The sequence below is a fragment of the Homalodisca vitripennis genome, unplaced genomic scaffold, assembly GCF_021130785.1.
Source record: "Homalodisca vitripennis isolate AUS2020 unplaced genomic scaffold, UT_GWSS_2.1 ScUCBcl_529;HRSCAF=2762, whole genome shotgun sequence".
Taxonomy (NCBI): Eukaryota; Metazoa; Arthropoda; class Insecta; order Hemiptera; family Cicadellidae; genus Homalodisca; species Homalodisca vitripennis.
In genome coordinates this window covers 111,524-183,612 of record NW_025776651.1, presented here as the reverse complement: position 1 = coordinate 183,612, position 72,089 = coordinate 111,524, and the positions used below count along the sequence as shown (strand labels likewise).

At 30.0% G+C, this 72,089-nt stretch overlaps 1 protein-coding gene across 1 annotated transcript; it reads right to left on the bottom strand.

The window, feature by feature from the left end:
* Positions 1 to 26,710: 26,710 nt before the first annotated feature.
* LOC124370817 (THO complex subunit 4-like) lies at positions 26,711 to 56,738 on the bottom strand. Its single transcript, XM_046829115.1, has 6 exons — positions 56,649 to 56,738; positions 33,375 to 33,527; positions 29,824 to 29,979; positions 28,216 to 28,363; positions 27,678 to 27,785; positions 26,711 to 26,853 (listed from the first exon to the last, which is right to left on the bottom strand). The coding sequence occupies exons 1-6, from the start codon at positions 56,736 to 56,738 to the stop codon at positions 26,711 to 26,713; spliced, it is 798 nt and encodes a 265-aa protein (XP_046685071.1).
* Between the last annotated feature and the right edge of the window lie 15,351 nt (positions 56,739 to 72,089).

Here is a 72,089-nt window from a genome sequence, read left to right as displayed (position 1 = left end):
GTAATTGATATTTTCACATAATTACGGTTTCAGTGTGTTTTTATGTATTTCTAGGTAAGTCTAAATTTTGTATACATAATCTAAATGTTCATCTTATAAACTGACCAATAGTATGTTTAAATAATGATATTAAAAATCGGCAACTGTTTGTTTGGATTAAAATATGTTTGTTCCACATGTAGGGCTCTGAACGTCCCACGCTGTGTGGTTTGTGCCAATTGTGGCACACAGGAAATAATGGAACAAATCCTAAAATTATACATTAATTGCAGTAAAAGTTATTAATAACATTAATTTCGAAATTAATACTAAAAAATCCATTCCTCAGATGAAAAGCGTGAGATGAAAAATGTAGAGATCTCGTTGTTATGCCGACGACAGGACATCGAAGATAGCCTTGCAGACGGCACAGATTATGATCTAGACTAGATCTCATACATAGTTTGAAGACATCTATCTATAAGATTTTTAAGTAACAAGATGTATTTGTAGCTACTGAATGTTCTCAACATATGTGTGTGTTTGTGCAATGTATTGCAACGCCATTATTTTTAAAAACACTATATCCTATTTTCACCATTTTTTACAGTGTAACTAATGTAAGCAAAATAATGTAAAACAAACCTCTAAATACAACTTTTTTTTATTTACAGCAAAACCTTGTAAGGTTTTATGAAACTCGAGTTTCAATTAGTATTGTTGAATTCATCATAAAAGTTGTTTTAGATCCGTAGTACTATGCACTGGAATATCCTAAATTAGCTGGAACAATGGTAATTATCTTTTCTGTAACACGTATTTTAGTTTCCGAGGACTATCCCAACAAAGCTCTTAAAATTGTGTAATAAATATTCATTCTAATTCCGTGAAGAGCAGCGGAAAGCTGGACTGACTGGACTAGTTGAGAGTGGTGGTTTACGCAATTAAGGACCATGTCACACCACTTGACACTAGTTGGTAAGACCGGTAGAAACATTTTACCTTAACGTTTATTTCATTCATTACGTTATATATATATATATATATATATATATATATATATTACAGGGTGTTATATTATGTCTGGAAACACCCAAATATATCCTTTAATAATTTAAATATAAATTTGAAACCTCTTACAATCGTGATAGAGATTGGGCATCTACTTTTTGGAACAATGTTTTTGTTATGTCACACCAACGGGGGACGTCCTGCCGAGGGTATCGTGAATATTCTTAATGGAAGCCAATACCTTGTGATACATAATTTTAAAGGTAATAGCTTACTGAATTGAATGCCACAAACCGCATCTCAAAGGAATTATTCTATCAGAAAATAGAGCATTTTTAGTATTGAAAATTTACTGATGTTCAACAATGTAATTTTAACATGGTTCTTGCCACAAAATGTGTTACACTAATTTTTTAGCATTTTTTTAAATGTTCAATTAAATAAAACAAAAATTTCATTTTAAGCTGGTTCTATTAGCACAAATTTGCCAGTTTTTATTACAGTACAATTATGGAAATACTTATGTTATTGATTTCTTATTACAAATAAAAAAATAATGTATGCTGTTAGAAAAGTCTTTACAACAAACGTTTTACCTGCATTTGGTGTCAAAGCAATTGTTCGAACTGTGTTCCTTCTTACGGTTTGACAATGAGCCAATCTTGTGTAAAATGATTCGACAGAGTTGCCTAACATTTCTTCAGTTATCAAAGCAATCTCCTCTATAATCCTGTTTGTTAGGTCTTCCAAATTATGAGGCTTTCTTCTATAAACAGTGGATTTTAAATGACCCCATAGGAAATAATCGATTGGTGACAAATCCGGAGATCTTGGAGGCCATTCGATTTCTCCTCTTCGGCCAATCCATTTATGAGGAAACCTTAAATCCAAATACTCTCTTACCTGTCTCCCATAATGGGGTGGAGCACCATCCTGCTGAAACCATACATTATCAAAGTATTCTCCTGATGCAATTTGAATAGCTGGGATTATTTCATTTTGGAGCATATTGTAGTAAAGTTCGGCATTTAAATTTCCATTGATGAAAAAGGGTCCAACAATTTTGTTACATAAATTCCACACATACGTTCAGTTTTTGTGGTTGCTGTGAATGGGACTCAGTAATCCAATGTGGGTTTTTCACTAGCCCAGTAACGGCAAATTGTGCCTGTTAACATTGCAATTTAGGAAAAAAGTTGCCTCATTCAGAAAATAGTATGTTTGGTCAGAAAATCTCTATTGTCATCACATTTGCGCATCACAAGTTCACAAAACTCAACTCTTCTGTCGTAATCATCCTCACTTAACTGTTGGACTAAATGAACTTTAAATGGTTTGTATTTATTAATTTTCAAAATCTTACTCACAGACATAGGGTGCATATCATGTTGCTGTGCAGCTTTTCTGAGCGATGTATGTGGGTCTTCAATAAATGTTTGCAAAACATCTAGTGCATGTTCTTCATCTGTTGCAGATTGTATCCTACCCGACTTTGGCCGATTACGTACACTCCCTGTCATTTCAAAACGCTCAATAGTTTTTTGATATTGTTGAAACACTTATGGGATTCCTTTCTGGGAAAGTGTCATTAAACAAATTACAAAACTTCCCGATAAGATCTTTGACGATCGCCATATCCTCGCATCATCAACAGAGTAATTCGTTCTCTTTCAGACAATTCCATTAAAATGCCAAATAAAAACTGAACTACTGTAATTAGATAACTTGTTGACAGCAATGCTTCAGAGACACTGATTAACTCGACAGGAATGATATGACCTTTGTCCATTTGTAATTCCCAAGCTTAGACCTGTCTAGTGAAAGCTCCATGCTCAACAAACTGAAACCTGTAGACCAGATGATTAATAACACAATAAATGTTTCTCATAGGCTAGTGACCTTTGTCTCTTTAAACCTTCCTGCTGACTGGAAAACACCAAGTACAGATTCATAAGTAATCAGAGAAAGTGACTCATAAAGTTTTATTCATTGTAATTAAAAACTGGTAAATTTTGTACTAATGAAACCAGCTTAAAAATAAATTGTTTTATTTTATTTTAATTGAACATTTAAAAAATGCTAAAAAATTAGTGTAACACATTTTGTGGCAAGAACCATGTTAAAATTACATTGTTGAACATCAGTAAATTTTCAATACTAAAAATGCTCTATTTTCTGATAGAATAATTCCTTTGAGATGCGGTTTTGTGGCATTCAATTCAGTAAGCTATTACCTTTAAAATTATGTATCACAAGATGTATAGGCTTCCATTAAGAATATTCACGATACCCTCGGCAGGACGTCCCCCGTTGGTGTGACATAACAAAACATTGTTCCAAAAAGTAGATGCCCAATCTCTATCACGATTGTAAGAGGTTTCAAATTTATATTTAAATTATTAAAGGATTTGGGTGTTTCCAGACATAATATACACCCTGTATACATCAAATTGTACAAATGGCAATAGCCTTATTTAATTTCAATAAACATTGAATCGCAAAAAGTACTTGCTCCGCCGGGAGTCGAACCCGGATCTCTCACTTGCCGGGTGAATGTGCTACCATTACACCACAGAGCGCTTACTTTTTCCGATTCAATTATTTTGTATTTGGCCGTATCTGTCACATATGCGTTTAAATAAACAAACTAACATATGATCGGAAGACCACATACCTGTCAAACGACTCTTATTTACATCAAATTGTACAAATGGCAATAGCCTTATTTAATTTCAATAAACATTGAATCGCAAAAAGTACTTGCTCCGCCGGGAGTCTAACACAGTGACAGTTATTTGGTCTTCCGATCATATGTTAGTTTGTTTATTTAAACGCATATGTGATAGATACGGCCAAATACAAAATAATTGAAACGGAAAAAGTAAGCGCTCTGTGGCGTAATGGTAGCACATTCACCCGGCAAGTGAGAGATCCGGGTTCGACTCCCGGCGGAGCAAGTACTTTTTGTGATTCAATGTTTATTGAAATTTTATATATATATATTTTTTATATATATATATATATATATATTCTGGTATAGAAACAGGCTGAAAATGGGTTTGTAATTTTGTTTACTGCTACCTTTACAATATTATGATACTACGTTTTAGCATTCAAAAGTATATCAACTGACTAAGTGTTCAAATAGTCCATTTCTTTCCTTACATAACTACTTTCAGAATTTTAACTATGAAACAATAGCTTTTATTTCATAACTAATAAGGTTATGTGTAAAGTGAATTTTTCATCATTGCGTGCAATAAAAGTTAATTTAGTCTAAACAGGAACGCAATATAAATATTCATTTTTACCATATATTTTGTCTTAAGTTTTCCCTCTTTGTAAACATAGGAGAAAATTGTTTCATTTGATTCTTGTATTCCAGTAATTTTTAGCTGAGCCTTAGTAATGTTAAACACATTTTATCCTATATGGACATAAATATTACAAAAATATATTTTATATTTGTTAACATTTAGCTACTGAGCAGATTTTAGTAGCTAAGAAAATCTTTAGAAAATAAGAAACTTCTTCCGTATGGGATTTAAAAATATTACACCATAGAGTTAAATAATACTATTCCTCTTAAAAACCTTTGCTCTTTCCGCAAAATAAATAGATCTTACAAACCTTCCTACACCATATGCTTTTTAACTCGTATTCATCCTTTTATAGCTGAGGTTCAGTTGTAGAATAAACAACAGTATGCTCATTCTGGTACAGTAAACCATTTATTGAATAAATAAAGTACTACTACAGTACAGTACTTGTAGAGTACAATTTACAGTATTCTAAGACATGTATGATTAAAAAAAACATATTTGATTATTTGAGATAGCAAGGACATAGTAATATTTAGTACTTAGTATTTTGTCATTATATGTCATACCTTATCCGTTTAATGCATCTCTCTCTCTCTCTCTCTCTCTCTCTCTCTCTCTCTCTCTCTTTGAGATACCAAATATATAGTAATAGTTTGTACTTAGTATTTTGTCATTATATGTAATAAAATTTTAAGGAATTTAAAGGAGAATTCTGAGGCATTTTTAACTATACCCAATATAACTGTTGGAGAAAACTCTTTGAGATACCAAATATATAGTAACAGTTTGTACTTAGTATTTTATCATTATATGTAATACCTTAAATCCGTTTAATGCAACAGTTAAACTTGGATCGATACTTTTTTATTTTCAAATAAACTTTAGGTCCCTGAATTTCAAGATCTCTCCCTCTCTCTCTCTCCTCTCTCTCTCTCTCTCTCTCTCTCTCTCTCTCTCTCTCTCTCTCTCTCTTCTCTAGGGTATATTTAAGTGATAAAATTAAATATATATATATATATGATTTAAATAAGAATATAGTTGTAGAAAAAGAGTTTGATAACACATAATAAAATAGAATAAGATAATAGATATAAAAAAATGTAATTTGTAAAATCAGGCTACTGCTCAAACATTGTATTACATATGAATATGTGTTGCCTGTCATGGTGGTGGAGTGGACCATTGGTCTAAACCATGGCAGGATAAATAAAGAAAGTATCAAAGTATCTCTCTCTCTCTCTCTCTCTCTCTCTCTCTCTCTCTCTCTCTCTCTCTCTCTCTCTCTCTCCTCTCTCTCTCTCTCTCTCTCTCTCTCTCTCTCTCTCTCTCTCTCTCTCTCTCTCTCTCTCTCTCAGGAAAAATAGAATGTTGTTTAGTTTAAAGCTCCGTGAAAATTTTAAGGAATTTAAATGAGAATTCAGAGGCATTTTTAACTATACCCAATATAACTGTTGGAGAAAACTTTATGCATTTGTTACAACAATTAAATTAAAAATGGCTGGAGGGTTTCTAATAATAACTTTCTATTCGTAAAATTTAAACTACACATAGGAAATTACAATGATGTAGTAATAAGCTTTAGGATATTTGCGTTAGATAAAACAAAACCTGTTTGAAAAAGATTAAGTAAAATTAATAGTCACTAGATTTTTCCTACTAACTGAACTTTTTCAATGTATGACTTACTACTCTTTGCATACGTTTGTCTGAAAAATTTATTATAAATATTATACAATAATTTTTTCACTGGGAAAGATCAAATAATAGTGCTTTTGTTATCTAATGCACTAGACGCCTGTTCTACAAAATTAGTATTTTGAATTTTATAATTTAAGATAAATAAAAATGTAAAAGTTGTTCTTATAGTAATAGATAGGTGGAATATGTTTTTGTTTAGTTAATTAGGATTTGTATCGATTAATCTAAAAGAAAACAAAACATATAAAAAACGGTTGTATTATAAAAGGCTTGTTATGCTGGAGAATGTGTTCGTTATTGGTTATTGGCTCGTCCCACGTAAATAACTAACCAACCATTTTAAAATAAACTATGAACAAAATCTTGTCATCTGAGTTTTATCAGGTTATAATTATCTTTAACTTGTTAACATGTTTAGATTGTCTAAATACTACTTTTTTTCCAAGATCATTTTTGTAATTTTAAACTAAACAGATTTTCTGAGGCGCTACAAGTTTTATTCAGGTTTTATGTCACATATGCTCAGAATCTATTTAGTATTGATTTAAAATCTAAATATTGTAGTCTTGAATGTATTTGTAAGACAAAAGTCTATAGCTTCTTCTTGTTATTTCTAATTGCATGCAGTAACCATCTTGAGTTATTATTTATTTCTACTATGAACATAACGATTTTGGTTTCATCTATCGATTCCTAAGATGACCAGGATTTTCGTAAAGTGAACTTCTTATCACTTAGGCCCATCTCCTTGTCTCTAAAGGTGCTACATTATTTTTCAATCATATAACGTTGATATACCAAGTTAAAATGAATGCATTTATAAGTTGTGTAAGATAGTTTTTCGTAAATTGTTTGGTTCATTTAGCCTGTGCTCATTCACTGAAATATCCTCTCATGATTATTCTAGAAAATCTTATTTTCATCAAGCCTCCATGCTAATTTTTTCCCACCCAATCACAAGGCATTTATTTGTTTGAGTGTGTTATTTGAGAAACGCTTTAAGCACTCGAGCTCCATCCCCTTTGCTTCTCCTATTTGCACCTAAAAGAAAGTTTACCTTGCTATTCACTTAGTTACATCTTTCTTAATTTTCATAAACATTCGTGGAAACTAGGATAGCCAATATTTTTGTTTTGAAACGGAATTTTCTCTGCAGCTACGCCCTCTGGATTTCACAGTTGCTAACAATGTATCCTCATCGATTGTGCTTTCTTCATCTTATGTGTTAAGTTTATTTACACCTACAGAGTTGAGGAGATGCCAATCTTTAAAATGTTTAATTTATTGTTGTAATTAGTTTTTTTTAATATACAAAACCATGTATCAGTGATCAATGCAATAAAAATTAAACAGAGAATTGTTATAACTATAACATAACGTGCAAGATCATATGGATTAAACAAATGGAATTGGGGAGAATTAAGTTTGAAGGGATAACAGGATTTCGGACGTTTGCCGAAAATAATTAGGTTTATTTATATTTAAATAAAGTAATAAATAGCAACCTGAATACTTTACCATTGATTATTTATAACAGTAAACCTTAATTAAAAATTATTATATTTTATATAATTTATTTAGACACATTTAGCTGGGTTTTAAATGTTGCCAATTTAAAGTCTGCAGGAATAACAAAGTTTTTTCAAAAGTGGAGTTTATTACCTCAGCAACAAAAAGGAGCCATAATTCTTACATCGTATGTTTTATCTTACATTTTCTATATTATAATTGATTGTATACAGTATAAGGTTGATACGCATAAATAATATTAAATTAAATACATCATGCATTTTCTTTCATAAACAATTTTTAAAGATTTAAACATATTATGAGTAGGATTTTATTTTACTATCAACGACCAAGGATAGCACACCGATGCGGTTGGAGATCCCAGTACAGAAATCAGAATTTGCAATAGTGTTACAAGTATAATAAGTGGTGAAGGTACCATGCAACTTATCTTGTTAAAAGTTTATTTCATATGTTTTAATTTGGGTTGAATACAATGTGTGATTCCATATAGAAATATTGATAATATGTTAAACTTATAAAATAAAATTTTGTTATTCTATCTGCATTAAATTTTGGGTGAAACTGTTCAAAACAAACAAACCATTAAGTATAAACTTATAGCATATCCAAAGCTCTCAGCAAATAATATATTTATAAAAACACGATAATTTTACTAAAGAGAACATTCTTTAAGCACTTAAAGTAAATATTAGTAAAATATATGACTATATAGAAAGTAAGATCGATAATAGTTTTAAATTTATTTATTCAAATCTAGAGCTTCGCTGCATAGTTCTGTCTGTATCTGATTGTACCAAGAGATTGGTATTTGTAGGTGTGTAGAATTTCGTCTGAAAAGTCACTGGTTATTCCTGGAGAGTCCAACCAATTTCGACCGCACTTTGCAGTAAATTAACAATTATTTAACTTTTAAAAGCTTTCCAGTAAAATAGTTAAGAATTGGAAGTCAAATTTGGACTACGTAATAACACAACCTGATATTTCTTAAAATCGATATAATATTTGATCTTGGTTGACATGGTCATTAACGCTGGTTAAAATTTCAAAACGATTTTTGTTAACGAAGGGAAGGGCATCAAAACAATTTAAATATGAAAAAAACTTTTTTTTTCTCTCTTGGTTTATAATTTATTGGACTGTGTAGCTGTTAGTTTAAAATGTGTCAAGCTACTACAAATTTGATTTTAAAAATTACCAAATTGCATTCTGACCTTAAAAAATAAATTCGTGTTCGCCGATCGCAATAAATGGCGTGGATGGAAATAAATTTTTATCTTAAAGTAAATTTATTTATATACGTCAAGAAGAAAGAGGTTTCGCGCTTATACAGTGCAAATTAGATTTCGATTTCTAGACTATGATACGACATCTCATTTCACAGAAACATATTTTACGCAATTTATACGTAGGCTAAACAATTTAATTGCTGTAAATTTTAAAATAAAAATTTCTATATCTTTTGGTGTTTGAGTATAATTGCTGAAATGGACGGTCGGTGTCTCTAACTAACTTTAACTAATCAACGGTAGCCATGGATTCCCTGTTTCATTAGCAACTTCGCTTGTTATTGTGCTGCAACGTATAGGGGATGACTCAAACGTGACACAGTATCAATTTAGACCTTATCAGAAAACACCCACCTGAAATAAAGAGAAAAAGGAAGATTAACACGTTTTTTTCCGACTTCTTCGTTGTTTTTTTCTCAATCTCATCCTAAACACATTTTTCAACCAATGACGTAATTACAAAATGATAACGGAATAAGTACATACAATTGTATGGTGAACATATAAGCTAGTTATCTTAACAAATCTTCTCTAAAACAACTCTGTAGCCTTTTACCTACCCATTTAATAAATAATACCACTTTTTAACTTTTGAAAGCAGTCAATCAATTTAATCCGGTAATTCAAGTATTTCCCAATTATAATAATAAACCCAATCTGATGAGAAATTGAAGAAACCAAACATTGTAAAGTAAAAATTCAATTGATTCAGACCATTTTCAATTTTAAATCCAATCCTTAACTATTAAAAAAATCCAAATATAGTTGTTGTGTATAGAGGATGTAAACAGGTACATATTTGTCAATAAATGAGGTATGTAGATTGCAATCGTACTCTAATTGCTAATATTACAAGGTAGTAGTAAATCAGATTTTGATTTTACGTAACATGCTTCTCTCAAGTTGTACGCAAAATTTCAAGTGCATATCTTATTTTAATCTCCAGATGTTTTACAAAAAGGCAGATGGATAATCTGGCAGACAACCAAATAAAAGAGACACTTTTCCAGGTTGCTTAGTAGTAAGCTTCAATGAGCAGTAACCATAGCCAAGTACATGAATGGACATTCAGCATCATGGAGCTCCTAGTTATATAATTTTATAAATGAATATTCATGGAAAATTTAAAATTTCCAAATAAAATCATTGTTGAGATACGTTAAGGGCAGTTAGGTTATACAAACACGCAGCTGTCTTTTTTCTATAACCCTAACTCTTATAGCTTAGAGAGTTACTTCATTTATTGCAACGCAAATACTGACCGAACGAAATACTGAGTTGCTTCGATAGTAAAAACATCAAAAGCTAGAAAGAGGAAGAGATTTTTCGTAGATCTGAGAGTAAACCCTGCCTAAATGTGGTTTGTGCAAGTACAGACATTCTAGCACTAGTAAAATGTGTTAAAAATTTATTTCAATTATAATTTGTAACTCGTTATAGTTAACATATTACAATACAGCTTCGTAAGTAGTGTACGGCTGGTTTGGCAAAGTAAGAAAGGTTAGCTTTATGAATTGTTGTAAACTAATTAACAAAATGAATCTTCCGAAAAATAAATATATATATTTATATATAAAGATATTTACTTTAATAACACTTTAGTAAATAGACTGTGAGCAAAAGTATTGCCCCAAGATCGTTGAAGGGGCAGCGGAAATTACTTCAGCAAACGGTAATATATTGTTCATTTTTTATGTTATATCCGAGATATGATTGTAATATACAGCATTTTAAAAGTTACTATTTTAGTACGGTATATTTTATAACCTACCCTATTCATGATTGTTTCTATTAATACTATTCTAACTCACCATCAATTAATTCAATTTCGTTAACATTGAAAATTCCAAAATGTTTTATATTCATTAAATAAAAGAAGGAAATAAATTAAAACGTGTACACGAAAACACTGAACAAGGACTGACGTTGTAATAGAGATACTATTTTCCAATTATTTCCAACCCTTAAGTTATTATGTTGAACAATATATTTGAAGGAAGAAGTTTTAGTCTTAGGATCTTTTCGAACAGAAACAATATTTTGTACGGATTTTATAAATATTATACAAATATAATGAAGTAAATACATATAATTAAAATAAATTACTTCCATTAGTCGATGTTATTATCAAGTTCTGAAAGTGATTATCTTGAGTGCGCCACTTGGTGATTTCCTTGGTTGCTTCTTCTGCGGATGTAACAGTTTAAGTTGCAATACGCGATGTTTGAGCTTGTTAATAAACAATATTTATTTCAATATAATCATACAATGTCAAAAACTATATAAGCAGTATTTAATGCAACGACATTTTTTCTTCATAGACATTAAGTTATAGAGTTACAGTGAAAAGTTAGATAGCCCTGCAGGAATTAATTGCATTAATATTAATTACAGTTTTGATATCTTCATATTAGTTACTGAGAAAGACAACAATAATATTTTTATAAAGCTTTTGAATGTACGTATATATGTTCAGGAAACTAGTTTTTATTTTCTTGATTAGATTTTAGCTGATCATAATAATATTTTATTTTAGGTGTTTATTAAATCTTAAGTGTTTATTGTTTGATGCTCTACTCTCTGTTTTTTGTAGTGCCTCCCGAATTAGTTTTATTCAGCGCTGCCAGTGTATTTTTTAATATATTTAAATTTTATTATTATTGATTAGTTTTCTTCGGTATTTTCCAAAAAATACTCTTATTTCGAAAATTAACCTTTAACCTCGTGTTGTGAATAATATTCATTTTGACATAAAACAATTTCAACTTTTGAAATGTCTATGGTTTTATTTAACGAAAATTTCTGTTGAAAATTACACAAAAGTAATCTCGTATTTATTACAGATTCTATATTTTTATCAAATGAACTTCAAACTGTTATTAAATTTAAAAACAGCTATTATGTAATATAAAAAATGCATATATACAGACGTATAGGATACAATAATATGGTATACAAAACTAGATCTAACATTGAAGTTTTGTTTACCAATGTATGTGAGTCACGTACACAGAGACTGGAAAAGGGTACCAACGCCAAGTTGGAGCACGTCAGTATCCCGTAATCCTGTTCTCGAACATGGCAAAGTGTCTCAGTCACTTTTTGTTTTCTCTAAAAGTCCAATCTCACACCATGATGTACACTTAGTCATAACTATTCAAATAAAAAAACTATTACATCAATTTTTGTATGAAACATATGGACAATATATATTGATAGGATGAAGTGTGATACAAATAAATACATTTTGAAGTCAAGTTAACGGAGTTAAATTAAGAAAGAGAATATCCGCTTACCTTTTACCTGCTTGGTTAGGGCAAAGAATCCCTCTCCAACACTTAACCAGGGGACCAACCTCTAGAGTCATTTATTCTTACGATATGCGTTTTGTGTTATATTCAATACATGTTCAAATTTATTTAACCACCAAAGTATGAATGACAATGTAACTTTAATCCTTACTATAGATTGATTCTAGCATGGTATATAGTCAAATGGCCTTGGTGTATTGGAGGGAAAGGAGTGGCTGACAATGTTTTTTTACTGCATTCATCGATATGAAAACGATTACTTAATGTTTGATGAAAATATCTAGATACCTCAGCTAAGGAAATACGTAATGTGTTTGACCTTTTCATTATATTAGAACTATAATAAATATTATATCTCAACATTTTAGTTCTACAATTTTCTTGATATTTTCTTTGGAGTACGAATCTATTAAACAAATATTTCGTATTAAAATTGTATAAATCTGTGCTGTTAGTAAGAGTATTGCTATTTCGTTGTATCTATTTTACTACATTGACCATAATTTGCGAGGGATAAAATTTTAATTGATTCAAATATAAACCCTACCGATCTCGAAACTGAGAGATGTATCCCAAAGATTTAAAAAATACATAATAAATTATGAACAAGTAAAGAAATACGTCCTTTTTGCATTCTAATGTGTTTTTCAGTTACATATAAAATCAGTTACGATTTATTTTTAAAATTTTATGTTTTCAATGGGACACCCTTTACTGGCTACTTTGTGTCACACATATTGTAAGTTTTGTATATCTCATTTATGAGTATATTGTAGTATATCGTATTAATAAGTAGCATATTAATAGTATCAAATTATATTATATGACGCATTCAGAATTTTTGCTATAGAATGGCTTATCAGTTTTTTCTCCTATATGATATTTGTAAGTTATTACACGTGTTTGCTAACACTTCCGACAAGATATGTATTTATGTAAAGTAAAGAGAATTAAGTCAAGATAGATTATTGTTGACATACAATATCTCGTTTTAATATGAAGAGGATTTACGTAACAGACATCAGATTCCGGGAACAATCCGGATCATCTGTGTCGCCGAAAGCTTCAATAACAAAAATAACGGGACAATTCAATTTTAATTCCTCACAGAGATTATATTTATTAACTAAACGTGATATTATATACAATAATGTTAAAATATTTAGTAAAATCTATTATATAAATTTTTCTTAAAATAAATAAAAAATTATTTTGAACGAAAGGGGTAAAAAGTTTTGTAATTTTGTTTATCAACGAATAATATTCAAAAATAAAATAATGGAAAATACTTAAACCATATAATTGTAAATGTATTTATATTCTGATGCTCTAAACTATTTTTTTAAGATTTTTAATACATTATAGGTAGTATCAGATGTTCTATATATAAACATCATAGACATTCTAAAAAACACATGATAAAATTAGTTTTTTACAAAGTAAAACTGTAGTTTAGGCAACTACCCTAGACGTCTTATGGTAAATTATATTTATAAAGAATTTTGCAAAAACATTGCGTGGAATTAGTAATAATGGAAAGTTTTTCTTGAAGTTCTTAGGTTATGAAGGTGGTGCTCATTGTTCAAAATCTTTTTTCATACATTCATCTGAATAGTTTATCCAACCCATGAATTTTGAACCATGATAGGAATACAATGGTGAAAATAATAATGAATCCATGTTAAGGAATTACGGATTCAAGATGAAGGAGCTACAGACTTAAACTAGTTGTTGGGTTATATAGAGTGGTCATATTTGTCATGGTTGTTTAGTTAAAAAAAACTATTTTAGGTTTAGGTATCATGTGGAAGAAAATGAATCAAAGAAGGATATTGAGTATGCTCAAGATACGTTGAGTAGCAATAATAACATTTTATTGTAGAGCTTCCACAAAGCTCAAAAATATCCACGAATATTGGATATTTGAGTTGTTTGGTAAATGGCACATTTCGTGATTCTATATAATTTACCTTTTGAGGTGCCAAGAGCTCTTGTACACCGGAAAATTCTAAGAACACATGTTCTGTCAGAAATCGGTGGGCCAAGGAGGTTGAGAGGTTCTTGAGGTCAAAGAAAAATAGAGCAAAGAGCACCATGGTGCAGAGGATTTACGAGACCGTAGATATAAGAAAGGAGATAAAGGCAAACAATGACAATTGCCCTAAAATATCTGTTGAGAACTTGTAAACAACATTAAATTTCAAATATTTTGTAGGTCAAATAAAAATTTACAAAGATTATGTAAGCCGATGGAAGGTTGCTTTAGTGTAGGCACGTAGATTAAGAGGCCTCCAAGAAGCTAAATGGATAACGCAAGATCTAGAGGTTAGAGTTATACATACCTGGGAGTTCCCATCGAATGATCTATGCTTGAGAATTCAATCATATATTGTCTCAAAGGTCAATGATATAAATCATACTCCCAAAAGTCTAGTTTCCCAACGGTCGGATGCTCTTAGCTGGCCTGATGCCACCCAATGCGTATAAGTCGTGCAAGTTTTTCTCAGAAGCAGAGATATGTTTTAAGTAAGTTCTGAAGGCCGGATATATCTTCGTATACAGTATAATCAAATCGCACCTTCATTGGAGAATAACATTCCATTCAGTAAGCCGTTGGGGGACAAGAATATTACATTCATCAGATTGCTGAACACAAATGTCCTGTCAACTAATCCGATAGTTCACCCTCAAAGAATAGATAGATTTTAAATATTTCACTTGACCTGTTGAAACAATGAAGACAATGATCAATAAAGATGGTGTGCAGTGTTTTGGTTTTATTATGATGCTTTTAAAGTGAGTGTGTAAGAAAAAAATTAGTTCTCCAGCGGCGAAGATAATAGTTGTTTTCCGGACATTTTCATGATTAAGTGATACAAAAAGTCAGTAACTCTGCCTTTTCATGTCTACAATCTGAAATTTTTCACAGGTCGATAGCTAACAGCAAACATAATTGTGTGCCATCTCAATGTTCTCCATGCAAAAACATGCATTTAATTAAACTTACACTATTTTATTACATAAAGCTGAATTAAATATAACATGGAACAATATATCTGCACGCGATAACCAACCACTGACAACTGAAGTTTGGACAACAGTAAATAGTGATCGCTATAATACATAAAGTTAGGCCTTATTCACGGGTTTTTGAAATTAAATAATTAAAGTAGTAATTGAGTTATTTGGCATGTGCTAGGCTTCCTTTATACTGTATCTATGTTACAACATGTTGGTATTGAAAGTCTATACAATTTTATGTCACCATCCTTCAGAACCCAACTTCGCCCACGTTGTCTATTCAAATACATACAACACAGTCATTCCCAAACTTGTTTTTTTTAAGGAATATACAATACATAGATCATAAACATGATTTCCTTTCACATTATATGAAATTTATTAATCTATTGAACTTTTTATATCAATGAGAATTATTGTCACTGTTTTCATTATTTCTGCGTCAGGGAAATAATATAAATACATGGAACGTAACTATTAATTACGCTTGCATTCACAGTGCCATATTTATTTGTAGCAGTTTCCTGAGCCTTATTTGTAAACTTGTTTCCAATATGTTTGATTATAGTCATCGATACTGTTACTGGCTACTAATATTATAGTTCTGTATGGATTAACTTAGAAATTTGTTTAAACTGTGTTTACAATACCAAACTCCTACAAACTTTAATTAAACTTAAACATTTTATGTCAAGACGCGTCTCACAATATTTTGCAAACGCTTCCACCATGTGAAAATATTCCAATGATCTGCTTCTCAACATGTTATGAAGAAATTTCGTAAGGACGTGAGCCTTTTATTTATGTGAAATAAAAAAGAAAATTCATATGTACATTCCTGAAACACATCGTTGGTGATGTAGGGGAGAAAGTATTCCGCTCGGATCTTAACGCCCACGAAATATGGTGGTACTCAGATGTTATTATATCAACAAAGTAAAAATTGCTTGTGATTATAAAATTTTAGACGAGACTCTTACCCCATTTAAGATAAAAATAACATTTTAAAAATGTGTTTCAACTTTACCTTTATTTCTTATGAGATCAATACCCAAAATAATAAACTTTTTAAAAATGTGTTTCAACTTAACCTGTATTTCTTATGAGATCAATACCCAAAATAATAAACTAATCCCCTATTTAATATTTATATTTCATACACACGTCTTTACGTATTAGCCGTCTTCAGTGTACAATATAATACCAAATAAAACAAACCCTATAAGATTTACAAATAAGAGTAACCTTGAAAACCGTTCGAAATGAAAACACTAATTATTACAGAATCTTTATAACACATTAGAAGCATTCCAGTACAGTTTCGTACTTTTTTCTAGGTCGATAAGTAACTTATGAAGAAAGTTTAATTAGCTACCATAGGAGTAAAATATAATAGGTTATCTAAAACAAGTGGCCAATTTATTTATGATACAAAGTTTTGTACCTTGTTTAGACATGTTTAAGTATTATTTTCACCAGTTGGTGGTGATCGAAATATTCTTATGTGATTTACAAGTAATCGATATCTTACAAACCATCAACTAAATATCTGCCGTATGTTACTAATGCAGATAAAAACTAAATATACTGTTATATTAGGTTAATAAAATTATTTTATATATTCTGTAGAATTTCAGCTCTTCCAGCCAAATAGAGTGAGGCGAAAATTTTAGTCACTTTCAAAAATGTATATGAACGGTTAGGTATATAAAAACAATATAATAAAGGTACAAAAAGGGAATTACTGTCGAATATTTATACTTTAAAATTAGTTTTTTGTTTTTATTATGTTTTCACAACGCATTTACAACATTAACTTTAACGTATAAAAAAAATATTGTTACAACATTTTCGTTGGAAACCCCTTATAATACCCTAAAATTGTATAGAACTACAAGAAACAACAATGTAAAAAGTTTGATAAATTTCTTAAATTGTTTGATATTTGCTAGAACAAAATATTAGAACACTTTTCTATCTAGGTTAAAATGGGTTTTAATTACTCTCGAATTGTTTTCATAGTTATAGTGATCAATGTATGTATGAATGTAATAATAATAGAATAATTACGTTTTGTTAAAGTACATTGTGCAATTAACAGTTTTAAAGGTACGTATATGTGGGTGTTGTAAATATCCAGAGGATGAAACATTTTAAATTATTCTAAATTTTGTAATAAATACATATCGAATATAATTTTTTATTTTGTTCTAGGCCTAATCCAATTGCGCAAAAGAGAATCAAGGATCGTCGATCCTTCCATATACTGATAGAATACATTGGGAAGAGAATACTGGAATACTTTTATTAGTGTTATCAAGTATCCTGCAAATAAATTAATAGTGGAGTGAAAAAAAACTTGCCTATTAGAGCTAAAAGTTAAAGCCTGAAATATACCGATTTGGAAACTGAATTTGATTATAGTAGTGAGGTTGGTCCTAAAAATAAATTCACAATTCACTATAAATAATTATTTATTGCATATTGCAAATATATCTTGTTCAAGTGCTGTGGCATTTTTATAACTTATAATCACTTAAGTTATACATGCTGTAACAAGTTTGAATAGTTAGCCTTCAAATGTTTTTGTGGACTTGATTATATGGTGCCTCTAAATTCTACTCTAACTCCACGGTCTCCTCTGTTCGTCGAATAGTTTTCTTTCGGGCTAGCAACACAATTGGTCTCTAATGCACTTCAAAAGGAATATTAATAGGATTACTGCTATAGCTTTTGTCATTGAAGACTATGACCTTCACCACATCTTTGGAGGAAGGCTGCAGCTCACTAACTGAGAGGTGAAATGTACAATTGCAGAATAAGTCATAAAAATTGGGTGGACTACTGACCCTAAAAAACCTATTGTCACTAAAATGGTACTGGAATATGTATAACCCACTTAAAAGTACCAATATGTGTACACATTTGGGTGAATAATTTATTAAATATTGGAGGTCATGAAACATTGATGATGGTTGGCATTCCAATAAACAACGAATTATACTGGATGCTAAATTATTACTAGATACTAACACTAGTTTTACAAATAAGACAAAATCAAGGAAACGTAAATTAGAAGTATGTCTTAAAACTTCTTTATTTCTGTCTGATTTTAAAACACAACCAAATAAATTACAGCACACTTCCTTAAATCAGTAAATTATTACATTTGAATTATCATTCTAAATGGCTGGTTTTCTTTTGCCTTATGAAAAAATGCAGTTAAATAATTTTTATAGCAATATTAGTTTTAATAATTGCAGACAGAAAAGTAACCACACGTGTTTAAAAATACGAAGTAACATATTTGTTTCCCTTTAAATCAAGGCATTAAACTATTGGTAAATACATTCTTGAAGCTCTTTTCTTATTGGAAATTATATATTAATTTAAACAAACTCTCCAATAATATAAGTTTTATTTTTGTGAGGCCTTTCGTACTCAATGAGAACATCTTCGGACCCACACAACTGAATACAAGTAATAATTACAATAATAACATAAACAATTTTGTACTAAATAAAAACATATGTCATTAAAAATACAAAGAGATAATATTCTATGACAGCACAGTATGTAAATAAAAAATATAAAAAATCCTTGATGCATATGAAACAATTTTTATAAAAAAGAACCAAAATAATCTGGTAAACAACGAACCTGGGCCTTTTCAAAATTCACCTTTACTTTATTTGATCTAACTAAATATCAACTTTATTTTTATAAATACATATAACATACTGCCCTGTCATCGAATATTATCTCTTTGTATTTTTCATGATATGTGTTTTTATTTAGTACAAAATTGTTTATGTTATTATTGTAATTATTACTTGTATTCAGTTGTGTGGGTCCGAAGCTTTTATCATTGAGTGCGAAAGGCCCCACAAAAATAAAACTTATATTATTGGAGAGTTTGTTTAAATTAATGTATTGTCAATACTTAAATATTATAGAATATTTCAAACCTCGTAATAAAGACTTTTAAATTAAATACGAGGCAAACTCGTAGTTTGTGAGTCTGACGCTAATGAGATGAGCTTCCTGGAAAAGCGTCATTTTATTTTTATTATATTTCATATACTGGATAATAGGCCATGATTGGAGATTTTAATTTGTTCAGTGGTCATAAATTTGCTGGTTCTCTTTCATTTTTCTCAATATACTGCTTAATTTCATGGAAAACTGAATTCACAGCAGGGGTAGAAATGTCGTGTTTTTTAACCATCGTATAAAACTGTCAACATGTCAAAGCGCGAAATATTAATCACACCTAAGCTATTGTCTGCGTGTGTTATTTACACATAAAATTGTAAAGTTTATAATATTTGATTGATATGTTAAGGAATGATAGCTTCAACAATAATATCTAAATTACCTTAACTGATTACTAATATGTCCTATTTCCTACGTTTTGTTCACTGAGATCTCACAAGGTCGAATCGTAAGTTGTACTTATATACATTAAGTCTACTGATATTTTATAACAGTTTGCATTATATTGGAGTGCTGACTTATACAAATTTGTGATTTAAAGTTTTTGCTCCTCTTGTTCGTAATTATACTATACTGAAATATCAGAAAATAATAAAACAGATGCTATGGGATATTTCTAAACTTTTGCGTACTTAGTATAACAATATTGTGTTCTCCACTTAAGGGTATTTTTCATCAGGACCGTGCAATGAAATCTCAGCAACTATCAACCAAAAATATGACACATTGTATAGATATATTTTAGTATTTGCTAAAGTAGATATAAATTTTTAAGACATTTTCAACGTTGATTTCTAGGTTCTACTACAATAGGATTTTAAAATGAAACACTAAAATAACTCTGTAAAAAATTCAACTTATATTATATAAACGTAATAATTGTATTCCGTGCTATTACTTTATACAGAAACATGCGTTTATTAGAGTAACAAACTAGGATTGTTTCTAATGGATAGGATCTATTTAAATAACTCATCTACTGTTTTAAACTATTCGATCAGATTTAATATATAATTAAGAAAAAAATGGTCCGAACCAGAAATTCTTTTTTACAAGTTAGTCCTCAAATAAAAACCAGTAGCAGTTTTGTTTGGCTTTTTAAATAAAAAAAATGAACATTGAAATAAAAACGTAGCATAAAAATTCAAAAATATTATTGGGCTCAATCATATTACACCATAAGTTGCTTTGACTAAGATTACAACGACGGAATTAGTATTACTCCTTCGGTCCTAGGGTATATTTAGTAGATATTTAAGTGTCACTGAAATTTTTGTAATGTAATTAAATATAACGGAATTTTGCAGATAAGTTTGTGTGCTTCATTATTGCTATAATATGTATATGGAACATTCAATATTCATGAAACATTCATATGTATATGAATTCATTAGGACTTTTAATTTTGCACCGCAACCATTGGCACAGTTACTGTGTACCTAATACTTTATGATGGTGTTTTACCAAACAATAACAGTTATGTATGAGCAAAGGGGGCTCTAGGAGGTACTAACACTTTTGTTTTAAAAATAACCAAGCAAGACGTAACCTTGATTTTTATTTAGATTTAGAACTTGATAATGGACATATAATCTACAAAGAAGAGATAAAAACTATTTGTCATACCTGAACGAAATCTTTTCAGAGTTATTTTGACATAAACGATGTACACTTAGCTGTGTCCCAGAATGTTGTGAGTGGCCACTTCAGTAGGCCTACTGACTCATCTATCGCTGTCCCTGCCACTCTGTCCCACTCTGGTAATCTTATTGGTGATTATATAAAGTACTATGTTGTCATGAACTGTTGAACTGTGATCTCATTCACTTGCAGATATTACTGCTTGGATTTTTCACTGAGATACTACAAGTAATGAAAAAGTACTGTTCATATCTGAACTATATATTTTCAAAGCTATTGTGACATGAACGATGTACACTCAGCTGTGACCCAGAATGTTGTGAGTGGCTACTTCAGTACTGCCTCATCTATAGCTGTCATTGCCACTCTTCCCCACTCTGGTAATCTTACTGGCATTTATAAAGTCATGAGTCCACACGCACTCTTCGGCAACGATCTCATTTAGATACAGGTATTCCTAAATTTGCTTTGATACTACTCAGTACGAATGTAATTTCTCATGCTATTGAAGTGAACTTTGTAACTGCCAGGCAACCATTAACATTAGGGATGGAAACGGGAATGTTAATAATAAAAAAACTGATAAATTATTGATCAGAATAGTCAATCTGACCCAGTGGTAAGAATTACTTTTGCAAAGAGGTAAAAACAGCGCAAATCCCTATTATTCGTGCATATGACTTATTTTTCTTTCCAATATATTCACCATTATGTTTAGGCTTTTTAACTTAAGACAAGTAGATGAGAAACAACCTTACTGCACTTAGTCCTGAAAGGACCTTTGCGCTGCTTCAGAATATGACTGGATACTCGTGATGGACAATGTTGGGGATAGGAGCCGCTGTACTGTCCAGATTCTATAAAGAGGGATATCGGAAAATATCTCTGTCATGTCAAATTGAAAAATAAGAAGAGGCTGGTTCTGCCAATTTATGTAATTAAATTAACTTGAATTACTCACAATTACGCATTGTTATATAGCGAAATAATGTATGGTTTAGTTGGACATCATCTATAAGGAATCATATCTTTATACAGTGAAATTATTCACATGAATTGAATTAACGTGCGCATTTAGTCATTTAGTTTTATTAAATTTTTTATCATTTGAATGAAAATCAGTCACTCCTAATGCAGTCGTCTGGTTGTCAAAGTACTTATATTATATTGAAGATTTGAAGCCTTTGTGAGAGTATCGCGTAATTTTCTGAAGTGTTACAACTTAAACAGCCAAACTATATTATAAATTTGGTTAGAATCTAAGGATAATGTAAAAATGTTGGGCTATGTGTGAATTTGCAAGATATAGAATATTAATCTTCAGAGTTAAAATAATATACTGTGAATTTACGCACATGTTTCTTATCCTCTATCTAAATACCAAAAGATTTTTAAAACACATTAACCACCCATAGAGGCTGAAATAGTGTTGACACTTTAAAAAACTATACATTTGTTTTTAAACTTCTCGATATACTAGAAAGATTTAATTAGACCTTTTCATGATGATCGCCCATCGCTGTCCTCAAAGGTTTGACACACATGTATATGATGTTTTAAACGAACTACCAGAACTGGAAATACCTTAGACCGGAAGTAATTTACACTGGCTTTTTGAAGAAAGTAGACTTCTCAGACAGACTTATTTACATTCTCTTGACCAAGGAAATAATGCAAACGCTACAATGACAAAAAATATGTTATGCTGGCAATAAATTACGATGAAACAAAGTCGCTAATTTTTTACCAATATAAAGTTTTTAGGCTAATGTATGATAGATAGTTAATCCAATTATTCTAAACTGTCAAGAAAAGTAATGTATTTTATTTGGATTATTTTTTTTTAACCAGATACTCACACTGCCTTCCTTGACTTATTTGTTTCGATATTATTCATCATGGTTTTGTTGGAAATTTTAATATTTTTCTACTATGGTCGATTATCAATTAGCAATGAGAGAATCACTTAATTCTAGGTGTGGTGGGGGGAAACCACACCTAAAATAAAATTCATTACGTTTAGGTTCAAAATTTCAGTGTACTTCAGAATTTTAGATCAATTACTTAAAATGAAAATGAACTGCATATATCTCATACATGATAAATAAACTAGACATTTTACCCAAGATATTCAGAAAAGAAAATGGTAACTCTAGCCTTATTTTTTTGTAATTATTCATAATGCCGTTAAGAAAAGACTAGTTAGCATTGAACAATTTATATCAAAATATATTAGCATCGTTTACAAAATATTAGTACATGGCTTTAACTAAACTACATACCACTCAACATATAACAAACAAACCATGGTTTTTAAATGATCAACAAATTACAATGTTTTCTAAAAGTAATGTTTTTACATAAAATTTATCTTTTTTCAATGGGTCGGTAGAAATATATAAATACATAATTGTGTATATGCGCCAGGAATACTGAAGACTGGGTGAAAGGAGAGGAGGAAGATATATATAAGTACTTCTATTTAATTATCGAGTATATGAAAATCATTCTGACAACTTTAATGTGCAATTTTTTCATTAAACAGGAGATTACTACACCAGATTTAATATTACACTCTAGTCCGAGAGCTGATATTAAAGTTACTTCTGTAATAAGCTACAGTATCTCGTCTCGTCATAAGGTTTATTATTAGCAAGACATCTTTTAAATATATAATGTGGATTTAACATTCATTCCATGGTAATACTACTAAAAAGCTTTGCTTCATGAAATCATTTAAAAATTATTGATACATTTATTTTACATTAAATAATTTGGCGAAGCCTATCATTAGATTGGCTGGAGAAATTTTATTTTTGTCTGCTTGTCACTACGATATTTATAGAAAAACTTACCTAAAGACTAAACATTGTGCATTCAGCTCCATTTCTATGTATGCAAATTTTATTTCCATAATGGTTCATATCAGTATTAGTGAACAGTTTTACATCGGTCATAGACGTAACTGTTAAATTCGGAAAGAGAGATAAATCAACATCCGGTTTGGAACCAAAATGTTAAGTAGAGTAAGAGCTTCAAATAACATTAAGAAACTAGAGATCCTGACTCTGAGGACCCAAATTTTACGTACGAGACGGAGAGACACAAATAAAATTAAAACTGAAATCCATTACATCCGGAGAAAGAAGGTGAGATATTAGGTATAAGGGTGCATTTGAGGATAGATGACATTACACAGATGTTGATGTTGGTTCTTGTCTCGCTTCATCCTAGTGGGACTTCCAGCTCGTCCAGGGCTTCCAGGGCTGCAGTCGCCGGAAGAACAGGTTACTAATTTTTACTGAGAATCGTCACTGGCATCGGAGTAGGAACAAGTTTAGAGAGGAACCATCACGAGGACAAAGGGATAAGCGACTGCGGCCGGACCGGGTCACCTCTGAGCTACGATACACACACTAACGAGAACGAGAAAGAAGGCATAGAGACCCAAAACGGCACTGCTCTGCCCGACATGCAACCATTATGCAACAAGAAAATTACAGTACTTATGATTGTAAGTAAGCAGACAACAATTGTATGCCATTTTAACAATTTGCATAAACACATATATTAGCTATAGACATAAACGTTTTTAGCGAGAAATAATATGCGACACATAGTGTAGCGTACTGTTACTCCGTAATGCAATAATATTTTTGGAAATATTAATATTATTGATTAATAATGTTCGATTAAGCACACTTTTGTTATTTTATTTCCTTTGTTAAAATAAGTCTCAAAACCTCTATATATTAAAGGCAAAGCCCTCTCTTACTTTTTACTAATTCTCCAACTTCCTGAGATCCCCAACAATTGAATTTGGTAAACTTATGCCTTATAACTTCATAATAAATCCAAAATCGTTTTCAAAAGATCAAAAGTTTATAGGGGTAAAAATTTTAGGAATATTATACATTTCATAGGAGTTTTCATGCGAGATACTTAAAGAATTTTGAATGTGAAATCTGAGTGGAACTCATTGGGTTTGTTATCAGAAAAAGATAAAATTGATAACAGGAAATTTACCAATATAATTTTTTTGCGGAGAACATTAGTAAGCAAACAAGGTTATGTAAATTAAATTAAATGGAATATAAAAAAAATGTAATATCTTATCAGAAAAAGTGCCATAATAAATATTTTCATTTATGATTTTAATTAGATTGGCTCAAAATAAATAACAGTTCTTTAGATTGAAGAATAAAATATGAAGTGATAATATTCTTAATAGAAAAAAAAATGTTTACCTTTTTAAAAATATTTAAGACGTCATAGTATTTAATGTAAAATTTTATAAATTAAAAAACGACAGGGTAAAAGAAAACGACACAGTTTATGGAATAGCTTTTTTAATAGTTTTATTCTTTTTTAATATGATGGTCCTCTTTTTAACAAATAACAAACTGTAAAATTATCAAGGATTGTTCTAATACATTTCTTTGTCAAAACAGTTTATAAAGCAATATGATCTAAGATAAACTAAAATTATAACATGTCCATGTGTGTATATTTTGTCTGGGGGTGCACATATGCTGAATTACAGATTTTTAACATGTTAGCTGATGGTGTGTATATACATGAATAAATCTTATCTCATCAAGACAGTTGTTACTATTAGAAAAAAAAACCCATATTCTTATATTTAAGATCAACGCATAAAATTAACAATTGGTAAATTTAGGAATTTTGCAATTACTGTTTAAAAAAGTAAATAAATAAAATACTCATAAAGATACAAGTTTCTTGTCCAAAAACATTTCTGTAAATAATTTAATTCCATAGAGGTAATCCTGCGTTGCAGTTCGAATTTTAGTCTCAACATAATGGTATTAGTTATTATCAATAATTTTAAAATATAAATGCATAAGTGTTAGATTTTTTTATATCGCCGAATTCTTATAACCATTATATAATCTTTTAATATCAAATAACTGTACAAACAACAAGTGTAATGCGAAAAACCATGTAAATAATAAAGAAATTTGTTGCCAAAATCTTTCACTTGGAATAAATAATAATTATATAAATGTTACGTACTGTTCTACGTAATTCATAATGCTAGTTTTAAAGTTATAATGATTAAACTAGTTTATTCCTTATTGGCAATATAAATGATTTATCTGTACAAATATATCTTTATTAGAAAAAATTTGTATTCGAAGTTTCTACCGAAACAATTTTAAAAATGTCACATCAGCAAACATGTTAAAACATATTTATTATACTTCAGGCTTACAAGATGTTTTACTTAAAAAATATTCTTTGATATTATACATCAATACCCACAAGAAAGACTTTTAAAAGCAGACTGTTTGCACAAATAAGCCTTACATAAATTAAAATTCAAACAGAGAATTACGAGTTAAAAAGTGAGTTACTTACTAATTTAGTGCTGCTGCCATTTAAAATTCCATAAATATCCCTTTTGAATCCAAAGTAAAACTTTGATTACTTAAAAAAAGTTAATGAATGAAAAGCATTATGATTTAAATAATTACATATTTCAGAAAATTAGAAAAATACTATTTAGAGCTAAAATCGGGAAAGTTTGCCAATTAATTTACACACAGTTACTAGAATATGAAATACCAATCATAACTTACAAGCAGAACAGTGCAAAACTTCCGTTGAGAAATGAAAGATCTATAAAAAGTATATTATATTTTAATCTGATAAAGCTATAGTAAAACAAAACTTGTAGGTATATATTCCAAGCAAAAAAAAATATGTCGAATTTAAAATAAACTTTACTGTTAGTACTTTACTTAATTATAATAATAACAATTTAATACTGCACACATTGCAAGATTAAAATGTAACAAAGAGATGTCTTTTTCAATATGATTATTTTTATCGACTAAATTTCATATACATCTATAATTTGTACGATTAATATTTCTATAAACAATATTTAGACTTCATTTATGTTCAGTTTACACAACGTTATTTCGCTGATGTACGCATCTAATTCTGCATCTAACTCTGCTGCAGTTGGGACTTTTTTCCCTCCTCGTCCGCCTCTTCTTCCCTCGCCGCGACCATTTCTTCTGAAACCTACAACAGGAAATATTAAACATGAGCGAACTGCTGTATATGTAATTGGAATTAACTTCAATGTAATTACTTATAATATAATAATTGATTTAACTTATTATGAAGTTTTAATTAAACGAATACACAGAAAATATTCGTAATATCTCCCCTAACTTTCTATCAGAATTGTGTGAAGTTTCAAACAGGTTTATTAGAACATAATCATTCCTTTGCCTTAATAATTTTGTTTCCATTTGTCCTGTCTGGGTACAGTGATTCTTATTCCTCCAGGTTATTTTGGGAAATTTTAAGTAAAGGTTTTTATTGTTAAGTGGAAACATATATATATATATATATAACTGATACAATTATTTATGTATGTTTCACTTTAAGAGAGAAAGAGAGAGAACGAGAGAGAGAGATGATTTTTACCTGTATGTCTGTCGCAGTGATTCAGTGGCTTGCTAATAATTAAGTTTCCTACTTTTTTGTTTTTTTACCTAGTACATCTAATCCAAAGAATCGTTCTGATTGTTCCTAATCACGACAGTAAACAAAGCAATTATTAATTTAGCCTACTATAAATAAATTCCTTAAAATATTTTCAAATCTTTCTTTTAATTCTTTTACTTTTCAAACTTTTTAAATGATAGTTTTACATACAACTTAAACTTCAGTTTTACTTAATTGACCTACTAATGTTTATTAAGTTGCTATCTAAGGCTTTTTCAACATAGCAAATGAAAGGGAAACCTGTTCCATCATATTAATACAGAATAGCAAGAGTTAAATTAAAGCATTTTTTATTAAAAACATTTACTTACCTCTTCCATCAACCCCGAGGCCAAAACGTCCAGGATTAGGCCTGTGGGTGAAGCCGCCATTGAATCGGTTTCCTTGCTGCATCATAACTTTAACATCAGACGTAGTCAATTCAATATGCATGGGGCGACCTGTACATGTACAGCATATATATATATATATATATATATATATATATAAATGCGTTCATAACAGAATAAAACATTAGATGATTATAAATTCTAGAACTCTAAGGCAGAGGAAATAAAAAATACACACTGCATTTGACACAAGACGGACTGTGTTATACAAAACACCTTTAGAAAGTAATTAATAAATTTACTGATAGATAACCAATTTGCCTCACACATATTTTTTAATTTGTGTAAATTAAATATAATATAGTTACTGTGTTACAAGTAGGTAGACATTCTAAATATTAAAAAGAGAAAAAGGATAAATCTAAATCGTTGAAACATAGGGTATTTCTTTTAACATAACAATGACAAGTAATTGACTTTTTTAAATTTTATTAGCAATTTATTGTAACAAGAAACTATTTGTCATACAAACTGAACTCACCATCTAGAGGAACCCTGTTGTACTGTTTCATAGCCCTGACAGCATCTGCTTTTCGCTCAAATACGACGTAAGCCGAGCCCATGGAGCGACCAGACTTTTCATAGTTCACCGTTGCACTGTGTAGAGGCCCAAACTTTGAGAAGAGCACCTGGAAAAAGTAAAAATGGTATTACATTATTATAACCACAAACAATTCCAGAAACATGTACATAAGTTCATGTGAATCCACCATAACCATTCTCAAAATCGTTGGTTCCGGTTTAGAATATACTGAATAAAATGTTTTAAAAATATTATACTTTAAGCTTACAGGGTGTAAACTAGGTCCAGATACGCCTGAATATTTTCCAAACGGATTGAAATATCAACCTTCACCATATCTATTAAGTACTGTTTTGGAAGTTTTGAGGTATAAAAATATTTCCCTCTCTTTTTCAATTGTGGCGAGAAGCATTACTAAAAATTTTCAGTTTTCAACCCCTATCTTGTAACTTACTCCTTTTGGAAGGTAAATTCAAAAGAAACACCGTGACATGGACAAAACATCTCTACGATAATCCTAAAAAAGTTAAGGGAAAATAACCCCTTACACCTAAGGGTGTAAATTAAGTCCTGATAATCCTGGATATATTCCAAACGCAATGATATATTAATGCACAACCTTCACAATACTTAATAAATTACTTTTTGGATTTTTTAGGATAAAAAAATATTTCAACCTATTACAAAATTTGGTAAAAGAGGATAACTTATATGTAAAATATCTGTACAACAATGCTAACAAACGTCAAGGACAAGTAATCCCTTACATTGTAATGCCACCTAAAAAAAGACAACTCTTAACATAAATATGCACACCAGAAACATTAGATACTACATAATTGGATAAGCCGGGCCCCTCAAAATCTTACTAAAAGATATCACGCTTGTAGTATTTGATGTGCAAAAGACATTGGAATTGTGCAAACAGATTATTTTTGCGTTATTTGCCAATAACGTTTGCTAGAAACGGCACAGAGATGTTTTCTTAGTGCCATTCTGTTTCTATTAAATATACCTTTAATATGGCATGTCACAATATAGGGACATCATTTTTTTACCCTCCAAAAAGAATTTTAATAGGTATGATGAAGAATTTACATGGATACATCGATACGTTAGGAATATATCCAGGTGTATCAGGACTTATTATACCCTGTATAAAAGTACAGTATGTAAATTTAGATAAATCTACAATGACTCAACTACTTTTTCAACAGTTCAAGAAAATTATTGACAATGACATGTCTCATGTACCGATAAATACTGAAGAGTACTTTACCCAGCCCTTAGATAATGCAATTTGACGTAAAATAAGATGAAATTAATAAAAAATAAATAAAAAGAATAAATAATAAAATGAATAATGAATAAGATAAAAATAAAGTGAATACATATAGTCTAATGATTAGGCGCTATACAATAACTAATCGAACATTTCGGTTTTAAGTTTTATTTTGTATAACACTGCATTAATATTTTACGTTAATGATTATCTAATAAACATTTAACATGTACCTTAATTTGAATAAATTTTTTCTTACATGTGACAATTATACTTTCTCTTACCTGTATGTCTGAACTTAATATTCCATAGTCCAGATTTGAAACGACTAGTTTTGTAGGACCACCTGTCATGATTAGACCTCCTGATCTCCTCCTCTTGTTGAGAACCGGACCATCATAGAGATCAAGCTGCCAGCGGCTGTTGATATCACCAGGAGGCTGAAATAATTATACTATTAAAGACGTGAAATAGTCAATTGGCAAAGTCCATCGTGTAAAAAGTTTCTATAAGCACTTAAATATAAAGAGTTCAAAGTTAAATTGTTTTGTGGAGATAACCGCAACTAGTTTCTTACACCTAAAAACCTGTAGATATACTTTAGATAGTCGTTTTACATCCACAGTCTACTAAAAAATTAAAAAGTACTCCTGGCCTATTTATTGTATGTAATGTTGATTTTTTTTACCTTCCGCCACTATTATGAAATTATTTCCATACTTTAAAGTTTTACTTGAAATATTGAACTTTGAAAATTAAATAACTACTGTTTGCCGTTGAGTAGTTCTTAATTATTTTATTTGGTTTTCTAAAGGTAAAGTAACCACCATTATTTACGAAGAAATTCACTTTAACAAAAAACATGATTAGTATGTCTAATGAGAAAAAAATTTATACTATTTGTATACTAAAATTTTATATTGATGTAAGTCTAATCGTTTGGCAAAAAAACAAAGTTGATTGATATAGAACAACAATATTTCGGTAAAAACTTATGTGCTTATGATTATTTCATTATTAGTTTATACATATATATCAAGTTCAAGTTCAAAAATGCTTTATTCACAAAAACTTTTGTTTTACATATATGGGCATTACATTATCCCATGCGCTCAAGCGCGTGCGGGATGACAAATCATTATTATTGTTCAATATTGCAAACCGTTTATGAGCCAGTCTTTTGGAATTCATTACTTTACAGCATTAATAAACATTAATCTTAATATTATCAACAGCACTAATCTGACATAATGAACACTGAAATTATCAATAACCCAAATACATACCAAGATCTTACAATAGTGTTCCCTAATTTAATTCTCCTATAAACTTCTACTTTCTATTACTTTACTTTAATTTACTCACCACACTTCATTTATATTAGTTTTATATTTTTAACAAAGACCATCCACCTAGACTGTATAAATCATTGATAGATTTATAAATAAACAAAACCAATTTTTAACTATTTTGTAACAATAATTAACATCTTATAAACATCTAGGAATTAATAACAATAATATAAAACATTATTTCCAATCAACAACAACAAACTTTAAATAAATAACAATAACATATAACAAACTTAAGATCTATTTAACGAAAATATACTTTGAACAAACAACAACAATATATATACATCTCCACGTAACAAAAGCAAACCAGAAATATAAATAAATGCAAAAGAAGTAAAAACAGTAAGTATGTGTTTATTAAGAAATATTCTTGCAAAATATTATGAGTATTCCACGATATATTGACGCGCTTTCATTTTTACCTTCGTCTTTGTTTCAAAAATAAATCGCATTGCCACAGAACTCCATAAAACCATTAAATATCTTTGGTCCCAATTAGTAGAATGTGTGTGTGTGTGTGTGTGTGTGTGTGTGTGTGTGTGTGTGTGTGTGTGTGTGTGTGTGTGTGTGTGTGTGTGTGCGTGCGCGCGCGCGGCTTAGGCTACTCGATATTGTCATAATACTTAGAAACAAATGTTTTTCACATGTAAGTGGTAATAATTTACTTAATATATATAATTTGAATTATAAATTAATAATGAAAAACAAGTTATGTCCACAATATTAAAAATTTATGAGATTAATACATTAAAACCTAGCAATGTTTAGGTTTTTCCAAGGTCCATTTTCCAATGCTTAAAGTTCAAGCATTTTTATATTGCTGTATTTAAGGCTAACTTTTTTATCTTATCCTAACAATTAAAATATTCTCAATTTATAACATATTTTTATTTCAGAAGAAAAATAAGCAATTCTTTCGTTCTTGAATAAATCTTAGTAAAAACCTACATTAATCTCAAAGACAAACAACTTGTATTGGTTAATAGTTATGGATCTTGTTGACACTTGATTTTATAAAAACATACACACATTGTATTATTATTAAGACAGTGGCAATGCCACACTGGCCAAATTACCATAACCATACAATTCTCAGGTACCAAGATATACAGCACACAGTAAAAACAATACACAATATAGTTATTGAATACGGGTATGAGTGAGACTTTAATAAGCGGCTTACACTCGTTGTTTGATTTTTATTATACAAAATTCGGTATATTATACAACTTCGATATTATATAATAATCGTACGCAATAAGAAATATAATACATTAACCACAATATAACACATTTCAATCACAAATATTAATTACCAACATCATTAAAATAATTGAACTAAATTTAATCTAGCCACTAATTTAAAATATACATTACAATACTCACATCATGCCCAGTTAAAAGTGAGTAACTGTTTTTATGTAATAGTGGTGGTAAAGATATGCCCGAGATAGGCGCACTTTCCTGCGGCATTTCAGTAACTAAATGGCTTTGTCCGTTGGTCCAAAACATTTAATCTTATATTAATCGAAAATTTTAAACTCTAAAAAAAAACTTTTACTCTTTGTAGTTTATTTTTTATATTAAATATAGCGTTTATGTATTATTAATTTGAGTTCATATCTTAAATTAAAATAATTGTGATTTCGAATTGCTTAGTCTATCAGATAAAAAAAATAATATAAAAATTCGATAAAATACACGAATAACAAGTGTAGGCCCCTTATAAAAGTCTTCTCAACATGTAAATGACAACACTCCATAATGCTATGTTATTTTTGGAGAACTATCACTAAAACCATAAAAAGATCTTGTCTAGATGTAGGCTACAATAAATTAATAATTATAAAATTGTGAGTAGTAATTCTAAGTAATACTTTTTCCAATAAATGTGTTTACTGGAATGTTGAAATAGATTATCAGTTACCAATTTAAGAAATGATAGATTTAGCTAATATATATATATAAGCTCCTAAAATACCAAATAAACCTAATCACACTTGCAACACTTACTTTTCCTAAACTTTCAATAAAGCAAATAATAATTTGTATAAAAATACAAATGAAAAAACAATAATTTCAAATGATAAAGTAGACTATACTTATTTATAGTGATCTTCCAAGTGATACAAAATTTAAAGTGAGATACCTTCAATCTCAATCGCTAAGGAAACAAAATAATTCCTGATAAACTGAACAACTCGCTGTAGTAAATGGTTTTGTATAGACACTTAAAATCCATCAATAACTGTGCTAGCATTTCTTAAATTAGAAACCAGGTATGTAAGTAACTATTATAATTGAAACACAGGAGATATCTCTACTTAACCCCCATACAAAATTAGTTTAGTCCCAGAGGCTACTCATTAAATGTAAAATTTATTCTATGCCTATAATGAAAAAACTGGATATTAGAAAATGTAGAGTGGTCTAATAATTTCTAATTCATTAATAAGTGATAGTATAAAAACTATACTTACTCGAGAATAGGGAACTCTTATCGATGAATCAAATTTGACTCTCCTGCTTCTCATGGGTCCACCACCATCTCTGGCATTGCTCTGAGATGCTCCACCCTGACGAAAACCTCCTCGTTCATGACTTCTTCTTGTAGAGTTCTTTAATCCCTTGCACTGAATAATTATATCGTCTAAACTCATTTTTAACTTATCTGTCATGATGAACTAAGTTTCCCTTTGTTACACACAATAACGAAAAAACTACTTGGAAAGTATTAGTTATGCTCAAAACACACTTTAATGTGAGAATATTAAAACGCACTCAGATATAATTATTGTTCAAAACACTCGCTAATATAATCTAAATTAAATTGTACAGATGATCAATAACAAACCAGAGGCTCCCGATGTTACTTAGTCAACTGTCAAACAACGAATGAACTGAATGCAGTAAATGCAGCTGAGTGGAAGGGGTTGCCTAGAAGAGAAGGTGGCGCGCGCAACACTGCCGTGACGTCACGTTTAGAGCAAACCAGTTTGCCCCCTCCAGTGTGCACACGGGCAACTGTGGTGGCGGGGAAAATTGAAACTGTATCAAATCTTTATTTTGTACAATTTGTAGACAATGATGCCAAATGATAGACTACAAGATTATAAATATTTAATATCTGTTAATGAAATAATAAATTTAAATTTTAAATTAGGCTATGAAAATATTATTTAAAGCATAAAAATACATTTCTGTGAATTAGTGATGACGTAGATGAAGTAGTGGGACTGCACTTTATAAAGTGTGATATCGAATATTACCCCCAAAAAATCAACGTAGTTTAAAATCGAAATGGGTTAATATTATTTGACTGTACTAAAATTACAACAAAATAAACATTTACGACTAAACAAGGTTTAATTTGGGTCTGTCGTTACAGTTGATTAAGTAATTTATAATGTTGTGGTCTAAAGTTTATTTTTTATAAAACACTGTAGAAATCTTGGTATGTAATTTTAAAAGAACTGTCATTGGAATATAAAACTGACTGGTTACTAATACAAGTTGTTTGTTTATAACTAAACAATCTAAGGAGTTTATATTTCAGTAAAACCGATGTTATTTAGACAAAATTTAAAATGTTGCCTAATATTTACTACAGTTATTATTGGATATTAGAAGATTTTTTTTGTATATTTGTAGCGAAAAGCATTCCACAAAAAAATATAAATTAGACTAATAAAAACTTTATATGCACCAGCTATAAACTGTTAAACATTGAAATAGAGGGAAAATTTTTAATAGACCCCTTCTACATTTTTGTTGTTTGTAATTGTGAAAGTATATCAGTCAAGGGTCATTGCTCCAAATCGGTATTTTAAAAACCTTGTGTCTATGTTATCATCACAGCTGCCTTTTAGCGAGATAGGATCTGGTAAAATATGGAATTTGGTCTATTAAGCTATTTAGCATGTTTAATGCCGTGATTCTGAAGCGTAAAACATCGATACGGTTTCAGGAAAAGGGTGGAAATAAGGAATTTCCTGAAAACACAATTAATTGCGTTCAAACTTGTCATTCTATTCTGTGATCAAATTAAGAATAATACAGTCTAAGTTAACATTTTTTAGTACTAATGTTTATATAAATAAAGCTACATATTTTTATTTCTCAAAGTACAATATTATTGAATATTTGTTGAACTCTAATGAAACTAATACTTTTACAAAATATTTACGCAACAAAGTATATTTCAGCATATATTGAGCAATTGTTAAAATTCCACAAACCGAATTTGATATAGACCATTAATTTGATTTTGGTCGTATTAATTATTTTAAGTTCAAATTATTTTAAGTAGGTGAACATTCCCTGAAATTTGGACATGACAGCTCTGCTATAAATCCTTCCAGATTACTGTCTACCTTTGTACCCAAGAAAACAAATTTCAAATGCTTTAACATCTTTGACGACAACTGTATAGCGAGTCACATGTACAAACAAAAGGTTAAATTTAACAAACCGATTTACATAGGATTTTCAGTTCTCGACCTCTCAAAATTGCTAATGTACGAGTTTTATTACAACAAATTAAAGAAGTTTGATCCAGATTTGAATCTGTGTTACATGGATACAGACAGTTATTTCCTAGAATTGAAACGAGATCCTTTTAAAATTATTAAAGAAAATATAGATGACTTTGATACAAGTGATTATCCAAAAGATCACGAATGTTTCGCTACTAAAAACAAGAAGGTAATAGGGAAATTCAAAGATGAGTTAAATAGCGAAGTTTTAGAAGAATTTTGTGGTTTAAGGTCTAAGATGTACTCGTACAAATATCTAGATAAAAACCCAGTTAGGTGTAAAGGAATTAAGAGAAGCGTTGTAAATAAAACAATAAATATCGAAAACTTGAAGAGATGTTTGTTCGAAGATAAAGAAGAATTTAGGGAGATGACAGTAATCAAAAGCTATAAACATGAGTTGTACACCGTTATTATAAACAAGTTAGCACTGAACGCTAAAGATGATAAGAGAATTGTCCTAGAAAATAAGATCGATACAGTACCTTATGGCTATAAAAATGAAGCGGAATCTAATATATTAGATGAGTTAAATAAACTTGGAAACTTTGACATGTAAATGGAAGATGATTTGATTCACTGCCACAAATGCAAGAAAAAAACGAAAAGTATAGATTCAAAAATCGTTCAAACTCAAAATGGATTGTATAGAATTGCTGCAAAATGTTCAAAATGTAAGACAAACAAGAGTAAGTTTATAAAGAATCCAAATCCAAAACCTGTTAAGCAAGAATTGAAGACTAAAGATGAGATAGAGATTGAAGCTCGAGAAATTCATGCACCAGTACGAAAAAAGTTTAAAAAGAGAAAAATTATAACATTAGGAATTGACGATTTATGGGCAGCAGATTTAGTTGTAATGTCTAACTATTCAGATCAAAATGATGGATTTAAGTATATGTTAAATGTTATTGATACTTTCTCAAAATATGCTTGGTCAAGAGCTATCAAAAGAAAAAACAGCAAGGATATTTCAAAAGCTTTCGAAGATATAGTAAAAGATGCCATAAGGATCAATCACAAACCTCCTAACCTACTTCATACAGATAAGGGTTTAGAGTTTAAAAATAAAGAATTTATCGATGTTTTGAGGAAATACAACATTAAGATTTATCATACTGAAAACGAAGAGAAATCAAGTATTGTAGAGAGATATAACAGAACTCAAAATGAGAGAATGAAAGTAATTTTTGAGATTAATAAAAACTTTAAATGGATCGATATTCTTCAAAAAATCGTAAACAATTATAACGATACAGTTCACAGCACAATCAAAATGAAACCGAAAGACGTAGATAAGGATGCAGAAAAGGAGTTATTAGAGACCGTTTTCAAGTATGTTCCACCTGAAATTCACACGAAAACTAAATTTAAAGTCAATGATCATGTAAGAATTGTTAGTAAAAAACAAACATTTTCGAACAAATATAAGAACAATTGGTCAAGAGAAATCTTTGTGATTTATCAAATTAATAACACAGATCCTGTAACTTATAGTATAAAAGATTTAAATAATGAAGAAATAACCGGAAAGTTTTATGAATATGAATTGAAGAAGTCAAAACTGTAATATAAATTTTCTATATATAAATGGCGCATCAAAAGAAATGTACAAAGTGCAAAGAATTTAAAGATTTAAATGAATTTTATAAAGATAAAAATAGGAAAGATGGAATGCATTATAATTGCAAAGATTGTGAAAGGGAATATCATAAAGAATTATATGATAAAATAGAAAAAATTAACTTTGGAAGATAAAGAATGTCTTAAATGTAAAGAAACTAAAAAAATTTCAGAGTTTAATAGTGATCACTATAGTAGAGATAAGAAAGACTCATATTGTAAAGATTGTGTAAAGAAGAATCTTCATAGATTATATTATGAAGATACTCATTGTGAATGTGGAAGAATTATAAAATGGTTAAATAACTATGAAAAACATTTACAAACCAAATATCATAAGTTAAGAGTTTTTTAATAAAATTTAGTAACATTTTCATCGTGTAATAATTTTTTCTATATAAATGGAGTCTCAAAAGAAATGTACAAAGTGTCAAGAAGAGAATAGAAAAGACTGTTATTGTAAGGAATTATACGTTAAAATGAACAAATTAACTTTAGAAGAGAAAAAGTGTTACTTTTGTAAAGAAATTAAAAATATTTCTGAATTTAATAACTGGCAGTATAGTAAAGATAGAAAAGATGCTTTTTGCAAAGATTGTGCTAAAAAAATTTTCAGCGAAAGTTATAAAAACGAAATGCCTTGTGAATATGAAAAAAAGATTTTACAATGGTTACCTAGTTATGCTAAACATTTACAAACAAAATATAATAAATCGAGAGTTTTTAGTAAAATTTAGAAACATTTTCATCGTGTAATTTAGATATTCTATAAATCAGTCGAGATTCTGCCATATTTGTAGTAAAATGATTTCCGTTGTATAAAATATTCAAAGATTCTTTCATTTGGTTATACAGATTGATAGAATTTGGTTCGTCATCAATGAACAAAATCTCTAATTCAGGATAATTTATTTTTAGATGTTTTAATCGGTTTGGTATTTCTTGTTTCTGAGCTCTGATAACATAATAAGGCCATTCCCACATGTGATTCTTCTTAATTAATACAAAAACATGGTGCTTTTTCTTATCAAAATTTTTACATATCATATCTCTCTTCATTAATTCCATTCGCAATTCTTGATTCTCTATTTTCAAGGATTTCATTTGACCTGAAATTTGTAACTGTTTTATTTCATCTTTTAACTGCTTATTTTCGTTTTCAAGTTTGTACACACCAAATTTACGAATACTTGGTAAAACTTCTTCTAAAACCCAATCTTGAAACATTTCTGCTATTTTCATTTTAGATTTCAAGATTAAAGAATATATGCCTGCTTCATTTATGAAAACAGTGTTTTTTTGAAAGTTTGAAGGCGGGGGCGAATCACCCCTACCTTCAGAATGTATGTTTTCGAAGCTTTTTTTATATTTTTCTTTGACATGTTCTTTAATTGCTTTCTTCGTATCTTTATATTCTAACACCTCTGCAACATCTTTCGCCTTAAACCAAAATTCATTATTTTCGTCAACAAATGTTAAAATTTCTTTATTATTGAATTTGAGTAGATTCACAACTGACTCCATTTAGATAGAAAAGAAATTTAACTAGTAATTTTTATTTCGAGAATAAAGGCCAGATTCATTAACGAAAATAGTGTCAGGATGAAGATTTTGAAAGGGTCTATGGCATAGACTCTTGTAATTTATATATTTAAAGGCTATTTTCTCGTCATTATCAATATTATTTATGATAGCTTGTCTAGTATTTTCATATTGTAAAATTTCTGCAACATCTTTAGCCTTAAACCAGATTACATTGTTTTCGTCAACAATCGTTACAATGTCTTTATTATTGAATTTGAGTAGATTCACAACTGACTCCATTTAGATAGAAAGAAATTTAACTAGTTACTTGCAATCTTAAATATATTGTTGTTTTACTCTCATTATTTAATAAATTTCCCTCAGAGTCTTGTATAGTTAGAACGATTTTTTGAATTCTTTTAATATTTTTTCTAATTGGAATATAATCGATTTCATTTGGTTTTTCACTGATTTTTGATCCATAAGCAACATTTGGGAAAAAAGTGTACAAAATTTCAGATTCTTTGTGTAAATGTTCGGTATGATTTTCAAAACTAGGTTCAACGAGATTGCAGTGCACTTCAATTACATCGAAAGGTCTAAATTTTGGCGTTTTATTTCCTAAATATACCTGATTTGGCTCAATAGTTTCTTGAACAAACCCTAACAATTCTACAATAATTGCTGAAAACATTATTCTTACTGGTGATTTTATTTGAATTTTATTAGAGAGATAATTTTTTTGCATTTCAAACTTGTTTTCGTCAAAGTTTAAAGATTTATCTGATTGTTTGAATGTTTTTAGATAATTTTTAAGGGAATTTTTTATTTGATCGAAAGTATAATATCCTTTGTTTAAACCATAATATTTTGTTATGTTCTTCTCACTAAATCCTATACAATAAGGAGAACTTTCACTAATATTTATTACAAAATTGTCAGAATAAAAACCGCTTAAACCGATAAAATAATTTGATTCTTCCTCTAAATGAATAGGATGTTCCAAGTTTAAAACTAATTTAGAGCTTTCTGAAGTCAACTTGAACAGCTTCATTTTCGCAAGCGTTGCTTCAAGATGAAAATCTTCTATTTAAATGGAGAAATTTTTAAAGCAAAAAGATCAGATAAAACTTCAAACGTTTGAAGAAAATAAGAAAGATCAACCAATCAGATTGTTAATTGTTGGTTCAAGTGGATGTGGAAAAACAACTTTACTATTGAATTTTATCTACAATAGGTTGATTCCTTATTCCAATTTGTATGTTTTTTAGTAAATCTTTAGAACAAGACGCCTATAAAAAAATTACAAGAAAGATTTGAAAATATTGAGAAAAACTTAAACAAAAAAATATCACATTTTTATAATGCTTCCGAGGACATAGTTCACTTAAGCGAATGTAAACCAAATTCTTTAATCGTTTTCGATGATTGTATTTTAGAAAATCAAGACGTTATTAAGGAATATTTCGTAATGTCCCGTCACAAAAATATCTCTTGTATCTATCTTTCCCAATGCTTTTCAAAGGTTGATAAACAAGTTATAAGAAATAACCTGAATATGTTGTGTATTTTTAAGCAAGATGATCACTATTCGAGAAAGATTTATAACAATTATGTGGGATCTGATGTGAGTTTTAACCACTTTATTGAGTTATGTGATAAAATTTGGAAGGAAGACTGCGGATTTTTAACTATTAATCTAACTTTGAAGCCTAAAAATGGTAAATATCTGAATAAATTTTCTAATATAAATGCTGCTCAGTGGTCTGACAAATCTACTTGATAAAATATTTGTTACAATTATTTTTACATTATCTTTAGTTTTTATTTACATTATGAAAACAACTGAAAAACGGTAAATCTGTTCACGTTTTCACGCTTCACGTTTTACGTTCCACGTTCACGTTCACGTTCTCGTTCTCGTTCTCGTTCTCGTTCACGTTCTCGTTCACGTTTTACGTTCCACGTTCACGTTTTTACGTTCCACGTTCACGTTTTTACGTTCCACGTTCTCGTTCACGTTTTTACGTTCCACGTTCACGTTTTTACGTTCCACGTTTCACGTTTTACGTTCCACGTTCACGTTTTTACGTTCCACGTTTCAAAATTTTCCTAAATAAATGGCGAACGTAACTTCTGAAGAAGCGAAAAAACTTGATCAAATCGAAAAGAAATTAATCAAAGAATTTAAAGAACAGATTCGAATTGATGAAAAAGAACAAGAATTTATTCAAAAAATTAATCAACCTGTAACTTCTGCAATAAAAAATGTTGAGGGCAAAATTGAAAATGTTTTAAGCGATAATCAAAATTTAATGAATTTGGTTCCAGTTGTACGACAATTTGCTGATATTTCAATTCCAGAATCTGAAGTGGAAGAGTTTGAATTGCCAAAATTACCATCTTCAACACCATTTAGACCTCGAATCATTGAAGACTCTACCATAGTTGAACCAATAAGTCCTGGAACAACGGATATAATAATTGGTGAAATTGGTAAAAAATTTCTTCCTAGAGTAAAAGATGATAAATTTGGTTTGTATTGGGATAAAAAAAAGAAAAGTTTTATGATTGGAAATTTACCCGTTAATTTTGAACATAATGATATAATTATTGAAGATAAAACATATAAAGGAACTTAAGGTTTATGGAGATTATTAACAGGCACTGATGTTCCAAAAGACGGTTTATATTCTGAAGAAGACTTGAAAAAGTATACAGAAATGTTATGGAAATCTGATTCAATTTACAAAAATAATGATCCATCAACTAAGAAACCAAAGTCAAGTAAAGGTAAAAAATATCTCAATTTGATTAAACCAATTTGGGAAAAACGAATCGAAGGATCAGGTGTAAGAAAATACAGTGATAATAAGATTGAATACAGATATATCGACGATTTGACAAAACTCGATGGAATTATTAATTATATTTATGCTCAAGAAAAGGCTGGAAACAACAATTTTTTGAACGAAAAGAAAGCGATTAAAGATTTTATTTCGAACAAACTTGATGAAATGATTGAAAAACCTGATGGAATTAAATATTTAAAACGAGTTTTGCCGGCAATAAGTTCATCTATGATTGAGGGTAGTGGACTTTTGAATGATTTTATCAACAATTTACCTTTTGAATTACACGTACCAACTTATCAGTATCTGGGGCCTGGCACAAAACTCGAAAAAAGACTAAAAAGAGGAGATCCTGGTATAAATAAATTAGATCAAGCTGCTATGGAACACGATATTTTTTATGCAAAACATAGAGACACAAATTCCAGACATATAGCAGATAAAGTTTTGCAAGATAAAGCAATGGATAGATTTTTATCAAAAGATGCTAGTTTAGGTGAAAGATTTGTTGCGCTTCCAACAGCTGGAGCAATGTTTTTGAAGAGAAAACTAGGAATGGGAATCGAAGAGAACTTGAAATTTTAATTATATAAATGGAGGTGAATGTAAATTTCAGCAAAAATCAGAAAGAAAAAATAAAATCCGCTTTTAAGAAGAAAATACCCGTTAGTATTCAATTTAAAATAGATCAACTAAAAAATGGCGAAGATAAGATATTTTTAACAAATAGACAATACAATAAACTCGAAAAACATAAGAAAAACAATAAAGGAACCAGAATAGAATTTTCTTATAATCAGTTGAAAGAACTCAAAAATGGTGGACTTTTGAAAGATTTATTAGATTTTGGAGAAAATATTCCAGTTGTTAAAAATGTTGTTCCTTATGTTCGTAAAGCTGCTCCAATCGTTAAAAAAGATGTGATTCCTATTGTTCGAAACATTTTAAATTGGTTAGATAAAGAGTTGGAAGATGTTACAGGATCTGGATTAGATGAAAAAACTTTGAATTACGTGAAATCAAACATTGAAAAAAAAATTTAAACCTTTAACATTCGGGGAATTGGAAGAAATCTGCAAAAATATTAAACATTTTAGAGGAATCTTCATGAGAGATACATTACCTGAAAAAGTTAAGAAATTTGAATGTGGAATTGTGAATTTAGACTCGATTATGGGAAGTGGAACGCATTGGATTTGTTATTATAAAAATGATAAGAATGCATGTTATTTTGATTCGTATGGAAGAATTGAGGACAAACCACCTATAGAATTGATTAAATATTTGAAAAAATCAAGCGTCTACTAAATGATTCTCAGATTCAAGACTATAAAGATCCCCCAATTTGTGGTCATTTATGTGTTTTTGTTTTGAATGAACTGAGTACTGGTAAAGATTTTAAAGAAGTTGTTAACAAATTATTACTTAATAAATATGGATTCACAAAATATTTTTGACGTATTTGGAACACAAATTATTCAAAATGTAGATAATAGTTTGAATTTTGATAGTTTGAGAAATGAGTTTGATAACAAGTTAGAAAATTTATTACAAAACCTTCCAGATTCAGATAGGTTTGCTGTCGAGATTGAAGATTTTAAAGCAGAATATGATAACAAACTTGCAAATTTCATGAGTTCAAATGAAGTTGCTGATAAAATAAAAACATTGGAAAAAGAAGTTGATGATGGTGTAAAAAAATTATTTACCAATTTAATGTCTCATATCGAAAAAGCTGATAAAATTACTGAAGCGATCAAAGTTGAAAAGAATTATGTTAGTTTGGCTAATAAAAAAAGAATTGTCGGTGTTCGACCTGGTATTGACAAACATGATGTTGTTGTTAAAGAACAAATTTTAAAACCTCTAAAATTATCAGAAAACATCGATATTGTTGATTTACATGATCCGAATGTTAAAAATGCCTTAGATTTTAAAGGAAAAAGAATTAGCGGTGTTAGTAAAGGAATTAATCCATTTGATGTTGTTGTAATGATTCAATTAGAAGATCCTATTAAAATGTTTAATGAACTAAAACAAAATTATGAGAATCATAAACAGCATGTTAAAGATTTTACAACAGAAGTCTATGAAAAACTTGATGAAAGAAGTAAAAGATCAGTAGACGATGTTGGTGAATTACTTGATAAAGTAAATAAACTAGAAGAAAACTTTAATACATATAAAAATAATGTTAATGAATTAGTTGGTGAAGTAATTAACAAAATTCTGGAAAATTTTGATACACATTTCAATGAGAAAGTAAACTTTTTTGAAAATTTTGGTACACGTTTCAATGAGAATATAACACATAATAATGAATTACTAAGAATAGATGATCAATACTCTTTATATCTCGATAAAGTAAATAAACTAGAAGAAAACTTTAATAAATTTAAAGAAGATGTTAATAAATCTTATGAAAACATTGATAACAGATTTAATGGATTAGGCGGCTATGATGACTAATTTTCCTTATATAAATGGCGCTCATATATTGTGTGAGATGTAAAGAAAAAACTGCAACAAATGATATAAAATACTATGCAAACATCAATGGAGTTAAAAGAATTTCTGGAAAATGTGCTGAATGTAACTCAAAAAAGAGTCAATTTATAAAAACTTGATTTTGAAATTTTTTTCGTAATAAATAGAGATGGCGGGACATTACAGTGCTTTCGATCTTTTTATCATGCAACACGAAAGAGATTTGAAAAAAGAACATTGGGATGACATTTCTCAAAAATATGAATTATCCGAAGATATGATGAGATTATACGTAAACAAATTGAATTGGTATAACATTGCAAAATATCAAACTCTGTCCCCAGAGTTCATTCAAGAAAATATACATTATCAATTAAAAGATCATATGTCTGTTCTTTGTCTCTATCAACACTTGAGTATAAAGTTTTTGGATGAAAATAAAGATACAGTTGATTGGAACAATATTATAGATAGCGGTTACTATCCTGTGCAAATTTTATTGAAATATGTGACCGAGATCGCAAAATTTAAGGAAGAGAATCCTGAATATGACGAAGTAGATCATTAAAAATGACTCTAATCTTTTTAATTATTTTACTAAAATTTATATCTTTTCTTATAAAAACGTACATTAGATCGATGAAAAAATGATACATGATGTTTAAAATTTCTAAATTTTCTCTTATTAAATGGCGGACTACAGAAAATATGCTAGTGATATTGAAAGGGCGGAGTTAAAAAATTTCTATCCAATTAGTAAACAACATTTGAATGAACCGAATAAAAGAACTGAGTTTAATATTGATTTTGGAGATAACTTTTGCTCGTCTAACTTCCAGTTTTATATTTCTGGAACTTTAACAAAACAAGATGGTCAAGCATATCTTGTTTAAATGGAAGAGTATAATGCCAACTGTTACAAGTGTTATAATAGAGGAGAAATTATTGATAAAAAATATTTAGTTTGTAGAGATTGTAATTTAATTTTGTACGAAAGACCTAAACCTAGGAAATTTCGAAATAAACTAACACATTTGAATAATCTGCTTACAAAATTACAATACGGAGGTGAAAAACAAACAAAATTTGTTACAGAATTTAGAAAACAGAATAAAAATTTTTACTTATCTCTTGGAACCATTGACAAAATTATTTTCCTTTTCAAAGAATACATTAGGTTTGTAGGTATCGATACACACGTTTATTATGAAAAGATATTACCTGTATTTTTTCATTATCTGGATGTTGAATTTGTCTACGATTTTAAGCTAGAAATCCTCGATGATTTTATAGTACATTTGGAGAAAGTAAATGAAGAACCTCGTCAAACAATGAAGATGTTGGCAATTCCCTCGACTTCTCGAGTGATTGTTAGCAAATTTCATTTTTTCCGTCTTTAAATTTTTTCTATTTAAATGGAGTTCTTGAAAGAGTTAAATGATATTGGAGAATGTAAGTTTAAAGAGTATAAGAAGTTAAATGAATTGGAAGAAAGGAAGAAACATAGAATCTTGAATTTGGAGAAAATGAAAGATAAATTCGGGTTTACAATAATTGCCGAGTTGGAAGATTGTAAAGTACACTTGCCGAACAGATTTTTGACTGTTTTGGATGAAAAAAAGATTAAAGAATTAAACAAAAATGAAAAATTACACTTGATTGTTACTGGAAAGAAGACTATAAAAAGATGAAGAAATTATAACAATTAACTTTGTAGAATAAAGTCTTTTCAGTTGTGCTCTAAAACTTGCAGTCCCTCCCCACGTCATAGTACTGTTTTGATAACCATAGTTGGTGTCTTTCTTCATAGGAATCACATGGAATATTATCTACAGTAATACCTTTTGTTTCACACAAAATGTGGCTATATTCTATAAGAAAAATTCTATAATGCTCTTTAATGAATTGTGTTGATAAATCTTGATACTCACAAAAATTCCTAAGAAATTCATCAATTAAGTCTTGATTATCTTGAAAGAACGTATAATATGGGAAAAATGTCATAAACAAACGATGAAAACTCTCTGTTTGTTTATTTTTTACTTTCTTTTCAATATCTTTCGTAATTATATTAAATATGTAATCCCTTACTTTTTTAGTTTTTTGCCGATAGTAAAACACTCCGTTAGACGTTTTTTTCTGCAAAAGAATTTACAAGTTCTTTGAATTCTGTATCATTTAAGGAAAGTATCGAAGACGGTATCAACTGTTGTTGAAAATAAACTGGCAATTCACTGAATTCATCTTTGTTGCACTGTTTTAAATGCTAGAAATTGTAGAGACTTTGGTGAGTTCATGTTGTTTATTTAGTAGAAAAGTTTTTTATTAAAGTACAGTATGTTTTTAGTAAAAATGTTTTAAATTGATTAAATTTTATTAAGATTTCGAAGATTTTTCCTTTATTCGTAGCAGATTTGACAACATTTTACAAAGCACAGCTTAAGAAAGTAGAAGCAAACAGCTGTAGATTTGGTTAATTTTTCATTGAGATTTGCTGTGTTATTTCTCAGCTTCCTTTATGGTACATTGAACAGTATTTTACATTGCTTTTCGGTCGGCTCCGAAAGTGCGCCAGGAACCCCATATTATTATCTACTTATATATATATAGATACGCAAACGACCCAATTCTGAGGATTGTCCTATTCTGATGAGTGGCTCCTCAGAATGGTAGCGTGAATGTATAATTTGTTCTGAGTCGTCAGAAAGGGATCAAGTATGTACAAAATTATTTCTCACCTAAATTAATACTGTTATTTAAACTTTAAACTATAAATACCAAAAACGACTCGCTAAACACTTTACTGTAGCAAGAGCTTTAAATACATGTGTGTCTGGTTTTAAAGCTGTAAAACCAAGTGGATACTGAGTTGTCTAATTTTTTTAATAATTGCTAAAATGTCTAGTTATTGAGCCCAGACTATCTTGAGGTGAAACCCACGAAAACAATTTTCAGAACACTATTACGGGAAATTATATACAGTATACACTCGTGAATTTAACGAAATTTCGCATTGTGTTTTTTATGGTTTATTCTAAGATAAAGGTACAATTTTAATTAAATAGAGAAGGCCAAAGCTTTTAGGATGAAATAAATTACCCAAGAACTCGAATTGGGTAGAAACAAAAACCTGTCACCTAGTTGCTTTAGCTGACAAGAGTGTTAATATGGATTATACAAAAACCATGTTATAGATACTCTATGACTAATGTCTTAACAACGATGTCTTAATATCTTAATATTAAACATGTTTTGAGAGGTTGACACCTATCTGAATTGGACTGTTATTTGTTATGAAAGTCTTTTTACAAATCTTGATATAATAGTTTTTTTGGATTAAACTCAATGTTATATATGATTATATTACATTTGATATGAACTCAAATATATATGATTGAAACTAGTCATCAGCACTTTTAATAAAACCCGTATACTACGAAGAAGTCAAATCTGTAACATAAATGCAGAAGACCAAGCAAATTCACAGATTTTAATATTGGACATGCCTTATATATGATATGGTTTATTTGACAATGAACGCCTTAACGTAGTTATAATTCATACTGAATGTGTTTGAGGCCGTAGGAGGCAGAACTGCAGGGTGAAAACTATTTTAACGCCACACCTCAGGGAGCTTCGTTAAATACGGTTATTTCTTTTGAATTTTATAAAGCAGCGTACGTGAGCATTCTGTTGATCCGACTGAATACTTGGTTTGTGTACGAATCGGTTTGTGTACATAACACCTAATAGTGAGATTTGATGTTAAACAAAAGTGATCCGTCACCAAACATCACATAGACATTGATTTAGCCTGTTGCGTCATTCACAGAGCGTGTATTATACATACGCCAATAAATAAATAATGTCATACGACAGGAATGTTAGGTATTCTAGATTTCTAACCTACCTATTGTAGTGTTTATATTGTAAACATTCTCTTACTACGTAGATAGATATTTATCATTAAGAATGCGGCCGCAATTCTTAACGCATCTTTAAAATTGAACTTGCAACAGTATAGCAGACTCTGACCGCGAGATCGCATGAGCATCATCGTTTCCTGTTTTCTGCGATAAGCAGCCCGCTGGCCCATTCCACCTCCACCCCAAGTTCCCGGAAGTTATCTGTCCCATCTGTTTATCTCTCTCTCTCTCCTTCGACCTTCCTGAACACTACATCTGGCAGATTCTAAAGTAGCAGTGTACTATTTGATTTAATTGTATTTGTTCTCTTATAAATTCGTTAAAAATATTTTTATACTCAATTCATCAAGTAATCGGTACTGCTGTCTTCATAAAATTCTGAAGTTTATTTATGTACCACTAAATATACTCTTGTGACTAGGTTATAGTTTGGTCTTCTAAAGACGGAGCCAGGTCCCGGCGATCTCTCTCACACGCTAAAATGTCACTTCAAACGTCTACCACATTAAAACATACTCCAATATTATCTCTGAAACAATTTTTACTACTTGGGCAATATTCATTCATGTATTAGAGTGAAAGACAAATATATTTTATTTTGTGGATTGTGACAATCAAAATTATGGAGAAAACACAGCTTTGTGTTAAAAATTTAAGTTTTTACATTTTAATACATCATTAATCAAAAAGTAATAACAGTAAAAAAACAGTACTTGTCGCACAGTATTTGTTGTATTTGTCTTGAAGAAAGGTGTACTAAAAATTAATTAATTTTCCTTAACCCTTACAAAACCGATTATTAGCACCTATTTTTATGAACTGTATAATAATACTCTACACACCGGGGACTAAATATACTAATTAGTTAGGCAATACATATTACTGACTGGCTTTCCTTGTGCGTATCAATCTATGAGGCCAGATATTTTTGGTCATCTCCAAATAAAAAGAACTTTTATTGTAAGAAGGAATATGTTTGATATCTATAAATTATTTTAACTTCTTCACTATTATAAGAATGATTTATTACTGAAGTCATGTAATTAACATTAATGTAGATGTGTTTGTGTAAAACAATATGCATGTAAAGTATATTTAATATAGTTAAAAAAACGTTTTTTTTTTATTGTCTCCATCAATTAGCAATGCTACAGGGTTAGATATATTTATATGTACACTACAATGCTTTTCTCAAAAACAAATGAAGGTGCAGATAAAGCGAAGTACATTTTAGACATGTTGCACCCGGCCCGCCCCGCACCGTGCCGCGAGTATCTTACATTGGTATGATAATAAACGTACCTAACTATCATTAACACTACCTGAATCACATTAAAACATTACCTGTAGCCATTTATTACAATATCCTTTTACTTGATATTAAGTTGTTTATACTGTTATTAATAATTTGTGTTTACATTATTGTTATTTACTATGAAAATGGTAGGAGGCAATATACTTATATAAAAGGATGCTAAACGAGAGCTCGTATAACTTGCTTCAGTGAACACGATATTTCGGGACAAATTTTTGTCGTATACTAAAACAATGTACATAGCAATTTGTGAACTGTTTGTACTATCAAAATGAAACACCTAGATAATTTGTTTTGTAAAAAATACTTATTTGATAAATTTGAAAAATGTTGTAAAAAAAAACATTAATCATTGAGTCTTGTCAAACATGTGAATATTTGCAGCCAAATTTGTTAGTTACGAAACTCTATTGTATGACGATCTTTTGGGATCTTTTGTATGTACGCTTCTCAGGCTAATCTAGCTTTATATGAAACCTGTAGCTCTGGAATTAGCAATACAATTCCTAACATGTGATATTGATCACTTCTGGAACAGAATGGGCATTAGTTTCCCCAGTATCCAATTCACACTACTACTATATTGTCACTTATTAGTTATAAATTGATAAATATCCACGTATCATTTAAACTCCATTAAATAACTACACTCTTTTCTGATGTACTTATATTTTAATAGAGTAAAAGAATAGCGTTGATGATTTTTAAAACACTTACTGCTGTTAAATCATAATAACTTAAAATAAGTTTTAAAATATTATTTAGTTGTAGGCATATACTTAAACGGTATTTACTTACGGTTAATCAAACAATGTAAGTGGTCTTACTTGCTGCTTGTTAAATTCGAAATACAAATGACACTATTTATTTATATGACAATATTCATGTCACTGACCATTTTCAGAAACGTTTATTGTACGAGTTTAATACACAAAATTTAATGCACAGGCTACATCTTGTAATGTAATAAGCTACGCACATGGTACTGTCTCAAAGGCTTGAATATTAATGTAGGCATTATCCAGACACGAAGGCTTTTATACGGTACTATATAAAGTTCCAATAATTAATTTAGTAAATAATCAATCCTGTACTCCATCACGTGAAGTGATAAATGAGACTATCTGAGAGGGCAGGAACACAACTTTAAAATTACATTGTCTTTCAGAACAACTCGTATATTGCTGCACGGTGTGATATTCTTCTTAAGTACAGTGGGGACTATTGGTTATTCATTAAAATGAAAACACCAACAATAAAATACTAATTTTTAAATCTCAACTGCATATACAACACATTTAATCATTACACATGAAATAAGCAATCGTGTTTTGTTAACAGTCAAGCGATTGACATCCACTCACAGACGTGTTATGCACACGGAGCGCGGGCCGGTATGAACGAACATAGGCAGAAAATATTTAATTTAATTTACTTCAATATTTACAAAGCACGAAATGTTGTTATTTTAGTTATATAATTACAGGTTTTCATACACAAAGTGCGGCACAAACACATGTTAACGATCGGCAAATAACTTTCATAATAATTAAATAATTATTGTTTCACAAATATAAACCAACAAAAATCTATCTATTATATTTGGAGATTTTAATGTTGTTACTCGTCAAGCAAATACTCTAATTCGATATCTTTTTTTTGTTACAGTCGACAAACTATTACAGGTATCAACCTGAGATTTAAAAGAGGAGGCACCGTATTTATAACATTTTTCATAATGTCTTTTACGTAACAAATTTACAAAACTGTCCAATTTAGTTTGCCTGATCACGGTGAATGCTTTTATTTACCAGTTTCTTAGTAGAAAACATGGTTAACAAAAAAAAAGTAAAAGTTTTTCTAGAGACAACCAAATAAAACTTAACAAAAATATTGCATCCAAATATTGGAACAGTGTTTTCAATAAAACTGATGTTGAGAAACATTTTAACAGAGCGTTCCCGTTAATCCACAAAAAATATCAGTTTATAAAAGCCAAAAATTGTTACATCATAAAATTATAAAACACAAACAATGAATTCAATTTGATTATGTTTTGCAGACATGAGCGCAACTTAATTGAAGAATAATTATAATTTATAAAAGTTTGAACATAAAACCGCATTTCCAGAGTAAAATCCGACCGTTCTATAAATGATATGGTTATCAGTCGCAACCCTTTGAAGGTAACCTAGAAAAGTATCATCTATTTTAAACGATATTCTTCGTCATCGTCAGATGGGCGAATTGAAACTCAACGGAATATCATGCACGATCTTCAAGAATTTTTTGCAGAATTTCGTTATCGAAAACAACTTTAGTACATCCTAATTAATATTATAAATGCGAAAGTGCTATTGTTTGTTTGTTTAGGTTTCACGCGTAAACTATTCAGCGAAATGTACTGAAATTTTACATGGACATTTGTATGGTCCCTGGGATGAATATAGGCCTTTATTTCGAAATCCATCCGAGCTACTCCTCACTGGTATTTAAAATAGCGAAAAATCCTATCTTGTTCAGTAAAAGTGTGAAATAGTTAAAGGAGCATGTAATTGTAATTAACTGTTCTGTGTAAACATTGTTTATTATGTTCAATTTTTTAACACTATATAGTAAGTACATTCTCCAAGGAAAAACAGATATTTTTTACGCCGTTTTAGATTTCAGCTATTACGTAAGTATTCATCTACCTTACAAATGCCCTGAAACATAAGATGGCCAGAATTTGACTCTGAACAAAACCCCCTTTGAAACAGTCGGCCAGTCGGCAAGAACTATGCAAATGAAATTTCGCTGGACTGTGTTTCTGAATTAATGTACCAATTCCAACTAGCTCAAGATGTTCTAAAATTTTAACAATATTTTTCTGTTTATAAAGAAAAAACGCATAGCGTCATTGTTAATGAACTTTTAACTGTATATTCGTGTCAAATATTAAGTATTAAATATAAAACAAAATGTTACAATTTAAATTTTACTATAAATTTAAAGGTCAATATAAAACCCATCTTAGTTCACATCTAACGTGCAGTCTGCCTGACGTACAATCCGGAACGAAAACCAGAACCCTCTTCAAAAATATAGAAAAATCACAGAAATCCTCCCACAGAGCTGAAACTCGGTTATCTGTCTTGAACTCTGCACTCCGCTAAACAGTCCATGATGTCCTAATCTCAACTTTTAATTCGTGACTCATCACTCCCAGCGCTAGGTGGACGAACTTTGAACTTCAGCTGTCGTCATACAGTCGCCTACTTCATTGCAACAGATAACAACTACCACGTTATCTATCTGTTCAAGGTCGGGACGGACACACTCCGTTACCTTGGTAATTGACGAATTTTGTGTTGGCGCGCCACTAAGCAAATATAACTTTGTTAAGTTGATCAGGCTAAACTTTCGTCCAGTATACCAAGAAACGAGCGTTTGAAGCACCACAACTGACCTTTTTTAATTCTCTTCTTTATTTATCAAAAGATGTATTTTGAGCTATCTCCTATCGTTACTTTCTTGTTCAACTCATTAGGGTGTCCTCACAACAGATGTGAAGATTATTAACCCTATTCATACAAAAAAATTATAGTTTAATCTTGAAAGCTTCAAACTAATATCTATAACTCAAAATTCTTCAAAATATTTGATAAAATTTTATATTTCTCCATAACGTACAATCTAATCTGCATTGTTCTATTACACCACACTAACTTAGTTAATTACTGTACTGTCCCTCTTTCTTGAACCAATAACGTAGGCTAATATATGCATATAAATTTGGGTTTCATCAATCTCCACAATCTCCGCTGTTTCTTTATGTCTTCGAAAATGGCTTCCGTTAAGTCAAAATGAGCACAATTTAATTCCCTTTTTTAGGCAATTAAGGCTTTCCACGTTGTTCACCACCGGCAGGGTTTTTTAAGTTGGTATATTCGGATGGAATCAAGACTGAGATATTATACAGTTATTTTTCTTCTGAATTTCAAAACAATTTTTCTTCCGCGTGGTCTTCCGGATAGTCTGAGGTATCGGACCGTGAGAGAATTGTATATAATAGTTTTAGTCTTTAGACATAGTGTCTTAACACTCCCCTCTTTATTACTTTAACATTGTATTCTTTTTTTTAAATAACGGAAATTGCTTAAAAGTCCAGGTGACAGTGAAACAATATCAATTAAAATCCTAACATTTATAAAAATTAAAATAATAACTTTTGTCATAAATAAATTAACTCTGTTTCCTGAAAAAATTTACAATACACATCATAAAAACCTCAGTTTTAAAATATTGGTAGAAACTTACTGAAAAGTGTAACAATAACATCGAATGAAATAAAAGGTTTTAAAATAGTGAAATCGGCAAACTAAACGTGTTGTACTTCTCTAAAAAAAAAATAATAACACTGTTGTATATTATCAACAAATCACTAACATACAACTACCGTCAACAAAAATAGAGACATGAACGTGTTAAAACTATTACATTACATTACAAACTATTACAATTAGCCGTTCAAAGTGATGATGGATACATTAACAACCAGTCTCAGTCGCACAGTTCCCGCGCTCCGAGCGAGAGAGAGAGAGCGAGAAATGGCACATTGCCATTGTTGGATATAGATATATGCTACCGCAGAATATTTTGTAGGATTTTTTGAAAGGTACAGTTTCTTAGTACATTATTTTGTTACAAGTCGTAAGGTTTAGTCAGTAATAACAATTAAAGAGCTCAAAAATATCAATTTTCGCACCATACAAACTTTTTTCAACTTTCAATAATTGATGTATCATACCTAAAATCCCCCCTATTTTGTAACGAAGCCGACAGTGAAAATCGTATCAAATCCGTTGAGTAGTTTAGAAAATACAGATGCACAACAGACAAACACAAAAAGTTACTTTACATTATATTATGTAATGATGATCATACTTAATATTGCTAAGCATACAAAACTAGACCTCAAAGGGATGTCTTTCATTCTGATAAGTAGTATGGTCAGCATTACCATTATTTGGTTCATTTCCTGGAAAGTTTTTATTCTTTCCCTTTGTACTAGATATTGCTGGGGATTACATACCTGAATGTCATATACCACTCAGGTAAAGTAAAAGGAACGATCCAATTGTCTTAATTTGCCAGATAAAAAGTATTTATTCACATTCATATTGTTCATACTTACAGCTCCGTCCATTTCTATGACGATTTTCAGGTACAAATACAATATACAATTAATATAAAATTATACAATACATACACACAATAATTTTGCTGAAAGCACGCTACTAGGATTCTTTACACTGCTCACTTCAGCAATCCATTTTTTTGTGAATGGCTATTTTCAGGTAGTGTATTCAAGTAAATATCGAGTTCGCACCAAACTTTGAAACATTTAACCATATTAATTAATTGTCTTACTTGTTTAGGCTAAAGTAAATTATGTGAAATTATTCGTATTTACAGTTATCTTTTTGGCCATTTTTCAGGTATATTATACCGTTAAACGTTGAATTCACAATAAGATCATGGGCGAAGAATTTATATACATTTCAACCAAAATATTCTTACCGATACCCGTGTACTGTTCTCAAAATAAATTATCAAAGTAATGATTGCACGCAATAGATCGCACCCGTGGCAGCTTTCCACAATTTCAAATATCTGTAGTAATGTTATGATTAACAATATCAGCAGCTAGGGAACTCATATGATTTTCTCTCATATACATCTTTACAAGATATGTTAGTCCTTAACTCATTTTGTTTTCAAATTAATACAAATTGTGTTTACCAATTCAGCAATTTTGTCTGATACAGAAATTTACAATCACTCACTTATAATAAATTCAATTTAAGCTACATTTAACAAGTTGTTATTTTATTATACTTATTTTCTTTTGAAGTAGCCTACTAATAGATTTTTTTATTTATACGAAAAAGTATTTGTTCTCGCAAAACCTCCCACATAATCTAAGTATTACGGTAAATTGTATAGAACTTTTAATATGTTTTTATTAGCACAGTTATTTATAGATAATTTAAAGTAGTATATGAATATATTAATAACGAATAATGAATGAATAATGAATTTATTCCGACATAAAATGTACATCAATACATAATTATAATAACTCGGAATTGACTGACCACTTTTGCAAGTAGTGTGGTCAGTGGATAACAAAATAAAACAGGTTTTTTAATTAGAGTCCAGTCTATAGATTCTTTAAGATATTAGCCGGGCTGCTCCCCGTGGCGCCTGCACTACAAGATTAATAATGGACTGCATAAATCACCAACAGAACTAAAAAAACTTTCCTTGTTACAATCTTTATCTTACAAACTAAAAAATATATCTCAATAACCCTTCCTTCTCAACTAGAAACTAGAAATTATGTTAAATATACACAAGTAAAATACATGATTCTTTGCTATTTACATATTTCTTTATGTTAATTAAATACTAATTTATTTGTACACATGATTTATATAATAACTCTATTATAACTATAGGGGTAAATTATTTCTTGTAAAATGAGTCACAGTTTTCTTGTAATAACAACAACGTTCTTAATTTACTACAAAATTATCTAACATTCACACACATTTTAATGTTATAAGGCAATTTATTAAAAATATTTGGGCCATTGTTAAGAAAAGAATGCTTTAGTATTGACTTGTTGACTTTAGGCGTTCTGAACATTCCCCGGTCTGTGCTTCTGGTAGGATAATTTAAGCCCGTTGTTCCTAAATTACCACTTCTAGTGTAAAACAGCATAAGAGTTTTAAAAATAAACAAATGTTGCAGTGGTAGAATTTTAAATTGAATGTAAATAGGAAAGGAGCTCTCTCGTATTCTTTTGTGCGTAATTATTCTCATAAAATGATTGTGTATGACTCTTAACCTCTCTATTAAATATTTATACGTCCCTCCCCAGCAAACAACTCCATATTGAAGACTTGACTCTACCAGAGCAAAATACAGAATTCGTAACAATCAGTCATCACAGAAATTTCGCAAAAAATAAAATTTTCTTATAGTGGATATAATTTTATTTTGCAAGACTGTTATATGATTTTCCCATGTTAATTTTGAATCAAAAAGTATTCCAAGAAATTTAAAATTGTCTTCCTTTGTAATATATTTACAGTTACATAAGTCTCCTATGTTATCCGTATAACTTAATTCATGAAATTTGAAATCAGAATAAAAGTTAAAATCTTTAAAATCGAGTTTTACATACTTTGTTGTTTCAACGTTTACTAACATTTTATTTAATTTACACCAATGTTTCAAAATTGAAAGATCTTCATTAATTTGGTTCCGTAACAATTGTGTATGCTATTTGTTTGACAGTATAAAAAAGCTATGTCATCAGCGAATGCACTGATCTTCGCATTAAAATTTTTCTCTAATACATCGTTAATAAAAATCAAGAATAAAGTGGCAGAGAAAGCCTTGCGGCACCCCTGTGTTGATTGACGGGCAGTAGTGCGCTGACAGTTTGACCAACACGCACTCGCTGCTCTCGCCCGGTAAGGAAGCTGCGGAACCAGCTAAAGGCCAAGCCCCTCACTGCAGCCGCCTCCATTATGATACTATGGTCTACCAAATCAAATTCCTTCTTAAAATCTACGAAAAGACCAGTACATTGTTTTACCTTCGTTTAAACTAGAATAAATCATGTCAGTAACAACTAACAAGGACATCTTCAGTAGACCTTCCCTTCATGAAACCGTACTGAATTTTACTAAAGAATGTTGTATATTTAAATAATTAAGTAATCTTATTTTCATTAATTTCTCAATAGTTTTAGAAAAATCCGAAAGTAAACTAAACTAATTGGACTGAGATTGTCCAATTTAACAGAAACGGTTTTCTTGTCAATTGGCACAACTATACTGGACTTTAGTTGTTCTGAAAATTGACAAGTATAGAAACTTAAATTAATTAGCTGAGCAAGAACAGGCGATATTATGTGTGCAATAAGTTCGATTAATGCTACACTTATATTATCAAAACCTGAAGATGTTTTGTTTTTCATAATTACGTGCAACACTTCATTTTCATTTGTAGGAAAAGTAAAAAAGGACGTCAGCCTAGGTGTTACGTTTAGCTCATTGACACAATTTTCATATTGACTTGACTGTACTTCGAACAAATAATTGTTAATTGTGTCAGCTACTAAAGACGGATCAGATAAGATTACTCCGTTATCTAGTTCCACTCTGTCAACGGAGTTCTTATAGGTATTTAGAATTCTCCATTGAAGAGATGATTCTCCCCTTGTTTCATTAATTTTTTTAAAATAAAAAATTATATTTTGTTTCATTAATTTCCATTCTTAAACTACTACAGAATCTACTGTAAAAATAGAAACATATTCTGAGACACAGTTAAATCAGTCACATGATTTTTATAAGGGTTTCCTATTGAATTAAAATTTAAAAATATAAAAAGTGAACAAATGGCCTTCATGTGACCTCTCATGTGTTGATTTCAACATTTTACTCATACCTAATAGGAATTTAAACAATTTTAGTTACATTTTTATATGGACTAATAAGAACGGTAATTATGTGTCAATATGAATAATAGTAATCTATACTACATGTGACAAGTACACAGCTCTACTAAATTTATATTGTATTTCATAACCATGGTATGATATAAAACTAATACCTTTAATTATATTTAAAAACTAACTCAATCTTTATTTCCTATTTGTGAGTACAATACAGGAAATAAATTTAAGATTAGTACGGATTGTTTACTTCCCATGAGAATCTGCTAAGTTCGCAACTCACCGGAAGTTCTTTATCAAAAGGAACTTCCGATCTGCGAGGGGTCTTGGAAGTGTACACCTGACGACGCTGTTCTTCAAATAAGATACGTTTAGACTGGCTGTCATATATATGTGTTTACGTGATGGTTAATATTTGTGAAATATCAGACTTATATTAATGTTGTTATGTACAAATATTTATTTAACGCTTTTCTACATTATTACTTTATTTCTTGTTCACATATGTTGTTAGTATCCCAAAAACTTATTTCTAATCACTTCAGGATGATTTATAAAAAAAATACATTATACTATGTTATTATATAAAAATGTAATAGCGTATATTTTTGTATTTGTGTTTGCGTTGTTCAATCACGTGAAAGGTACTGGACCAATTGAACTGAAATTTTACATGGATATTCTTAGTCTCTTATTAATTCCTATTTCGAACATCCCTGCGGGCTACGCCCCACTGGTTATGAAAAATCACTTATAACTCCATTAATAAATATATTTATGGACTTGGCTTAATATTAATTGCAGATTTGTTCTCAAAAAATTGGTTAAAACTTGTGATTATTTTTATTAAAATTATAATTAGCTTTACAAGTATGAAATACCACAGTGCGAACTTTAAATGTTAAATCGACGCCAAGAAAGTACAGAAAAGAGCTACATTCGTATATTTTGTTTCTTTAAGTGTACTAGGAATATTATGAAAATTTAAATTTAGTCATATTATTACATGTATTATAACTAGGTATAATATAATTTTAGTTATTCAAAATGTTTCAAACACAAAAGTAAAAAAGGTTGAAATTAATTTTTTTATTTCAATAAATGTGTGCAAAAGCATAGATTTTGAAAGTTTTGACTCACGTTAGTGCACGCATTACGCAAAAGTATTCTTCGTTTTCATTTAGATCATATACAAACTTTCTATAATACTGAATAAGAACTTGCTATTTACTACTGGACCTCCGTATATGAAGTATTTTTGGTGAAACACCAGTACACCTCTAGGTATGTTGACAACAATGTAGGTTATAATGTAAAATAAATCACTTCTCTTCAGTGTTTAAAAATTGGCGTCAAAATAACGCAATCACAAATCCACGCATCGTATTACAACAAAACATACGCTGAAATTTGTCATTGAAAATTTACTCACTGTATCAATAGGCACACATGACTGCTTTTCATGGCAATTATTTGAAAATCGTCCAAAAATCTTATAACTCCTTCTTGATCCTCTTCTTAATTTATACCCCTCCCCCTTACAACTACACGTATAGATTTTTGACAGAGGTTTTTATTTTTTTTTATTTTTAAGATATTTGAAAGCTAGAAACATAATACTGCATACTGTCTTTAGTGGAAACTTAAATTGTAGAAGATATTTATTATGTATTTAAAAGTATTTTATTTGAATTATCTGTACGAGGGATTAAATCATATTTTGCTAATGCCAATTAATAACGTAAGTGTCTTCGCCGTCGTGGTCGGTGAAAATACAGACGGAGGAAGTAGAACATACAGTTGAAGTAATCATTGCCTTGCTGTTTGTCTGGAACAGAACATTCTTGGTGTAACACACAAAGTATTCTGAACAATTATTATTCTTTATAAATAATATGTTAGACATAAACAAATATTGTTTGTGGGAAACATTAAACTTGCCAAATACGAAGACTATACACTATCAATAACCCCAGATACTATCCAACCCGATCTGAGGAATCGGACAGTCCCGTTTTGCTTGAACATTTACACAAATATTTGGCTTGCTGTTCCCCACACACTAATGAACCTAGTCTGTTACAAACAACGCTCCGACCCGTGAATAATCTTATCTTTACTCGTCGTGTTACTGCAAACAATCGAATCAGTATTGTTTGAATATTTTAGTTGACACGTTCAGTTTCATGTTGTCTTTTTGACCGTTAAATAATGTAATAAAGCTAGGTTGTCTATACCGTCAACACCAATAACAAAACTTTGAAAATGTTGCATTACAAGTTTACTTTAAAAAGAAAACATATAACATTACTGTTAGAACATAACACAGGTAAAGTACAAGTACCCAATTCAGTTAGTGATATCTTTGACCAAAAAAAACAAACAATGTTAAAAGGAGCTACAGAGTTACTTATATCTTTTCTTTTCCTTTTATTTCTTGGTAACTAAAAGAATTTTTTTTTAAATGAACCTTTTTTACATAAATAGTGGCTCGATAACACGATAAAATGATTTCAAACATATATAGAATAATATGTATTTATAATGCACGTTTATAGTATACACACTCAGTATTTTTAAGCACATCTCTTTCATCACTTTTCTTCTCAAAATTTCTGAAATCATTTTATAATTTTATATTACACATATATATATATATATATATATATATATATATATATATATATATATATATATATATATATAACTGTTTTTGTGAAACCCAAAGTTGCCTGAGTAATAATTTGCTTCCGGGAATTTGAGCACTACACGCTTGGGCAATTTTTGTTTAGTTTATTGTGGTAATCCTTTTAAATTATATCCCATAAACAGAAAGCATTTCTGAGAGTTGTAATAAAATTTCTTGTAAGCACAGAGTACATTCATTAATCAGCATCGAACAGACATTATATAACCTTTATTTTCTTCTTTTGATTACACTTACTTATATCTTGCTGCGTTTCATCACTGCCGGACTTAACTCTACTTAATGAGCTGTAAACAAAAACAACTAAGTACTTGCAACTCCTGAAAATACATTGTACGATAAGGTGCAAGGCTGATGTTGTAGCATCTAATTTAGTTTGGTACCCAAAGTTAAGATCACACCGTCTGTTGCACTATGGTTGACGTATGTTTACGGCCGAGATTGTAAACCAACTCGGTGTAGTACGGTTCGCCCATCACTAGACAATATCAAACCCCAACTCTGCCATTCGACCGAGTCGAGTGTAACGACGACGAACTAAGTAGAATAGTGTTTAGAAGGCTTAAGAAAACGAAATGAGCTATGGATTTCAAATTTTGCATGGTACCTCTGCCGCACCTATTAGTAGACACGCGGTCATATATAAAGAACTCTTCTATTTGTTTTATAAATCCTAACAAATAATTTTCTGGGTGAACTTATGATCTTCTGAAATTGTGATGCCTTTTCAATATCAAACCAAAATAACCAAGAAAAAGGTGATATTGTTTTCAATTTTTTTAAACAAATGAGTGCGTGGCCTAAAAGAATGTACTATGTTATATAATACACCTTTTATTTATTCCCATTCTATCTAAACCAGAGTGATTTTTAAACTTCTCGATCGCGGATCTCATAAATTATATTTTTACACAGAAATCAATACATGTAGTTGAATAATCCACTAAACAGTATTAGCTCAATCTGCTTTTATGCGCTTTTAACACACACATTAAACGTCATTCATGTGACTATTTACTATACGAAATTTAGTTTTCTTATACTCCACACAAGATACGACGACATCTATAGGTAAAAAAGTGTGCATTTGACGACAAATTCGTTATTGAAATTTTTTGACAACACGAAAACACGTTAATCACATATTAGCAACAATAAAAATTAAAACAAGTGAAGTCATGTCTTAATCATAATATAAAAGTTACAAAGACTTTTAAATTATTTACAAAATCAACAGACATTTTACAAATAGCGTATTTATATTTACGTAAAATTTATGTGCAATTCAGCACAGTTTGCCGTTTAGTAGTGTTTATTTAAATGAGATTTTAATATACAGGAAATGGGGATGAAACTTGCTTTTCTCCATAAATTATATTTTATTACTAGTCTTAGAAACAGATTTTTTGTCTATGAGTAGGAAAGTGGTACAATACGTACAAATAGTTTTTAACGTATTGGAACTTCCCTGTAGATGCTGTTAAATGTACTTAATTACATTTTTTTGCTACGAATAGTCTGGCTTAGGATATCTGGTATGATTTCAAAATGGGTAAATTCCACCCTGTGTTTAACTTTAATTTTTTTAATCCACCCTCCATCACCTAAAAGTTTTATTTTTGAGCATGTAAAACTTGTTTTGTGTCAAATTACTTGTGCTAAAAATAATCTGGGTTAAAGATTGTTTGAATATAATGTAACACGCCCTATAACTTTTATTTTACAAAATTTCAAACATCCATTTTCCCCTAAAAGTGCTATTTTGAGGTAATAGTAATTAATAGTAATAGTGTTTTTTTTTATCAAACCTGAGAGGATAAAGGTGCGTGGTGTTCATAAACATTGCACTGGGGATATAATGATTTAATTCTAATAACCTATCTACTTTAATACAGTTATGATACAGTTCTAGTTCTACTTTCTATTCTATTTCAAAATTAGTTACACCCAAAAAGTTGCCAAGGGGTTATGTTATGTTAATCTTTTGTAACACTAGCGAAGTAGATCTTATATTTAATAAGTGTAAGGCCAAAGACAGTCTTTTCAAGCATCGAGATTTATGTTTAAGGTGTAAAGTAAAATTAATGTGGTATTCGTTTGGAGAAAGCCATTGTTCCACTTAATATTCAAAATTTTAAATACTGTACTAATTTTAATTTAATATCTCAAATTTTATTCATCTTACATTTTAAAATTTTTCGAGGAACGGGAATGTTGCTCGTTTCATTTATTCTAAAATTGAACAAAATTTTTAAATATATTGTTGAGCTAAATATTAATATTGCTGTTATTATTTTTATTAGCTATGAATTATTTAGTTCAAATTTTTCAGTAATAGTATACCGTGTATAGTTTACCCATTTATAATATTACTATAAATCTGCTACAATAAATAAACTATTTATTAAGTGTCATATGTCATTTGTAGCTAGAAAATATATAAATCGTTAATCTATCGCTGCTATTTTCGTAGTAAAATTGCAGTACAACAGATACGAAGGCTACCATATATTCAAGACAACATTGTGATATCTGATGAGAAAGGAAGCCATGATTGTTCTGCTATGACTGGTAGTTTAGAACATCTGCTTGCACCAATATTTGACAGTCTGGCGGAAATGATAGAAGATGTACTACATTTACTTCTGTTACTGGTGGGCAATGATGACGTATTTGGAGACGTTCACAGAGAAACTTTCTCTACAATTCTAAATTCTTTGTAAACTGTTTTTTTTTTATTTACGGCGTATGGCTTTAACGGATAAAAGAATCTTTGAAATTTGACGTCTTATTTCGTTTCAAATATAGGACACTACGTTTCGGGTTATTAAACCTAACTTCTTCATCAGGTTTCAAAAAGCAAGAAGACCATATTAATGGATAACACGTTTTATGTATACGTTTAATGGATGGATCAATCAGAATTTGAGAAAAGGTTTGTAACTTTTAACTTTAAAAAATATATAAATTAAAAGTGTGTAGACTTATTAAAATATGAAATGGCGTAGATAGAACTCTCTAAGGACCGTAATGAGCTGAAACAATTTCCATGGTGTCTATGAACTACATATAAAAACTATCAGGGTAAGCAGCTATTTAATTCTGTCAGAACGGGGTAAGTTTGATTCTGTAAACATTTAAGTTTTCATCAGACATTTGGGAACAATGTCTGGCATGCCTTTTGAAGTGGGATCCCTGCAATTAGGCTGCCTTACCATTAAATATATTGGTGACAGAATCTCTGAACTCCGCGAACACAAAGACAACAATGAGAGTAGATCTACAGCACGGAAAGGCTCAATCCTGTTTTTCACTTCCACGACTGCCGCCTTATTATTGATTTTGTCACTACCAGTGGAGGAATGCCTCTTTGATAGGAAATCTCAAGAGGAGTTTAGGACATATCTGCACATACTGACTTTGAAAACTATTTAACCGGTTGAAGCCTCTTGATAATCTTTTATACCCTCTTCCAACGAGGACCAAGCCTCTATACACCAAAGTGTCTAAATAACATGACTATAGAATCCTGCCTTTTCTACCCAATACAGCTATGAGTGTTCCTGAGTAAAAAATTATAAAGACGACAACCTATTTATATAGACCACTCATTCTTAAGTAAAATTAAATTAAACATGTATTTTTACATCAAATAATATAGTCTAGTCATATTTTACATTTAATTATACAAAAATATGTAAATATACTTTTTTGTTTTGTAGGCTAACACGGAGATGTGAAACCTATTAAAAATTCAAATGGCTTAGATAGAACTCTCTAAAATCCACAATGAGCTGAAACAGGTTCGATGGTGTTCATGGAACTAAATATAAAAACTATCAGGATACGCAGCTAGATTATTCTGTCAGAACGGAGTAAGTTTGGTCCTGTGAATATTTAAGTTTTCATCAGACATTTGGGAACAACTTCTGGCATTCCATTAGAAGTGGGATTCATGCAATTAAGCAGCCTTATCACGAATATATTGGTGACAGAATCTCTGAACTCCACGAACACTTAGTCAAAGACTACAACGAGAGTCGATTTGCAGCACGGGGACGCTCATTGCTGTTCATCCCTTACATGACTGCCGCCTTATCATTGATATTGTCACCAGCAGTAGAGTAGTGACTTTTTTATAGGAAATGCCACGCGGAGTTGAGGACATATCTGTACATACTGACTCTTGAAAACTAAGAGATCAATCAACATGTTCAGTCAATTGAAGACTCTTGGTGCGAACAGAATCTCTCCTAAAGAGGACTCAAGCCTAAGTAACATGACTATGGAATCCTGCGTTTCCTGTTCAATAGAGCTATGGTGTTCCTGAGGACAAACGGTATATAGATGACAACCAATTTATATAGACTGTTCACTCCTAAAGTTAAATTAAATTAAATTGAAGATGTATTTCCATATTGTACGATGAACTACGTTTTGTACGCTCACACAGAGATGTGATGAGTTAAAGAAATTAAAGTTTACGCAATAAAGCACGAAACTTCTATAAAACTACTTTGATACAACCAATTTCGCCCTACTACTATAAACTTCTCTCAAACTCTACTCGCTTTGTTTCTCACTCAACCGGTAAAACCAAAACAACAGAAACAATAAAGAGTGTACAAGACAAAAGGCAAGTTCTCACACATAATTTCAAGTCGTGTGCTCATACGTAATGCGAGATTTAGTAATATGATTGAATAACTGTTATAATAGATCAAGTACTAAAATATTGTTGTGTTTCTTTGACTAAATCTTATATTTTTTAAGATAATAGATCTGAAACTAGTGCAAAACCTATATTATACCTTGACTAGTACATAAAACAGAAATTATAAAATTGGATTGTTTTCGTCATAATACCTATTACCTTTTTAATACCATGAAATAATTACAAACTAAAATTAAAATATACTATTATACGGTTAAAAAAGATGACGATTTGCAATGTAATGTTTTATCTCGTTCTCTTATCCTTAGCATAAAAATGAGAAATAAAAATGTTGTACATGCTTACTGTACTTTTAACTGGAAAACAACCTCATTTATCTATAACCACTTAACCCAGTATTCTATTTTTTTAAATATTCCCAGTAATTTTAAGACATCTCAATTTTCTCAAGACTGGACAATTTTCTTCGTTAGAACGACAGCGATATATATGCTTTTGATGACGAAGACGATCTGGACAATGATCCTACTTTTGAGCTAAATAAGGAGCCTACTGAAGACATGATTATGAAAATGACGAAGATGTCCCAACCAGGAGAATCCAAATTGATTGGCTGGGTTAAATACAGGAGAGATTCAAAATCAAAAACTAATTTAGAATACACGGAGGAAAAAACATATTGGACTTTACGCAGTTCAGGGAAGAATATACTCAATACATCACATACGGTACCCAAGAAAAGTCAGATAAAGACAAACTCAACTCAGAATTTTCTCTGTCTCCTCCTCACAAGACAAAAAAAGTAAGCAATACTCCATATGTACTATGGGCCAAGTATACTTTACAGTTGTCAGAAATGCCAGATCGTTCAGCAAACACAGCAAGAATAAGGTGCTGAACATGCAAGGTTTACTTTATAACAAGCTGTGACTATTTAATTTTTTCCCGAAATGTATTTTTTTGAGAGAAAGCAATTAAATCTGTTTTAGTTTATTTAAGAACGTTAAGATAAATCGTGTGATTTACAGTTATTTTATTTATCAAGGAACCTAAAATTTATCATATAGTATATATTATAGACTTATTCTTAACACCTTTACATATTGTTTGGTTGAAATATAATTCAAGTCCATTTAAGGACATTTCCAGTAAAAAAATATGCTTTATAATAAACAGTATTTTCTAAATAAGAGTTTTATTTTCCATACTGTTTATTTACTCTTAGCTGGTTTGGGTCAAATTATCTCCTGTATCGGAGACATAAGGCAGTACAAGTAGTTGCATCAAAATATGTTTTCATTATTTTTGGTGTATTCTCCATTTATTTAATTGTAAATATCACACACAAACAATTAAACTAAAATACAAGATTTTTCCAGGACTGAGGAGGTTAAGAGGTGAAAATTTTAATGTACTTAACTTACGACAAGATTAATAACAACTTTAACAAACGTGAAAAGCGCATACTGCACTGTATGTCGTTTGTCCGTTCATATAAAACACATTTTGATATAAATGTAGCAAATAAGAAGATCTGATATAAAATATCTGAATAGCTCAAGATTGGATGGTATGCGGAGTTTTGAGCATGTTATGTTCCTTGTTTGACAAAATAGGATTTTAAAGTCTCCATGTTTTAAATGTCAGGAAAGTTGTAGAATAGGTGAAATTCAGCTAAATTCTTAAACATTTTACCGGAAAGTGTAGTAAACGAAAACTATTTCATTACTGACAACGGGAAAGAAAACATTTATACAATATACGAGATTATTTAAGTATACACGAATATTAATTTTACTAGTTCATAACGAATGCACTCGTATTACTAGCGTCTACAAATCAAAAATAACCAACAAGAGTATGAGTAAATATATAAAAGGAGTTATAAAAGCACTGAAAACTAGATCAAATTCTCGATAACTGTGATATTAACCAGAATAACCATCACTGTAGCAATAACTATTTTCCTACGAAATTTTCGTTTTAGTGAATTATTCGTATTGTAACTATTATTATTATTATATATTATTGTAACTAATATATTAGTTAAAATTGTTTATATTTATTGAGCAATGCAGTATATTCCCTATATTTACTCCTCAATAAATAAATAATTACCTAACCCTGAAAGCTTGAGTAATATATTTAGGATGAAAGGGAGAATATTACCATAAAGTAAAATTTATAACATTTCACCTGCTGTATGTAAGGTTCCATTACCACACATGAGTACAACATTTAATGTACTTTCAGAAAATCATCACTTACTTTTCATCATATTTTTCATAAATTTAAAGATTATTACATCGTCGTAATATTCAAAAACAATATATGCCCTCAATTAAATTTCATAGCAAACTTTTGGCCCTTTCAACATGTTTTTGTAATGTAACAACAGAATGTAACATTTACGCCCACCATTCGGTGTAGTTTTGTTGTAGGCCCATACATAAATGTTTTGTGGTATTTTGATTTTTCAAGAATCCTAAAAAATGTCATACATAGATAAAATATATCAAAATACATGTGTCTCAAAACAAATAATAAACCAAAAACACATGACACTTATTAAGCGAAAGCCAAGTGCAGGTCTTATTGCAAATCAAATTATTAATTATTCAAATATTCATTATTGAGTGTAAGGCCACAACCCTGAGCTAAAAAGGTTGAATCTAATTTTATTGCCCAAACATTGTTATTATCTGCTTACTTGTTATTTGTAAAGATTAAATAAATAAAATCATTTTAAAATACCAAATTAAAGCCTATACCGAATAAACAAGAATAATACTACTTACAAACTTTCTATTTATATCAATCAAGTAATCAAAAGATTTATTTTTTAATTTTAAATTGAAATACTTTTTGACTCAAAACTATCTAAAATTATTCTTGAAAATTGAGAAAATAAATTTACAACTATACTGATGAATCAATAAAACTCCTTCTCTGAAGATGCATAAAAAGCTTAGTTAACTTCGTTCAAATTCTCGTTATTCTAGTACACGTATTCTAGATATAGGTATAGTTTATTTAATAATTTATGCACGTAGGAAGGAAAACTATTAAACTGTAATTATCAAATTAAAGACATGTTATACCTTGCAACTATGCATTTCTCAAAACTACGGCATATGTATCACCAAGTGAGCTTTAGCATCAATTATTGAAATCATCTTGATGCTCAGTTGGTGAGACATTTATTAAATATTATATATATATAATTTTATGCAATAATGTAGTTGTGGAGCGTTTTACCCTCAATGTTTTATGTTTATAAATAAAATCATCATTCATTACTTTAAATGTTTGAACATAAGAAAGGAGGTTACATTTGGTAAAATTACAAGAGAATAGTTAATACATATTTGATTAACTTAATATACTGAAAAAATATATATTATCTTAAAAATAATAGGTTTAGCAAACATTACACAATTTAAATAGCATTATATTTAAAATTGCTTTTTTTGACTTAACATAATATAACATAAAATAAGTAATGAAAATTCAAAATAAATTTATTAAGGGCAGGTATACAATTAAAACGTTATATTAACTAAGGCCTTTAAATGACTCCGCATTCATAAATTTCAATATTTTGAAGTTTAATTTCTTAATATCAAATAATATTTCATTGAATTTAAAATTTCACTAACCCAACTCTTGTCATGCTTTTTAACAAATTAAGGTGTTAAAAATTAAATTTTACTCTTCATTAATTTTTTTTTACTTTTCTTCTCTATTTTTCAGTATTCCAGGTTATGTTCCTGGGAAGATATAATGGGCGTCCAAGTGATTAGCTACGGTCGTTAAAGCAGTTTTCTGTTGTGGGTGGATTAAGAAGTAAACCACTTGGGTTTGGAGTGTTCTTGCTCGTAAAGGTGGAGAACATTACGGTACTTACATAGCTGATCATAGCAAATAGTGCCGCCGTTCCTCCCTAAACTACTATATTATCAATATATGATTCTGCCACTGTCACATACCCAAATTCTCATTTGAGAAATTTATTTCCTGGGATTTTAATTATTTAGAAGGATGTAAACTTATGACTATGAATAGATGTATCACCCAACACCCAATTCATGTTTTAATTAATAAACTAAGGAATAAAACTAAACTAAACTATTTTTAGAACTATCTAAACAATTTAATGGTATGTTTTTGTCAGTACCCATCGTCTGTAAATACATAATACGCAATGTATGTTTTAACGGATTTGTATTGATTCCTCATATCGTAAATTCGATAAAATTTTTCTCCAACAATAGAACTGATTATTTTAAGGACTTAATTGTATATTATTATACATTACACAAAGATATGGATAGCCTTTTAAATTTAAATCATATGTGAAGAAATTAAATAAAATTTTAGTAGCACGTTGCAAAAGACATACACATAAACAATGGTCACAAAACACAAAAAATAAAACTCGAATAAATGTGTAGGCCGTGGCGATGACTGAAACCCTGATATTTTAGCAGAACCGCTATTATTTTCTTATATCAGAAGGCAGTTTAATAACCACGCATAAATAAAACATGAACCCAACCAAGGAATGCAATGAAAACATAATCCACACGTATAGTCCAGGCTGTAATACTTGGCTAATCATAACCGAGTAATAAAAATATTGATGTAGTATTGTAGGACTATATAGAACGTAACAAAAATTTTCCCTAAGATTGACATGTTGAGGGACGAAATGCTCTTTTGACTGCTCTATTTTAATTTTGTGACGAAAAACCAATAGAATTCTTCCCTTAACTAAAGAACTGATGTACCAACGTTAAAGTTCCGAAAATCTTTTTATCAGGAGACGACAAAGAGGTGGATGTATAGAAGGCCTTTCTTTTGACCTTTGACTATAAAATGAGAGGTCTTTTCTTTCATCAATCAGGAGAAATTAATTACTCATGGGTTATTTGTGTTATATGATTGTTTTTGTAATAAAAGATACTTTTTGGGGTGAACATTATAACTCCTCTACAAGTTGAGTTAAATAACTCACTGTAAGGTCTCTCAGTTTAATTTAACAGAATGAAACATTGTCAGAAAAAAAGTTGTGTGGTAGCGCCCTCATATTTTATTTACATCAATCACATATAGATCAATAAATTCCCAATTTTGAATAGATGCAAACGTAAATAATGTATTTCTGAAAGAAGTTGTAATACGCATTCTGAAAGATAAATATATTGTTAGTGGTGTTCACAATATTCCAGTAAATACCACTCACTATGCCGAATTTCTGGTTAAGAAAGGATCCGAAAGGTAACAAAAGCTAACCCAGACCGGTCACGCGCAAGCTGTAGTGAAAATCTACCGGAGCAAGATAATGTAAGTGCAGACTATTGTGTGCCCGGGAAACGAGAGAGAATTTCCATGTTCAAGTTACTGTACTGAAACAGTGTCACACAATGTGTTGCGTTACTATTTATTGTTGTTTACATAAATTTATATTGCTTGTTGTTTTTAATTATAGCTATTTTTTGTTCATTGGTCTTTTAATAGATACTATATCTTAATTATTTTTTTAAATTTTCCATAATGATGATTTAAGAAAAATGATGATTTATAATAACCTATTTTTAATACCTTCATCCACCAAGGTAATCTACCCACAGACAAAAAAAAAAACAAAACCACTCATTTGCTTCAAATGGCTTTAATACACCTGACGTAAAATTGTACAGACCGATTTCAATTTCTCCAATCTTTGCTAAAATATTAGAACAGATTTTCCATGGCAGGCTTTATCTTTCTTAGAGAGAAATAATGTCTTAACAAATTTCTTGAAGGTGGCAGATGGAATATCTTCATACTCTCTAACAAAGGTCCAAAAGGAGTCAGGCTACAACAAATATCAAGATAGAGGACTTGTATCATACTACTTCATCATCTGTCACTTGGTCTCTTGCCAGAGCTACAGTCGCTCACCCGGGGTCGGACGGTGAGCACGCGTAGTCACTCTTAAGATTCCCAGTGGTCACCTTCAACGCCCAGTTTTTAAAGTTTTCCCTCTTCCCTTGAAGTAACTGTAACGTACACACGCCCCAATTGTATCTCTAGGTTACCTCTTACTCTATTCAACGCCCAGTTTTTAAAGTTGAAACCTTTAATTGTCTCGTTCAAAATTTTCGGAAGTTGGAGACCCAAACTGGTCGACCTAACGTATAAAAAAAAATGTATAAAGTTATTTATTTTTTTTTTTTTTCTACACGAACTTTTTTGGTACTCCGGGTAGGATCTTTAGTTTTTAATGATATTGCAATCTCTCACACGACAGCCACGTTTTGCTGGTTTGAGAATAAAAGAATCAGAAAGCTAACTTACAAGGTCCTAACTTAATTGGGATTTTAATTTAAAAGAGAGTCTTTCATTTGGCGCATCATTGTATTGAAGACAACGCAGCAAAAATGACGCGGCAATGTTACTGTTTACTGCAATGAATGTTTATCTGCAAGTGTTTCAAGTTTATTGGTTTGCGTTTGCAGTATTCATTTGTAATTTCAATACTGCTAAAAATTTAATAATGCTTGGCTTTGTAACATTTCAAATCTCAATCCCTGCACAGTATTGTGTCACTGAACAGAAAAAGGTTGTGCAAAGGGAGGGTCAAATATAACACTGTAAGAAACGGCGAATTCTCAACAATCTCTGAAGTAAGCTAAAGTAAGTATCTCAAAACTAAATAACAGCAGAATACATATACATATATAGCCGTACTGGTATTTTACCTGGTATTTAAAGCTTGTTTAAAGCTATGAAGCGTTTTATTGGAGTAAATGTCCTTAGGGTGATATTAATATGAAAGGAACAGGTTAAGAATGTCTATGTAATTCTTTAGGAATATATGATCCCAGAAATTCTATAAAAGCCTTCACTTCCAATTTTCTTATTCGCAGATGACACTAAGTTATGCTATAAATTGTGCTCTGAGGAAAGAAAAACTCGCTATTTCTATAAAACTGTTGCATAAGTAATTTTTTATGAAAAATGTATCTAATTTTTAATGAAATTAAACTAG

Bases quoted from the DNA above. Each gene is read 5' to 3' on its own strand.
- LOC124370817 (XM_046829115.1), bottom strand. From the start codon at position 56,738: ATGGAGGCGGCTGCAGTGAGGGGCTTGGCCTTTAGCTGGTTCCGCAGC. The intron at 29,980-33,374 runs GTAAGTATAGTT...TAATTATTTCAG, and splicing joins TAAGAGTTCCCTATTCTCGA to CCTCCTGGTGATATCAACAG. The intron at 26,854-27,677 runs GCCTCGGGGTTG...TTCCTGTTGTAG, and splicing joins GCCTAATCCTGGACGTTTTG to GTTTCAGAAGAAATGGTCGC.